General features: G+C 40.5%; 2 protein-coding genes across 22 annotated transcripts in view; one reads left to right on the top strand and one right to left on the bottom strand.

Annotated features, from left to right (window-relative positions):
- Positions 1-12,620: 12,620 nt before the first annotated feature.
- Positions 12,621-67,721, top strand: npsr1 (neuropeptide S receptor 1). 7 transcript variants are annotated; one of them, XM_022256164.2, is made up of 12 exons: positions 12,621-13,176; positions 16,121-16,212; positions 27,486-27,573; positions 47,586-48,016; positions 48,366-48,501; positions 49,996-50,099; positions 51,055-51,148; positions 52,268-52,419; positions 58,239-58,392; positions 60,008-60,109; positions 61,728-61,920; positions 63,461-67,721. In XM_022256164.2, the coding sequence occupies exons 4-12, from the start codon at positions 47,843-47,845 to the stop codon at positions 63,687-63,689; spliced, it is 1,338 nt and encodes a 445-aa protein (XP_022111856.1). In that variant the 5' UTR covers positions 12,621-13,176; positions 16,121-16,212; positions 27,486-27,573; positions 47,586-47,842; the 3' UTR covers positions 63,690-67,721. The 7 variants fall into 7 exon arrangements, with proteins under 7 accessions (XP_022111856.1, XP_022111853.1, XP_022111857.1 ...); XM_022256161.2 differs by having other exon boundaries at positions 27,207-27,573; XM_022256165.2 differs by lacking the exon at positions 27,486-27,573.
- A 3,266-nt stretch (positions 67,722-70,987) lies between these two features.
- The window catches only part of LOC110991061 (oxytocin receptor A-like), a 47,357-nt gene continuing 46,255 nt past the window's right edge, over positions 70,988-72,089 (bottom strand). For all 15 annotated transcript variants that reach the window (XM_087134203.1, XM_087134207.1, XM_022256169.2 and 12 more), the window contains one exon: positions 70,988-72,089. This exon is cut by the window's right edge and continues 3,966 nt beyond it. The gene's annotated coding sequence lies outside the window, so the exon portion shown is untranslated.

Below are 72,089 nucleotides of genomic sequence, written 5' to 3'. Positions count from 1 at the left end.
TCAATATGAGATTTTCCTTTCAGTACTAAGTACGAAATACCCACTGAACGAAAAGGCATACTGATTGAAATTTCCGCATTGTTCGTAAATTGACCAAAACGCTGCAGTGTAATTGGAACACCTACAGTAGTGTAAACCGCTGCATTGTTAGATGCGTGTTGAAGGAAAAATGCATTTTATTCACCAACATGCACTTTTAAATGACCTAAAGTATACAGATGTTGTCAAGTATGATTTTATGGTAAAATTAAGATTACCCTGGTTTTTATTGTATTTAGTTTAAATTTTGCCCTTGAAACCATGCGCTGAACACAAACGTTTTTGTTGACCAACAGTGACATCTAAAAATACTAATCCAACGGCCTGAAAAGTCTGAGAATGTTTTCATATTATTAAGTAGGTCATCGTCGATGATTAGTCATTGATCTAATAAAGGTCATTATAAATTTAAAATTGCTTGTTTTAAATTATTATAGACACAGTGATTAAGGAATGCGCCCAGTGAGTGAGATCATTAATTCAGGTGATAAGAGGCTTCCAAGTAGCATGAATAGATTAGTTATATTGTTTCTTCTGTTCTTCCTAGACGTTAGGGAGGCAAGTGATGTATTGATGGAGGAAGAAGAGGAGACAGAGCCCCTGGGTACGGAATGAGGCAAGCTTGCATTCGACCTGGTTTTTATGGCAAAGATTCGATGGAATCGCAGAGTCTCGGGGACAAAAGAGAAGAACTATGCCCAAGGACAAAAATTAGTCAACTTCATTACCAATAGTCAAGAGGTAACACCGATGAGTTGTTTTTGTAATGAGAAGGGAAAAAAAAGATCTTGCATGAAATCACGTTGGTGTGGTGAAGCGTGCGTTGTTGCTGGTAGCAAGTTTCCGCGGCTGTGCCATCGACCTCTGTAGCAAGAAGAACAAGAACATGATGGTCCTTTGTTGTGTAAAGTAGGGTTTAAGCAGTGGTGTGATTTCTTTCACTCGAATAATGGACTGATTAAAATGGCCTTCATTTCAATGTCTTTTTTCATTCATATCAGCTCATAGGCGAAAGATAGGTAGAGAAGTAAACCAGTGTTTAACTAAGAAGAATCATCTCTCACCACAAGATGATAATTTGCTTCCAATTAAGCTTCAAATTTATTACACCCTGGGCCCCCTAGCTCAGAATTTTGAATCACTTTCCCACAATTGTTCTTTTACAATTTCAGGTTGGAAACCTCTGAACATGAAGTTTATTATATACTTAGGAGTCATGCATGTGACCTGTTTCAAACCACGAGGGCTATTTTGTCATCTGTTAACTCTATTAAACACAGAAATAAATAAAAAATAGGATATTGAAAAAATTACGGGGATAGGGAACATGTCCCCTACCCCTGGGATCAACCCCTACGGAAGGGAATCCACTCTGCCCGTACATTCAGTAGCTCTATAGTATTTAGCGAAGTCAGCGCAGATTTTCGGGGGAATGTGGGCCCAACGATGGCCCATGATGCCTCTGAGATTATGTCAAAGATGTCTCTCCTGTCACTGTTTCGTCAGGTTCGGGAGCTGCATGTGGCGTGCTCATTACGAGTAACCGGCCACAGAACTTCCATTGAGGCCATGAGAGCCGGCAAAAAAGCTGCAGAAGAGCTTCCCCTTTTTCAAGATTTCCCGGATTCCCTGCATTTCTCTCCTAACACGAATCGACAGTTAACGCTGCTTCGTAGGTTGATACAGGTTTGCTTTGCATTGTGTCATCCGAATGCAGTTGTCCTCAGACACTGAAGAACCAGACTCACACCAAGCATCTTTATTATAGGAACCTGACTTAGTAAAGCCTTGAATACAGACAGAATCGAACACTAGCGAGATATTAAGAAGTCATTGGGTAAGCTTTTCGTTTATTAATAATTAATTGGTTCCGTTAATTTGCACCCAGCTTTTATATGCATTTTCCCAGATTACTACAGGCAGGCTGCAAATTCGGAGCTTGACTTTCTCAAATTCTGTATCTTTTATATGGTCAAGTTGTGCTGTAACGGTGCTGTGGTGGAATTCCTTCCCAGTACCGTTTTATTTGCGAAATAGTGCACGAATTTGTTGTAAACAACGCCAGTAAACATGGACAGCAGAGACTCAATGCCTCGATTTGTTCGTTTATCAAAAGTATAAAATGAGGCCCTTACACAACAAACTAGATTCTGAGCATACGTATTCTGTACAGAATACATAGCAAAGATCTCAAAGTTCCTGTGGACGCATGGCGTCAACACAAAATTATCTTCTCACTTTGTCATTAATGTCTCAACTCGCTTTAGGATGTCTTCCAAAGCCGTGGTCGGCAATATTAGCAGCGGTACTTTTTTCTCGAGTAAAGTTATTGGTCATAATTCCAGTGGTTTCTTTTTTCAGTTTTAAGGTGACTTGCCCCTAGGTGTCAATCGAGCAAGACATGGAAAGAACAACCAAATTGAAAGTTTACCATCCTCCGGTCTAACATGGACTCGCTTCCCGAAATGTTGTTGTGTAGAAGTGCTGGACGCAAGACTCCCTTGCAACGAAAATATCCCTCCCCGGCCGGCTCTAGAGAAAGCGATAAGAAGTACGATGGCTAGTATGAGAGTCAATATTCACGCCTTTCTTCGCGTTTTAGTTCTGACAGGTTCATTGGCTTTTTCTCTCCCCCGTCGCGGGAAGTCTGTGCAGTTGACAGAGGGGCCAATAACGAAATGAACAGTGGCAATATATTGGGAGGTCCGTCGGCTGCATGGGCTCTAACCGCTGGTTATTTATTTTGCTCGAACGAACAGCCACTGATTGTTTCTGCTGGTAGAGACGCGTTATTGGTTATTTCGCCATTTTTTTCCTCACTTAGTCCCTTGTCATACCTCCCTGAACATTCTAATTGCCACCTTTCACTGGACTGTTTATTTTAAGTGAGTTAAATATGCACCGCTGATTGTCTGAAATGTTTATTTTCTCGCTGGAACATGTTCGTGTCCGTGGGAAAAAATGATTTTTCACCTTTGATTGCAACTTTCTTTTAAATTTTTACAACTTGATACGCAACATACATTTTATTGTTTTAATTCAATCTTTTTTGACAGTCTGAAGTTTAAATTTCTCTTCGTACACCAAGTCCTTTCAAGTTTATAGGTACAACAGTTCGCTTTTTTGGTCATCATTTTCAGGACAGTGTTATTCAATCTAACGTTATTATACTGATCCATAGGAGCATATGTCTTCAGTTTTAACAATATTCAAGGAGCTTTAACGGGCGTGAAGTGTGAAGCGTACGTACACTGAAGTGTGGAGTATACATCACGTATCATTCGTTTCGGAAGAAAAAGCAAATCAAGAAACATCTTATAATAATGTGTTCCTTCACTTTCTCGTCTGCTCTCCTGTCTTTGTTGCTGCGTCTCCCTATGTGCTATGCCCTTGAGAGTCTGATCCAATATAGGGAGATGATTCCGCGTCTATGTCAACGAAGGAAAAGTGCAAGAGCAGAGAGGGCCGAATATGATACAGTCGATAGTTTGCGAACAACCAAACAAGGATTGAGAACAAGCAAACAGGTGGACAAAGCGTCCACGCAGGGCGGGTAAAGAGAGAGGAAAGGCTAACAAACATGACCACTGTTTGAGCAGGGAGGAAAAATGACAGAGTGGAAGCCACTCCCATCGCCCACATCTTTCCTTCTCCATTTCATCCAGTATGGATCTCAAACACACATACATACATACCTACTTACCTCGGCTGCATTCCACCTCTGTGTACTGTACTAGCATCATTTACATGTATACATCCCCTAGTCTCGTCAAAAAGCGCGGTAATGCAGCGCAGGTCAAATTTGGCCGACCTCTATACCCCTCTTTCCAGTCTAACTTTGTTAGGAGTTGAAACGTGACCGGGCAATGTCGGGTAAATCAACACCAGTAACAACCCGAGATAAATACATATATTTTTTTTCTATTCGTTTTTCCTCCCTTGAAGATGGTGTGCTTAACTTTTGCCGATGCTTATTTGCGATCGTGCCGTTGCTGTACGCCATTCAAGAACGTTCCCTTTTTATATGGCATCATTCCATGTGTGTCACGTTCAATATATTTCTTACCAAAAAATGATTACTCCATTGTAGGTCCAAAATTTTTGTGTTCAAATGTTTATCGTCTTATCTTCTATTTTTGTGTTCCGCATGCTATACATCTAGGCCTACATAAAAAGAAATAGCTTTGACATGTCTTCTGCTCTCCCCAAAAAATCAACAGAACAATTTATGAATGTTAGATCTGAGACTAAAAATGCAAATAAATTAGGACGATACTAGAAATCAGCAAGATGGATGTCGATGGCAAAGTCCTGCAGCGTTTCAGCCATCGAGACTCGCACGGCATCATCGCCGGCCATTCAAGTGGCCCACCAGTGGCCGAGGCCTTCTGAAGACGCTCACTCGGGTGGTTGTCAATTCTCAGCCGGTAGATTTAATCCAATAAGACCGGGGCAGATGGCGGTATCAAATTCTTGACAAGAAGTCGAAGCTTGGGCGGCCCCGCGCCTTGTTGCCACCGCTCGCCTCGACTATCTATCATCACCTCCGTGAAGCGTTATTTCGAGAGGGGCAAAGTCTCCAGCTAAGGGAAACAATATGCACCGTAACATTCCAAGTTACCTGGGAAGCCTTGAACGAAACGTCAAGTTAAAACCAAACGACACAGGAGTAATGAAAATTAATCAAAACGGATTGAGCCATTTCGTCAAACAATTTCATTAGAACTAGAGAAAGAAATTGCTTTCTGTGGACTATTAATTTTGTTACTTCAAAATCCTACAGGCTGGTGACACTGGCAGTTTATCTAACTAAATGTTAGCTAGCGATTGGAAAAACGTCAATGGGCAGGTTCCATAGTGATTAAAGACAAAGGCTCTGTGGTTTCTTTTTTTCTTTTTTCGGAAACATGATATTTGAACCAACGAACATTAGTGAGCCTGATTTGATTTTACTATTTTTGTGTCGAAGGTAAGCTAGATATTGAAGCACTAGGACCACGCCGGATTCAACAGAATGCAGGCAAGGATTTGAGGTTACAAACGCGCCACGAATGGGGGTGATCACAATGTTGCCAATGTCACATCAAGAGCAATTGCGTTGAATCTTCAAACACTGCCAAACGTCACGTTCCGTCAATCACGTAAGCAGATGTGACGTCCTCGGGCCGCTTTAGGGTCTCGGGAATCAGACAATTTCTGCCTAACTTCTGGCCGCGTCCCGTCGAGGATGATCCCCACGGGTATAGGCGAGATCTCGCACCATCTGTGTTATCCACAAGTTGGATCAAAACAAGTCGAGTGCAGCGTCATTCTATCACAGTCTGTTTCCTGTTTGTGGGCATTTTTAAAGTAGTTGTTGCCCGATGTAGCGTCGACTTGATATTTCGTTGTCATGTTAATTCGCTTTCCTATATCTTGGCTCGTCATTATAAAGAAGTCATTAGGTTGGAATATGTTGATAAGAAACATTTCAAGGAAACGTACCCAAATCATGTGTTAATAATTCAGATATCGACAACACATAGCGGTGGACATGACAGCAAGTCGGTTTTTGCACTTCCATGTTAAGTCTACTGTCACAAATCAAGTTACGTTCTATTTCTTCACTTGTAATATGCAAGGCATCAGCTTATGAAGTACGAGATTTGGACCCTGGCAGACATGGCAGCATGTCATTTTTTGTAAGTCAAAGTCACAAGAAGAGTGAATTGAGTCCAACTCAAGTCCAATTATCACGAAGTCAGCAACTCTGCACAAAAAGTACCGCTGAAGTGCTCAAATTCAGTTCAGTAAATTTGCACACAAAGATTATCCTTAGAATAACAGCTAACAGGGATTTCCCTTACAACCTTGTTTTCTAGGATGTTCCTATCATAAAAAGAAGAAGAAAACACGTTTTGCCTAAAACTTCAGAATCTTTCAATTTTTTATTTTTCCCCTGCAATAGTTTCGCCAAAAGCACAAAATTAAAGGTGGTGAACACCTTAGGTAACGTCCCGAAAATCGGACTACCGTATAATCCCTGGTTACTACGAACGCCCTATACTTCATAGATTTTACGGAAGATAAATCACAAGATCTTCGATTTAAACGTTGAAAGTGCCGCGCTGTGTTTCTCGATTTTTTACAAAGTAGCTGACTCAACATGAAAAGTCAGTGAAATGTAAGTTGCAGTGAATATTACACACCGTAATCAGCCAATCTTGTAACATTACGACCAAAAAAACAATGGTGTACACACATTTAAGTGTGATCTCACTCAAGAAAGTATCGATTTGCGGGAGCACTGTTTATCAGATATTGCTGGTAAAAACCATCGATGGCCGGTAATTATATCTGCGTTTACAGGCTAAGCTGGTTGTTACAGGGACAGGTTGTTGACTCGCTCATTTCTTGCAAGCAAAGCGACCGAGGAAATTCTGAGCATGATCACCATTTGTTCCTGACATGATAATGTCTCTATTGCAGCTAGGCCTAAAGCAGGGCTTCCATGAGAGTCCTTCCTAATAAACAGTTATCGTGTGCCCGAATTGCTACACGCATGCCTTGGGCTTTTTCAGATCACCAAAACAAATTTTTTGATTGTTCATTTATGTTTATTTCACTTTAACATTTACTTGCACCCGATCCAACTACCAACCGCTGCTTATAAGTGAGGCCTGTTCAGCAAAATAGCCATGCAATAACTGTGATGCTAATATATTATCGTATGATGCAATACAGTAGGCAAACTTATAATTGAGGCTGGTCAGCGTTACGAAAGTTTGCATGCAGAAGGCTTACACGTTTTCTTTCCTCAAGTGTATTTCGATTATCCGTCCGTTTCATTAGATGGACCCTCTTAACCATCATACAAAAGACGTGGACTGTTACAATTATATTCATAATATGAAAACCTGGACGAGAAGTTGTATCTTTCAACTTGATATACCTAAGAATTATCGGCCAAGTATATCTCACTGTACCCAACCCAGTGAAATGAGACTTTCAGTGCATTCAGTGCATATACTCGTTTTCAGATGCAAAAGACAGAATATTTCAAACTTTTCAGTTTGCTTTTCGAGGCATTTTGTGATCGAGATGTTGACAGTTCGCACTGAGTTTTCCAGAACGTGGTTCAAGCTAATATCTCAAAAGGAAATCTGGCAACAAATAGCCCATTGTTATTAGTTTGGATTACATTTTAATCATCCAAAATGTGCAACTAAATGCGCACTCATCAAAGCATGCTAAGGAAATATTCAAGATGGCTGATCGCAAGGTATGATCCGTCCTACATTTGCTGTTACAAATGTAAAATGAGAGAAAAGGTTAGAATAGAGTTGCGAGGATTACAGTTCTCAGTCTCCTCCCTGGCGAAAAAAAAATCGATCTTGGCGATGTTCCCACTGTTTGGTTTGGTTTATGCGATGCGAACATACGATGTGAAAGATGAGAGCAACTTTCCTCACTAGAGAAAAATTATCATTTGGATGTTAGAAGTTCCAACTTATCGATGAATGATTTTAATCTATTCCCATGTGATTTGCTAAAAAGGTGGCTTCCCGTTGAGCATATCATTATGTTACAACTTGATGAGAGGCACAGATAATACAACCATATGGGTAAACCAAAAATACATCAAAGCTATCCGTGGCCCTAAGCGGTAAATTGAGGAGTTTCTGGCCCACCCAAGGGTGTACATTTATTCAGAGTCGCACCTTTCTTGAGTGACACGGATGAGGAGATTCTACAATCTCCGTCCCAGGCAAGGTAACAGGATATTCAATGCTTTCTTAAGCCGGTAAATGAATGGCCAAGAAAAACAGACGGGAGGATGGCAGAACAATAAGACTGCTCGGGGGTAAACTTGATAGAATGCCCGGGACGAAGGGGGGGTCGACAAAGGAGATCTGGGGCGCTGGGCTGGGTGAAAGGGAAACTCCAATATAATCCCGCGGAGAAACAGACAGTTGGCACTTTTTCTCTTGTCCGCAGTCGCGCGAGGTTTTGTATTTCGGACCAATATTTGAAGGAAACACTATACATATACTTGCTATCTTCGCCAAAGGCTTCGGTGTTGCGGGTGGCAATGTTCTCGGATGTTTCCCACTTCAGGAGTTCAACTTGTCGCGATTATCCCCTTTCTGACACTTTCGGAAATTGTTCAGTGTCATTTTGAAAAGTTCGATTTTATCATATTTGTCACTGTACAACAGACTTCGGTGTGCTTAACCTTCTTGTATCGTCGTCTTTCTTTTGTTTGTCAATCAAGACGAATTACATCTGCGTGAGTGATGCATCTTTACAATTGTCTCATTAGGCCCCGTCGCGACTCGTCTGCCAAGTCGCCTATAGATCCCCGCGCTAACTAGCTGTGGGACGTCCTTGCGCTCAGAGTACACGTTGGTTTAATCATTCCTCTAAATGGAATCATTGGCATTCATGTAGAGTTAGACCTGCATTACTCCAAATGCTCCAGCATGACTTCTAATTCCTTTTTGCCTTAGCAATTCGGCGTTTAGTGTCTCCTCGTCCGGTTCACTGTGGGCCAGACAGATGGACGTCTTGGTTTGGAGGGCATGTCGTAGGTTACACGAGAGCGACTACGGGTCTCCGACCGGATGCCCCAGTTTTTTTCCCTCTTCGGGGATGGTCTTAATTGGCGTTGTATCCATCAGTGTCGGTTGGCCACGTCCAGACAACAGCTATAAAAGTGCTGTGGGGAATGGGTAATGCTAGCATTTCATGCATTTTATCAGGCAAAGCGGGGGAAATTTCCCACGGCTGTCGTTTTTATCAGCAGAAACAAGGCTTGCGCTAAACATGTTGCGGAATAGAGGCTGCATTTGTTACTTGGGAAACTGATTTAAAAATTTCGAATTTATACTGAATGCCAATTCGTTGACTAAATGAGTCGTGAATCCTTTAGTTTTTAGTTAGTAGAATAAAACAAGCCATTTTTTACCTTATTGATTGCACTATTCGCCGAAGGTTCTTCCGAGAATTTGTATTGCAAATTATGATTGGTCAGTTATAAGCTTTAAAACTGTTCAATTAGAAAGTGTTCATACAATTCCAGCCACTGAATATGGCTCAAGAATTGTGGGTTTTTTCCGAAACGATAACTTTCAGTAATGAATAAGACTCTGAGCAAAATCCAAATAAAACATCGATCTATATCGCCTCTTGAAACCAACCTGAGCTCTGTATTTATTGCACCGTGAAGCACCGTCGAGTGTTAACCAACCTATGAACCTAGATGCCCAAAATGATCGAATTGAAATGAAGGCTAAACGCGCCATCTGAACTGGATCGCTGGTCGGGTTTTATCGTCCATGTACAGCCCGGCTGCTCTGTCCGCCACCCGAAGGGAAATCTTCATGAGAGGTCCTCCACTGTTCTGCGATGAGGCACTTGATGAGCAGTCAAACGGCTGTTGATTCCCCAGAGGGGCAGAGCAGGAACCTAACACGGTCCGCTGCCGAAGTTGCACCGGCGATTCCGCCAGATGGGAAAATATGGGCCGCCCGCCTGTCTTCTAATTTGGAGCAATAGGCACAATTTCATTATCTTGGCGTCTCCAGTGAACACATGCAACAGCTGATAAAAGGGATAATTAGATCTCTTTCTTTTAATAACGGGTCCATTAGATAAGCTCTTTCCCAGTGCAAGGGCGTTTGAAATGCAAATGAGTGCGAAGACATTTTGCGTGAGTTTTCTACCACAAGCAGGAACTGAGACACGAGTACGTGTAACTTCGCCTAAAACGTTACAGCCTTCCACAAATGCTGAAATCATATTTAAAACTGCTATTGTTAGATTTACATAGAACCAATACAAGTGAACAAGTAATTTGGAATTTGGCTTACACCGCGCGCGCAATTTGGAGTTAAAACAGTGATCAAAATTACAAATAGGGCCTACAAAACTACGAAAAGCATCTGGAATGATCATCCAGAAAACGTACCACATAATTATAATGTGTAAGTTACTTCCGCATCTGCTTGAAAACATCTGCTTCAATCGCCTTGCTCAGTGAGCGGTCTATATTCCCCCTTAAAGTGCGATGTAAAAAAAAAAATATGTTGAACAGGATGCAGTACGCCCAGTGGATTATTAGTAGCTGCATATGTCACATATTACATTTCAAGGTGAATCCAAGGTTCTGCAGGGTATTGTACTGTAACATGACTGTTGCTAAATAAATTTGGGCACAAATTGTTTGAAAGCCATCGAAGGTCTTCTGTGTATCTTCATTACTTTTCCTTTGTGCTGTTGCAAACCCATCGATCATCCTGTTTCGCCGTTTTTTTTCTTTTTCTTAAGATGCCGCCAATTCCCTATTCTTCAATTTCCTCAGGTATCGCGTTTCATTCTTAATTCCAAACTCCAGTTGCTGAGTCACTTTGTACAGCGCAGTCGGGACCCCGTACCTACCGAGCAGGTCACATGATGGTCAATGGAGAGCTTGGATGGTTTTCTTAGGATTATTTTTCGGGATTTCAGTATCCAAACAGCGAAATGATCTCTTGATATTTAAGCCGTGTCATTTGACTACTGTTAAATCTCCAGGAAAGCAGGCATAATATGTGATGAGGAATGGCCGCATCACAGGCCTGACAACAAAAAATAATGTACTTTTTTTTAAAGTTTGCTGCGACGTTCGTGCTGTTGTTTGTTGGCTTTTTGGTTTGGTTTGGTTTGGTTTAGTTTTGTTTTGTTTTTGTTTTTTTCTTTGGACATATCATATCAGTACCAACAACCTTTCGATCTGAAGGCTGTGAAGTCAGTACTGATCAAATATTATCACAACAGAACTTTGAACACATGGAACTAGAGAGGAAGTATAACGATTATCTTCTATTGTTTCGAACCTGAATATTGCTGGATAGAAAGATTAATTTGGGGGATTTTTCATATCCAGTGTTGTCTTTGACTTTTAGGGGATCATTCTATCGACCGGGAATATTTTGTAAAGCTGGTAGTAGGTTAGCTACTTGTAGGTAATTTTGTAATCATAAATAAAGGATCGAAATGTTTTTGAATTAAGCTAACTTTGATATAAATTAGTAACAACGAAATATGTTGTTCATATTGAGTCCCAGTAATGTCATTCATTTACGTGTTTACACATTTATGCCACGACATTATTCCAGAAATTTAGAAATCGACATGTGCGTCAATCTTTTCTCAATGCAATATTTTTGCCAGCGTCTACACATTCGCCAGTTTTCTTGATTTCCCCAGCAAACAAATATAAAACGGCAATTTCTGGAATCCTTTCCAATTGAATAGGTGTTTATTTTACAAGGAAAAACAGAGATTGACATTATTGTATATTAACAAAGGTGTCCAGTGTGAAGGTAAACCAAGTTTATGCCTCACTGTTCATTAACAGAGCTCTAGAAGTGCCATCCCACTTGTTGACCAATTTTGTTTCTTGGGATAATGACACCATATAGGCAAGATGTCAACATCTTATGATAATTTATCACGGGATGAACGACATCGCAAAAGTTGGATGACGACATCCTGGGAGATTTTATCACGGGATGACGACATCCAGCAAGTGTGATGTCTTTTTCACTATATGTTCACATTTTCACTAACACACGGCGAAACATCATGACGTTTTATCAATTTAATTAATGTTATGAAAAAGTATAGGAAAACTTGCGGAGCACTGATGATAGGTTATGTGGGGGAAAGGTAAGAAAAAAACAGTGCTCACCGGTTTGTGCAGGGGTAGATTTTTTGGCCCCATAGTTGTTCGGTTTGAATGTAGATTTCAGTCCCCCCGCAGCTCCGATGAAGGCCCAGTGGGGCCAAAAATTCAGTACCCGTACAAACCGTTGAGCACTGTTTTTTTTTCTTACTTTTCCCTCACATTAGTTAATATCATGCATGTACGGAGCTCTCTGGAAGTGCCATCCGACTTGTTCAGAGTATCTCAACAAGTTGGATGGCACTTCCAGAGCTTCATATTGCGTAGGCAATAGGAGAATAAAGCTTTAACAAACAATGTCACCTCATGCTACCTGTGCGTTTTCAAGATGGTTTGTCAATGCACCCATAATCCACTTTTACGATGTACGATGTCTTCCTGTGATCAATATTGTCTCAGGATTTCGTTATCCTATGATAACTTATCAGAGGATGTTGACATCTTGCCAGCATAATGTCGTCATCCCTAATAAAAAGTCAGGATCTCGACAAGTTAGATGGCACTTCCAGAGCTCCGTACGCATTAGATGATTAAAGTCAGCAATATTTTTGTTTAGCTTACCTTTGATTTACGGACCAAGTAAGCTGTACTGTATGCGGCAAACGCTGGCAGATGGTGAACACACAGACCACCCCCAGATTACTTATTTGTCTGCATTAGTTTTATTCGCTCAAGTCGAGGGGACCGGTTACGCGGAGCTATTGTTTTGCAATGGGTCCGTGTTCGAAGGAACTGAAGAACGTCCTAGCAGCATTGGCAACCATTCAAGCACTTGAATTAAAATCCCCCCTGCTTTGTGCAAGATCCAGCTATAGAGAAATTACAATAAGTCGTAAATAGGGGCCTGATCGTTCCATTTATAGCCAGACGGCGGTAAATTGGGCGATTCGTCTCCTTCTAGTTCTTTCTATTGTGTCACCTTTTTTCTCATTGCGTCTAAATTCATTGGAAGTAAACCGTCTGCGACTAATGGGAGAGTCGGCTCCGAAGCTCAACAGTGCATTGATTGTGTGACAGGCTGCTTCGACCACGCTACCACAACTAGCAACGAACCACCATGCCACTACCATGCGCTTACGCCGCGGTCTCTCCTGGGAAGACAGTTCTCAGTGAAAATTGAGAGGGAGTACGAAAGATTCTGGTCTGGTGCCTGCCGTGCACGGGGCGTAACAGTTACTCGATGACCATCATCTCCGATGACGACGCTGTGGATGGCAAGACGTGGCAGACTTAACCCGATGCCGCTTGCTCAAAGTTGAAGAGGGCACAGGATGAAACGCATTTCCACGCAATACAATCGTCATCGACATTAATCGTCCCATCCCGAGAAGTTGCATTATTTAGGGCAGCTAATGCATCATAAGACCTCGAGGAGTCGAAGTCAAGCGGAAGCGAGGAATTCGAACGTTTTAGCACGGGTAAAAAGTCTGGTGAGTACCAGTGGAAAGACAGTGAAATGATATAAAAATCTCTAAATCGAAAACGAATGGCAGCACCGATGCGTTGGCGAGCGAAGGTAAAACGAAGTGTTTTTTTTTATAATACAGAAGCATGGAAGACACTGGCATCGGGGAGAAATTTTGGGGATGCTAATTTTTCAGACTCTCATATCGCGCTTGATTTAACCTTTCCTCCTATTTCCAACACCAAATGTGACTAATCGAACAAGGAAGCTGAGGAGATGGGACGCGATCTCCAAGAAGTTAAAAGCACTTTAGGAAACAAATATAGCCCCACGCAGGCTTCCTTGGTGCCTTGAAAACCAGTAGGGACGCATTAAAAGTCTTTTAGTGCTCACTGGAGAAATGTCTCAGATATTGCAGCTAAAAGATGTCCTGAGGCCCTCGGCTAGAGTCTGGAAACAGATCTTGCAATGTAAAGGTCTCATGTTTATTTTATCGCATGAACTTTAAGATAGGCCTTTTCTCTGTCAGATGGGCACTAATGGACCTTTTAACGGATACCCAAATGACCATTTATTAGTTTCAATTTCATAATTTTGTGGATGCTTCATAGGGCCCTTTTGATTTTCTTTGAAAAGTAGATAGAAAAATAACTTTAAAGCAAGTCGTGTAAGGTGCTTAATATCACTGAAATCTTGAAAATCTACAAATTTGTTTTAGTTTGCGAGGGGGTATTTGACAAAACAACACTCGAGAGTTTGTATATTTTAAAATGGTATAGGAGTTTGTATGATACTTATACAGTTATAAATATTGATATCTCCAACAATTTGTCCAATTTATACACCATGACGTGTTCACAAAGTAGAGTTTTTGTTTTCACTTTAAAGGGGTCTCATTGAAATTCAAATTTTTATTAGAAAAAGTCATTCATTCTGTTGTAAATGCTACTTCACAAGTTGTAGAAATTTAAACCCAGACTAAGTGCATTTCTAATGGTTCTGTGACCACTCACAATTATAATGTGCGAAATTTTGGCGAAACATTTCGCATTGAAATGCTTTACCAATCATCATGTTCGTTCTCACTAATGTCTGTTAAATCATATGTTTGAAGCATTTTGTGCGGCAACGTGACTTGTGCATTGAACTAGCTTAGCGAGGACAGATCAAAAGAGTGCGCCTTTCACCTCCCTGAACACGCCCACACAGTTGTAACCGCATCCAGATTTCAATTACAGCGAGAAAGAAACTGAAATTGGAGTGGTGGAATGAATATCTATCTTCTTAAATTGCATTTGCCAGGATAGGATCATATCAAGTAGATTTTAAAGGGATTTTTAAAACCGCTATTTCTTTCTCGTTTTAAATTATTTTTTAATATTTTTTATTCACTATTCATATCAATTTTGATTGGTTTGATTTTATTGATTATCAATTTTAATTCTGTTACAATCATGGTAGTTTGGGTCGAATTTAAAGTATCAAACAAGGCTAAAAAAGAGAGATGATAAAAAAACACTCTGTTTCTTCTCAGCACGAAAAAAGCTGGACGGTGGTAATTATCCACATATCGGTAATTCAGGTTACTTAGTCTGTTGAGAGACTGGCATATGCCTCTCCTTTGGACACATCTATTTTGTCCCTCATCGTTAAATCCAACTTCACTTTCCGAGCGCGGGGTTTCATCAAAAATTCCAATTCTGCTCTGAGTCACAGATTGCAGGAGTAAAGTCCAGGAAGGTTATGATACTTTCCTGTGCCCTTTGCCTGCCCTTTTTGATACCCCTGAAAACGAAGCGCCATGTTGAGTACATCTTCGTGGCAGTCATTTGCATAATACAGGCCAACATAATGACTGCTGTGAGTGGGGGATGGGATTTTCGGTGACAGGACATTTGATATATCGATGGCGACAAGTTCAATTTTGTTACTGAGAGTCTATGGACATTTTGGCAGACAATGATCCATAAGGCACTACAGATTCTGCGCCAGCCTGTTCTGGATGCAAAGATTGAAACTTTTTTAATATCATGGGCTTTCAAAGTCGGCATGTATGGAGACCCCGAGAAAGCTATAAGGGCAGTCTTCTTACGTGTGGTTTGTGTCCACGGAAACATTGGTGGATTTATAGAGTTTATTCTATGAGATTTAGGAACGTACTGTTATCAGACAAAGAGGTTGGTAATTAATATATCTACGCTTTCTACCTATTCCAGTGTCGAACGACGGGTACAAATATCTATTGCACTATTAGTACACGGAGCATTTCTAAATACAAAACGTTTGTTTCTGTTTTCTTGAATGTGTCACATCTGAAGTGTCCATTTGTTAATTTGCATGTCGTTTTTGGCGTTTCTGTCATTCATCTTATCTATTCTGTATATGTGTTTCATTCTGTTTTGCATATGCTACGATGATAATTGGATCATGCACCTCGTGTGGAGTTTGGGCGGACGTTACCTGTGACAATTTGTAATATCCAGTGAAAAAAAAAATTGATCTAAAAACTTTGCATTTTGATTATTTGTTGATTTGATTTTCCTTTCCATTGTTACATGGTGAGAGAAATGATGCCCATGTTCCTAATACATCAAACAAAAGGCGTCCTCTGACTAAAGTATAGTCTAGTATTACGCCGCTCAAAGACATTAATGTCATCCAGTCTGATGACGTTAAGCAAGTTTTACTCTCTCTGAAACATTGTCATGCAGGCTATCTATCTGGCATAGATAGAGTTGAGAACATGTTTAAGTCTAAGATTCCTTCCCACACAGAAATTTCTATGCAACTCATGTGGAATTTCATTTCCGTTGATCATGCATGATTAAAAAAATGACACGTGATCTCCCTATTGAAATAATGTTACCGTTGTGGACGGCGGAATTGTACGGCAATCAAATTTTCATACACTTTCTGTAAGTCTGAGAGATTATCGCTTGAATCCATGTTTCTTTTCACTTTCGTCTCAGAATGCCCACTGAATCCCTCGACGGACTAAAGTCGTGATTGAGTGGTGTAAAAGGTACAGACGAAGACTAGGCTAAAGGCTCCGCTAGAAATGGTGAGTTATTGGTTTAAATTTGTCAGAAAAGAAATTGTACCAAGAGAATCCCGTTCCGAAAAAGTAGGTACTAAGAATTGTTTTACTGTTAACTGCACACGAATAGGCACCCGACAAGCAGTACAATAGAGTTTGACTGCGTGACTCCATCGTGCAATTGCAGTTATAATTCCATTTAAATCGGAAAACATCATGTGGAAATTGCAAAAATGGACGGCTGACCTATTAACTCAAGTGAGCCATTGCTGAGCTTCAGATTTGAGTCTCTTTTATTGCAACATGGCCATCCTTGTGATCGTCTGTTTGAAACGTACCTTGTTGGTACTCTAAAAACGCGCTGTTAAGTGTGTGTACATTGGGCGGGTCATTTTAATAATTACAAATATATTTTCATCTTCGGCAAATGATAAACGGCAAGCGATAACCAAGTAAGCCATTAATCAAAAGTCATTGGACGCCTCAGTTAATTGCCGCCTACCAAATCAGGGTGGGACACATCGTAGGTTACGTAAGATGCACTTACGAAGCCTGTAATCAAAGATAATCTGATATCTAAGTTCCCCGACAATATAAATCAAGAAAACTCGGCCGCTCATCTTGTATGCGCGCATAGCCTACCGTGCAAAATGTGTCCAGTAATTATCGAATTCCTCTCCCCCAAAAAATAATTGGCAGCCAATGGGTTAAGTGGAAAATCGACGGAATGCTTGTACAGTATGGGGAAGGCACTGTAATTGTCTTGGCACGTCTGGCATAACCGGTTGGGAGAAGAAACAGGTATTTACTGCTTAAGCTGTCGAGGAAAAGACCGTCCTGAAAGGATTCTCTAATCTTCAAAGTGAAATCATAACGTAAATATGGTACGGCTGTCAATTTATTGACCATGAACACTAGAGCTTGGCATAATGTATGCTTACTGTGCGAAAATGGCATCAGAGATTGGTCTCACGCCATAATTTTGGCCTATTCAAGACCGCAAAGATGTTTAAGGCGCAAAGAGCTGTACGCCACGCGCAGCCACGGGCCATATAACACCACAGACAGCCATAGGTGGCAGTTACAATGCAGTCACATAATTGCCAATACTGCAAATCGGCACCACTGCACCAGAGACATGAAGGGTTTCGAGATTTTTCACAAGCAAACAGATTATGAATCCGAATTTAGGTATTTAACAAAAACCTGGTACCATTCCTCTGCCTTTACCTAGCCCCTGAAAAGGAAATCGGAAATATTTCCTCGGTCCTTAAATTTGCATGACCTCCGCTTTCGGTGCTTTATGTTGGACCTGCCACTAATGACAAATATCTTTTTAACTTTTTGTTTCAACCGAATTTTAAGCATTAGAGTATTTTGTATATATTGATATAGACCAACTAGAGACTTCGGTGTTGATTGTGCGTCGGCCAATCATGACTCGATTTCATTTCCAAAACATATAACTGAGTATATAGCTTCAAACAGAGGCTCACGGCGAATTCAGTAAATTTCATTACGGCTTTAGCTAGCTTTTGTAAGGGAAAAAACCAGCGTCGTAATTTCTTCCTTTGCTTACCGAAGTCAAATGTATTCTTCTACCTCTGTGATCAATCTGTAAACCATGAAACGAATAGAATGCTCTCCGAGGGCCTGTGTCAGTATTTATATGTACGCTTATCCATTTCATTACGGCACAGGTATTTTAAAAGCACTTAAGTGGATCAGGTTCCTGACAAGCATCAATACACACTGTAATATCGGCACTGCTTGAAAAATAATTTTGGCTGGATTTCTGAAATTACTGTTACGACCACTTATAAATGCAGCACACCATGAAAGGGATTTTTCTTTGGCTATTTGGTAACTGGGAAACAGTGTGTATTTGTTTGAGTGTAATCTGCACGAAGAATGGGGCGTGTGACCTTTAGTTGTGACTTCAAAGCATTGATATTTTTGTGACTTCTACTTGCTAGCGCAAAATGACACCCAGAATTTGTGGGTGTGTTTTTATTACGGTGCTGCGAATTTGACTTATGCTTTTGGCGCCGTAAAGGTACGATTGGGTTAAATGAAAACACAAATACGAACCTAACTCTGATTTCCAGACGAAAAACACTATTCTTTCTTTACGGCACGCGGTGACGAGGGGAGAGATTTTGGAGTAATACAATGTACGATGGTGTGCTCTTGCAGGACTCAAACATACGACCTCTTTCACTTGATGGCGGTCACCCCGTATTGCTTAACACAGGTTTAGCAGGAGGTCTTAGGTTCCAGTGCCAGTAGAGCAAATCTAGGACGTTGTGTCTGTAAATGGTGAACCACAATGTCAGATTATTTTGATGTAAATCCTTGAAGAGTTACAGATAATCGATCTACGGAGGACATGCTTACTTGGGTTTACTAACATCAAAACAAGCATAGAAACGTCTGACAACCATCGCGTATATGGAAACGATTTTTATTTTTGATGCCGAATAAAGTATCCTTGGAATGTCACCGAGAACTATTTTCGGTTTGTCCATCCGTAAAGAAGAAACAAGTCATATGTCAGAGTGTTTGAAACCTCAGCAAGCTTCAAAATAATTCACAAAATAGCTTCCACAAAAGTAAATTGCAAAAATCTTTTTAACTAAACAATGATTAAAGGAAAGTTACCTTAAGCCAACCTGAAGGTTATTTATGAAGCAAATACAGGTCATAATTCATTTCACCGAGTCTTAATTCGTATATTTCATTTCCTTTACTCCACACCAAGTTCAGGCCATGTTTGTTTATACCTGGTTGTGTGGCCCATGTTTAAGTTTTAATTTAATAAACATACGTAAAAGTCATTTCCTCGACGGTAAATAAATTGTCAAAGAAAAGAGAGTCAACCATGTTATACATATTTTTAAAGAGATCAAGTGGGCTTTAAGATTGGATTTTTGCTGTAATAAAAGTAAGTTCAGAGGGGAAGACTTCAAAAGGCTTGTATATTCTTGTGTAAACAAATGGGTTTCTAATTTAGTATTTATGGGAATGCGCAAAGGGGCTTCGCAAAGCCGTAATTCTCGTGGACGGAAAGTGACAAATTGAGCTCGTGCGTCGTGTTGATGTTAAACAAAGCCATCAGTTTTCTTTTTCGTACGTTGTCTTGACGAAGAAGGGGGGACATCGTTCCCCCATGTGCTGGAATGTACAGTGGGAATAATTAAAAAATGAGAGAAATTCGGATTTCCTCTGGCCATACAAAATCGGTCAATTAAGTTGAAATTTGTTGTGTTTCAATGAAGATAAGCCTAGCCTTCCAGCGTTGGCCTCTACACTTTGACCGGGGGTCGAGAAACGTAATAAGTAATATTTGCACTCAATTACACCTGTTCCAATTTTAACAGAACACGCCTTTCTTGAATCCATATAGGATTTTATTTTCTTTCATGCTTTGTGTGATTGTGGAAAATCTGCTGCGACAATATTGGGAGCAGCAATCGGGCACTTCAAAGAGCGTGGCCGGGGGCCCCCAAGTATATTCCTCCGCGAGAGGGAAATTCTCACCCCGAATGAAAACGCAATTAGGGACTACTGCACCGGATTTATGGTCCCTGTCAGTGGTCGTTCCTGCTCACTTATCCGGAGAGAAACTGACAGGGCAGATACGGGGGCCTCTTGTAGAGTGTTGACTCGTCTTTATTGACCATAGAATTGGGGCTATAAAGGTGTTTGGAAAACTGCCATTGATTTGCTTAATATTTGCCAAGGGTTTAGCGAGCCGGGTTTTTTTCGTAATATTTCTCCATTACCGCAGGTCAACGGACTTGAGAGGATCAATGTAGTCCAGGCTCTTTGAGGTCAGTGGCTTTTGTGGATTCCAATATGGCGGCCGAAGCCAATTTCTAGCGATTGGTCCCTGATGATGCCTGATGCATTGGTCCCTCACTTTCATTTTAATAACGGGTTTTGCCCTTACCCGACGTATACAATGTGTTTTTGAAAAAGGAAACTGAGATTTATTTGTTAATATCTTGGACATGGTTAAATATTTTTGGAAATTGGCATTCATCATTTATTAAGTAATGATGTCCTCTTTCTTACGACACCAAGAAATCCAAGTTACTGTCACAGATGACTGAATACAAAACAGTTCAATCAACCATGTCAGAACTGGTCTTACACCAGATACATGTTTTGGTGAAAGAACCTTGTCTGCCCAGTGCAGGGCTTTTGATGGGCCTCCAAATTATGCAATCCTCAACATGTTATTTCGTTGCACGCTCCTTAAAAGTTTGACAGGCTGTTCATTTTCTCAGACCGGCAAAATACAGCTTACAACTTAGCAGCGTGTGTTTGTGGTAACAGAGTGTTTGGGGACTGGAAACCCCCCAGCAAGTAGCAAGGCTGTCCTTGAGCAGTTACAAAGAAACCAGCACGTGTCTGCCAGGAGATGGGCCAGGAATTTCGCCCTTTCTTTCCACAAGATCTTTCGATTTGACACCCAATGGTACCCTCACAAGATGCACAGGCGACGCGAACTCCTTGATGCAGATCTACCCAGACGACTAAGATTTTGCCAGGGGTTCCTTGACTGGCATCCCAGATTCTTGGAGCACCTTGTGATTGGGGACGAAGCAGCGTTTCTCCTGTATGGCCAAGTCAATAACCAGAATTTCCGCGAATACGCTCCAATACCCCACCAACTTCAGTTCTGATGTGAAAATGAGATTTCACTTTAGATAGTTTTGTGTGGAGATGGCACCGTCCTTGGACCCTGTTCTTTGGTGGCAGTCTCAATGGTGAACAGATAACAACGAAATTGCATCACAATTACAGCAATACTTTGAACACTGCGGTGGAATGTTTCGCCACTTATGGTGGGCCCATAAGACGCAATAATAAATGCAGCCTGGCAAAAATTAAGCATCTTTTTGCCTTAGAGCCGTTAAAGGCATCGTGCACACTTGATGTCGGAGGAAAAATTAGACTGGAGGTATTCGACATGAAATTGGAGTCCACATACCAATCAAAAAATGAAATCAATCTGAGAAAAGGGACCTCATATGGCCAAAGATGTACTCCAGATATCACGAATCATTTATTAATCCTTTATTCAGACGAGATGCTTTCGTTGCTTCTGAAAAATGAAAGAAAATCTGAGATTAATGAATATGATATCTTCGTGGGCAAGAAGGCATTTGTAGAGTCCATTTGTTCTTACATTGCGAGGATCGATACTTGCATCGGGCTCCCACACCTCTAAGGGTCGGCATGCGCGAGGGCCTTCGTCACGATTCGCCTTCCCGTGACGCTGTCTCGAAATACACCTAGGAATTGAATGCGATTGTCTGGATATCCCCATCCCAGTGCACTACTCACTGCTGTGAATGAACGAAGCTTCACAGCAAAATACCACAGTATGGGGCCTGCCGGCAACCATTATGATGGAAACCTGCTTTACGTAACTATTTAGCATTATGTTAGGCCCTTGGACCAAAAGGAGGAAAAAGGTCGAGCTCGTTCATGTGGGGTAAAAAGTGTAGGAAAGGAATGGAATAGAATTTAGGAAGCCATTGGTTCGAATCCTGGACGATTTCTTTTATTCCTATTCTCTTTTTTTTCTCATTTTGTCCCATAATTTTTCTTATTTTCCTCAGTTTGGTTCCTGTCGGAAGAAACAACTTTTGAATGGTTAAATATTACATGCCCAAATTTTTAGCCTTCGTGTCTGTTTTATTCAAAGGTAAAACACCTAATTACGTTAATAACAAATGAACCTTACTGTAAGCTTTTCACACATACCAGGTAATACGATTATGTATTAATGACAGATGTGTAGTAAGATTAGCTGTTTTACCAACGTCTTCTAAAATAATCAAAGAAAAAAGAAGTACATACATGATCCTGATAGACTGTAAAGAAGAACCATATAGTTAGTGGAGTAAGTCGCATAGTGCTACTGCCGTGACAGGGCTTTGTGGAGATTGATTGGTACTCTGCGTCTGTAGGAACTAAGAAATACCTCAATTCGGGCAGTAAAAAGCAAGACTGAAAAAACACCGCACTGGAAAAAATCGATTGACATCTGGTGAACTTTATTGAAGCTACAACCAATTTCTTTAAGTGACTTCGTGTTTTCAAGGCGCAAGGTGAGATTTGATGGATTGTGCATATTTCCCCCTTGGCTGTTACAAGCCGTAACCCTGACAATCAGTGCTGACTCTTCTGCGCTTGGGAGAAACAACCCATAAGATGGCTGTTGTATTGGGTTTCTTTTTTTTTGACTGGTAAATATTTCCTTGATGCTCATCGATGCACGTCGCCTGTGGCCAAGTTTTATTGCAATTACCTGAAAATTCTCCACTCGGTTTGGCAAGAAGGCAGCGAGATAATACCGTTGACTTTCTCATAAGAGCCGGTCGGTCTTGTCGTTCCTACCTGTTAGGTGGTAAATGACCATGAGGCGCTTCGAAGCCATAAGAAGGATCGCAATGATGCAATTGCAGCCCTCGTGGGGCATTTTAAACTGACAATTAAGTCCTCCTTTTAAGTTGGATTCTAACCAACAGGGCTGTAGGCCCTGCTTGCTTGTGTGAGTGACTAGTTGGGTATATTTAATATATGATAATTAATCCACTGATGATAATGAATGCATACGTTCAAGGTTGTACTCGCCCCCCCCCCGATCTGGTCGGATAGGACAAGTTGGGGAAATGCGTCTCCATAACTTGCTTCAAAAGCTTCTCGGAAAAAAGCGAAGATTTAAGTCTTTTGATCCAACGTATACCTTAGTTAAATCTGTTGGTTTTCTCTTCATATATGAAAGAGGAGTGTTGTATGTTTTTATTATGTCGCTTGAGGGATTTGCTGGCGAATTTGAAAATGTCATATCATGGAATGTACCATATGAACTAACCCTGCAAGTTTATTTCGAATTGCAATATTTTTTGGATCAAGATTAATTATTTTAATAATGCAAGATATTAGAGATCCCGCTTTTCTTATTAATAACCGACTACCAACTGTAGACATATAATACAACGAAGCCTATACCCGAGGACTAAACCTATTCTAGCATACGATAATAAATCGATACGTATCCAACGTACACAATGGTGCTGCTGCAGTGCCGCCCGTTTTAACTTTTACTAGATAGGCCCCTGCTGCTACTTCTTTCAGCTGTGATCTAAATTGTCAACAGTTTTCGGCTCCTTGGAAAATATCATGAGGCTGACGGTGTAGACTTTGGACGGGGTAGGCTTGAGACTACGATGTTTGCTCAAATATGGGTAAGACGCGCCAGAGCTTATGTGAATCAGTAATTCGACGGGGATCAAGTGGATTTTTCATTGTATGCTTTTGGTAACTGGTATTAGTCATGCAGATGTCACGTGCTTCGGGAAGCAGTGGCTTTGGCTTCGCAGTATATCGAAAAATGTGCAAATATGAGGAAGGTGACAATTGTGTTTTCATATGGTAATACCAGATGTGAAATAATAAAAAGGCCGACATCGTTCAAACAATTCCAAAATACAAGGCCCAGGGAATTCGCAAGGCAAGTATTAGGAAGAGCATGGTATTCATTTATTCAGATCAATGCATTGCACTTCACTGACGAAGAGATCGACAAGAGGAATAAAGAATTACTAAAGGTCCTGTTTTATATTAATTTTCAACAGTGTCATCTCATTGGAAAGATCACGTTGACATAAACCGATTGATTTTTCTCCATAGTGTTGACTGTAATTTGGTAACATCATCTTTAGGTAATGCTTAGTACTCAGGCGTCTCCAATGCAAACCTACAATAGAAGATTGTTTCTTTTTTTACAAAAAATTGAAGGAAGAAGAAGTCACGGTGGACAAACTACTGAAATCACTGTCCATCGCAAAAAGTCTGTCATAAAATGGAATGGTTTGTAAAATGCCTTCCAGATTAAACCACACCTTAAAGCACTGAACCTTACAATATATATGTGTGTGCTGTTGTCGAGGTAATTTAGATGGTTAACAGCTTGGGCTTTATAAAAAAAGATTCATAACGTCAATATTCAGTAAGATTGGTTTCACAGCATGGGCTGTAGAGGGTTGACCTGAGTAGCAGAGGGTAACGTGCCTGGGGAAAAAAATGAAGGACTTATTCTCCATTGGCGTGTCTAGTGTCCAGGTTGGGACAAAATGGATTTTTTTGGGGGGGGGTTAAAAAAAAAGCCTCATTATCTCCTTCCCACGCCAAAAAGGGTGGAGGTACCGTTACTAATTGCTGCCATTAACACTCTCAGTTCCTTAAAATAAATTGACCGCGTCCATGTTTTACGGTTGGAAGGATGTATTTGCGATTTAAACGTCCTTCGAAACCGTAATAAGACAGGTTCTTTCCCAAACTGTGCCTGAGGCTGCTTGTTTTCCCAAAAGCCACAAATCACAGTAGCGAGGAAGACCATGGAAGGATTGAGCGTACAGAACCAAAAGCTGCTTTCAAAATCCTTGAGCACCCAAGCAGAACACTCAGCGCTGGATTGTGCCCGATACCAGACGGATTCGACAGAGACTGGAAACGTGTTCAGCAGGTGCAAAACCTGCTATCTGAAATGGGACATTGAAGATCTAATTGGCCGCGCAATCGATCGATGGAGGAATGGCAAATTGATGCAGTGGCACCATTTGCCCTTTCCTGTTGGAGATGTGCCACTATTAAGTCCGTTTGGGGATGGGTATAACACCTGAGTATTTTGTCCAAGCCGTGTCCGTCTCGCCAAGACTGGTATAATTGTAACTTGGTGATAATGACCCGATGTGTAGGCCTACAGCGCCTCGTCTTTTGTTTTTTTTGGATGAATTTGACCAGTAACCAAGTGGAGGGTATTTCACCGATTTCTGACAATTTTGGAAACAACTTAACCCAGTAAAGTGTTAGCATTTGTATAAAGGACTGTGAAGATCACATGACAATCATTGCGGTCTAAAATTAAATTATTGAATTTCAATACGTTTTACCCATCTGGGTCGGCAACATGAAAGCACGTTTGTACGGTTAACGCTACTTAACTTGTCTTTATAGGCAGCATTCCCGTCCAGGTTTCCTGAGCTCAGACCAGACGGCAGCTTTGTCTTTCAGTGATCAGTCTGCAGTATCAAAGTCCAGATTCCTCAAAGCGTATGATACAAGTAATACTAGCGTTTTCCGATTATTATCCGTGTATCACAGACCGTAGACTTAAAGTCTATTCGGTCCTTGATTGTATAGTGTAAAAATACAGTTGTAATGTCTGACTCTGATGTGTCTTCAAGCAAAGTATTGAGCAATTATTTTCAATGAAAAGTACGTTTAAAGCAAAGTTTAGATTAGATTTTGAACATTTAATTACGATGAATTTTAGGCTGGCTCTCGGTAGAAGTTACGTTTTTTCCTTTGTAGTGAACAGAAAGGCAGTCATCTGATTATTTATGAGTTAAAGTTCAGGTAGGCCTACTGTTACCCCTTCCTCTTTGCCACTGCGTCTGAGTACTGTGACAGCTCGAAGCACAGTGCGCATGCTCATAACGAGCAGCAGCATCAACGTCATCTGTTCTCAATACAGAGGCTTTGATACTTCGCTAACCAGAATACGAATCTGAGCTCTGGTAAAGTACGCGGAAATAAATTGCTACCCGGAGCCAATTCGGAATACGAGTAGCAAGAACAAATACTCATCGGGAGTCCCGAAGAACACTCTGAAACTTCCACTTTAGGCTTCTACTTAAGCACCCGTCTGTTTATATTGATCCTTACTTGTAGATCTGTGATTCCGCGTATAACGCTGTTCATTGTAGAAATTTGTTATTTGAACTGTAATTTAATTCCTAAAAGGCTGAATAGTTTCTCAATAAAGTATTAATGTTTGAAGATCACAGGTGACAAACCAGGCGAAGGGTGGATTCAGAACTATTTCTTTTGGGGGGAACTATTTTTGGGGAGGGGGCAAAATTTGCGGATTTTTCTTTTTTATTTAAGCTTGTAAGGCCTTTCTCACTGTTGACGTTTTGGCGCTTTTAACACGCATCGCAAGGAACAGAAAGAAAAACGAGCAAAAAATGGCCTTTCTATCATTGTTTTTCTGAAAACGTTGCTGCTGCTTTTGGGGGTGTCGTGGATGCCGTTGCTCCCCCCCCCCCAGCCACCCCTGTATGGTCATACTCCAATCCTAAACACGCATCATCGGCGTTTCATAACTTGGGCTTGCAGAAGCCGTAGTCCTATATCTTGGAAACTCATGTTGACTCGTACCCCAGTTTTTATCCCTTGTTGTTCAGTAAACGATCCAAACGTCTGGTTTTAAAAGAAAAATCAGCTTTGAATTGTGATAATCTCATTTCAGCCTACTGTATATGAAGAATTCATATTACATTATATCACTACTATTTATAATATGTTTTGAAATCAAAGGAAAAAATACCTTTTATTTAGGCCCCGAAGGCGAACGAAGGGGCGATGCACGCATTTGTCTGCGATACCTTTCGACCGATACTGTTGTGAGCCACCACCTACGCAAGAGAAGGTATTGGGTGCATCATCAGCGCACGCGCAGATGCGTTCTCATCTCCACAAACCATCTCCAGTGTCGACAAATATTCCCCAATGCAGTCAATACATCGATTGGGCTGGGCAGGAAGGGCCACTTGAAACTTTCTGAAATGTCTCAAATCGGTTAGCGGCATGTTATTAGCATTAGAATCTCTCGAGTCAATATATAACTTGGACTGATTTCGCGGCAATAACTGTTCAACACAGTGTGTTGAGATCTTTACAAATACCAAAAACGCGAGGCGAGGACGGTCTTCTCTTGCAGTTAGAGCACACCTGTACGGTGCATCACGGGACTATTCCTCCGTAGACAAATAATAGATAGCGGTTTCTGGCTACAATTAGTGATAGGCATCTCGATTTGTCTTCAGCGTACACACTGTGTTTAGCTACCAGGGAAGCTGTCATTAGCACCCTTCAGGTCTGTCATCCCATCCTCAATATCCCGCCTGTCATTTTTTGCCTCTTTTTAATTAAAGTCACTCAGAGATTGGCCGCCGAGACACCGCAAGATCTTGTCAATCATCTCAGGAAGGACTCCAGCCGACCATCGGCAGAGTACCGTCCGTGACGGCGTGAGCCGGCTGCACCGGCGCAATCGTCCTCCCATTCGCTGCTTATGAGTTCATTTGTCGCGGAGCTGTATTTGATCAACTGCCGCTCGCTGGGCATCCAGGGCCAGCGGGGACTGCAGCGCGATTAACGCTCACGGCTCTGACTTTTGACTCGCCTTGCCTTTTTACGCCCCTCTTCCCCAGTGCACCTCCCAGGCTCAGGCTCCAGTGTACCTGTGTGCTCAGTCTGGAGACGCACTACACTCATTTCCACGATTGCTCTCCAATAAACGTAAGTGAACCCTTTTCGTCTTTTAAATCACCTGTCGCGCTCTACTCCAGATTTACGGATTGAAACGGGGGCACTAGTGCACGATAAGCAACAAATGAAAAGCAAACGAGATTTGCTGCTCTTGTGCCTGACTTGTCTTGTGCCTCGGATACTGATCTAAGATAAGGTGTGATAATTGCGTAGGATTTTTTCATGACTTGACATACTTGAGAAAAATGCTGTCAAAGTTCAAGTGGCGTTTCGTTCACTGCTCGAAAGGAATTCTTGTTTTTCACTTAGACACCTTATACTTTATGAAATTTCTTTCTTACATTTACACATGTACTTCGTGACTCCCTTTACAGGATGTGAAAAAGGTAGTTGTCTTCTGAAGGCATGTTTTTGCATTCAGGATAAGATCGCAATGCAGTGTCAAATAACTCTTTAATTACATGCTTGATTTTTTTAGTAAGTTTCCATTGCTCTTTTGGTCACTTTTTCTGAACTGTCTTCTCACGTTCAGAGCATGCCGAGGCCGGTTTTCAACTGATATTTGTTTTTTATTTTTTAAATGAAAACCCGCAAAGTTAATGTAATCACAGCTGCTATGCAAACCGGTAAACATCGACGCTGAAGGAAGTCATTAAAGGGTAATTATGCATCAGTGCAAGCTGAGGATTGGTTTGCAACAGACGCACGTGCCCTGAAAGATGGATCGGCGCTGATACACTTAACTAACGTTGTGTTACACTGCGCTTCACTTTACCATGCTCAGAATGATAAATCTGCAGCAGAGACGCGCGCTTGGATCGAACAGAGTGCACCAGTCCACAAGTCGAGACGAAGCTTGGTCCATGAAAAATTACTGACGCAAACCAAGCTGTCCAACGCTTATATGTATCACCTTGTTTACCAATGTCTAAATCATTAGACCATTTTGATACCATACCCTGAGTGTTCTGCTCATTTTAACGCGATGTACCTGGTTGATAAATTCATTATCATGGGGTCTATTTGTCAGCAGTTTTTGACAATTCCCACAGCTTTCCTTCTAAACCCTTAAATATTGCGCAAGTATACTGTTTGAAGTGCTGTGGAGTAAAATCCGATATCTTTGAGTTGATGTTACACATTGATATAGCGGAGGCAGCTTCACAGCAATCGATTCCAGCTTCCAGACAGCACTGTGATTAAATCACGGACTAGTTTGCCTGAAAGTGTTAACCATTTATTACACAATTAATATTTAGCCCAACACGTGCCAGAATTAAGAGATAAACAACTGATCGCAGAGAGGATGAACTACGATACGACCTTATGCATTTTGCACGAATCCCATGATGGAATAACTATATACGACATGTAGTGACGTTAGGGGACGGGGCTTACAGCCCTCCGTTTACCGTATGGAGCTTGCTTTACCTGACCATTTACTATGAACTCTTAAGCCAAAATATTTATTTCATCGAAACGCCATGTCGTCGAAGTGATGGCAAGTCGATTTCTTTGCTTAATATTTCATCGGGGTGTCGGTGAGCTCGTTAAAGTCACACGTCCGTGAAAACGGATCGAGTGTTCTCAGGCAGACGTTAACGCCGGGCTTATTCGATTACTGCGGGTAAGGTGATATTCACTTTGTCCTAATTGGTAGACGCAATAGAAGCTAAATTCGTATACTCCAAGCAATGTCGAGCCTTTCAGCTGTCCGTACCAAAAGCACTTCCATCGAATCCAAAACACCCGTGCTTGTTTCAAATTTTTGTACAGTATTTCTCCGAAGAAATCACCCGCTGACGAGGTGTACCGGTACTGTTCCTAAGGATCGATTCTTTTTGAGATTCATCGCTCCTCACTTCAAGAACTTTCTTTGTATACGGATAAATGTTTCGCTACTGATCTTTGATAACTTTTATAAATCAAACGTAATTATCATTTGTCGGGGTAAAAGGTAAGAATTACAAATGTAAGAATTTATGATTTTAAGTTTGTCGAAGCGTGACAGTTTAGTGAGTAATAAAGTTGTTGCCCTGCAGATACGAAGATGAAAACTGCTTTATTCTGGTTCGTCCCATTGTGTGCGTGTTGAAATAAAGTGCGGTACATTCGCTTAATAGGAGATTGCCTCCTTTCTAAATTTTCAACAGGGAGTACCGAATCAATAAATTTGTTGGTGCCGTTTTTCAGAATCAATAAATTTGTTGGTGCCGTTTTTCAGAATCAATAAATTTGTTGGTGCCGTTTTTCAGAGATATTATTTGCGGTAAAATCCTTTGATCTAAGGTAAAGCAGCGTGATTAACGCTCACGGCCGACAGTCAAGAGCGGCCAAGTCCAAGCTAACGAGACTCGTGCTGAGTCCAGCTGGTATTAACGAGCAAGGAGTCCATGCATTTGCATGGGACCGTCACTTATCTTTTTAATCACGATGTTCAGAATATAGTGGCACATTGGACATTTGACTCGTTTGATGGCATAATTACTTTTAAGAATTTGTCAAACACTTTGACGTGTTGGTCTTGATTTTGGAGGGAAACCGATGTGGATTTTTGTAGCACTTCCTTTGTACGAGCTTGCATTTTACTGGCACAATTTAGCGTTTTGGGCGCACATGTAAACGAGGCTACTATTGATGTTTCGATATTAAATCAATAGTTCTGTAAACAAACAAACAGCAACCTTTTGTCCAGTTGGTCAAAGCAGTCCGCAATGGCAGTCAATTTAATGGTCCTCAGAAAGAGAATTAGGTCATATCTTTCGTAAGTGTGCCCCTCCCAAAAATCTGAACAAAGATCATGTAGAATATGGGGCCAATTTGTGTTTGTTTTCCTAGCAGTTTACGGTTCATGTTTCTTGACTGGTTTGCTACCCGCTTTTGGGCAATTAGGGTAATCGCCAATATTTCGACCTTAATCTATGAACGCATCGCTTTTGTCTCACAAAGCAGAGATCGCAGACATCCTGCGATGCATGCACAAGGCAGCATGGTCAAGTTTCAGGAGAATAAAGCTACACTTTATTGATTGTCTGCGACTGTCTGCGTTGCCACCTGTGATCAATGCGACTTTTCGTGAAGTTCGGGTTTTTGTGATCTAGGCGCCGAATTAGCGCTAGATGCCCGGTGGTTTGCTCGAAGAAATTCATTCATCTTCATGCATCAACATGCAATGTCAAATGAGGTGGACGATTGCTTGTGATAAGACGAGTCTCACAGTCTTGTGGCTAGAAGTAAGCCAAAAGCTGTATCTTTTGTTTTTGCTTGCGTGACCTACAATTATTGAAAGTGAACAAGTCGCTTCGAGTCACTATCCGTTATACAAGCACCAACCCTATGTTTCAGTACATGTTTTGATAAACATTCTAAAACAGGAGGGAAACATCTGTGTTGGGGAGCTTTGAGGGTGTGCTTATTGGCAGCGTTTCTTACGTTTTCACGCTGATACAGTTTGTAAACGAGCACATTTTTTCGTCAGCAGCATTGCTCGTGCTTGGGCATACATGTAGTTAAGACAAATTTTTAACGAATTTGCTGAAAGGCAAGCTTCATGCTCGTAGGAAAATAATTGGCAAGGCCTTGATTTATGTGCTTGGTATGGTGCCGTTAACGTTGTTTGTCATATTCGATTTTAGTGAAATGAGCTATGCTTGGTATGTTGTCTAGACCGTTGTTAGATTTTTTTTTTCATTTGGAATATGCTTGAGATACTTTTCGAAAGGAACCATTTCTGGTTATTTCACGTGATTGATTAGCAAGAATATTGTGCAGGTCCTCACCACCATTTTATCGTTTGAGCCTGTAGCTTCCAATCCGTCCGTTTATTTGCGTTTCAATCAGTCCTTTTTGATACCATTCTAATCAACATATCCCATTTTTCATTGGCAATCTTATTCCCCTGGTTTTTATTTTCATTTCTTGGGACATCGAAGTTTAAACACTTCCGTTCATTATGCTCAACCGCTCGTCCTTGCACACTCAAGAAGTCATAAATTATTGCTGATCGATGTTGCACCTTTCTGATGTCAGTAAATGATGAAATATAATACAAGCATGCGACAAATCAATTGCAAGCATAAAAGGCGTGGGCCTAACCATGTTACTGATTTTTCCGTAATGTTATATGCTTACGGGCAGAGTTCTCTCTGAAACGTTTTGTTTTTTGTCGATCCGCCAATATTGTCAAAAAGTCCGGGAACGTTTAAGCAAAATAAAGTAACCATTCTTTGGGTCTGAAGCTCCAGCTTTTTGTGCTTAGAGTTTTTCTCTGTTTTTAGCCTACAATAATAATGAACATTTTGTCAGATTTATTCAATCATATGGCTAGTTCGTCACACCAATATTGCTTCTTTACTGATCAAAAAAATTCTCTTTCAAATAGAATTCCTAGCGAAACATTGCAACAAGATGATAACTTCAACACCATTAAGGATGTCAAACAATTAGGTCCGTTTTTCTTTCAGAAAGCTTTGCGCATTTGCACTCTTAAAAAAGTGGCTTGAGTTGATTCAGTTATCGGGGACAATTAAAAGAGCTCGTTTTTCTGGAGAGGGAGGTCAGGGAGCTGAATTTATGGTTTGAAATGATACAGCGGTATTTAAACCGAAATAATTACAATATTCATTATAATGCCAATCAAACAACTACATAACGACATATTGAAATGCTCGGCTTTATTGTTGATATGATTAATATTATCTCAAAGAACAGGAAACGTTTTCTTAAATGTCAATAGACTTTTTAAAAAATCTTTTCCGAATTGAAATCTGTAAAACAATACATCTTTATAAACAATGGCCTTTAGGGAATTAAGGAAGGTCCGTTTTTTTCGGTCGGAACCATCCCAGACAATAAACAGGCCGAGACTCGCACCAGTTATTTACATTTTCTGTATACTTACTTCCCTGGAAAAGCCGTCGATCGTAAATGAGGTCAGAATTAATTACACTCTCACAAGTTTCAATAAGAGTATCAATGTTCACTGAGAGCCGGGGTTAACTTACCAACCCGCGGTTAATAATGCTTCTGTTTACAGTGCGCCAGCTGGAGCGGTTTACAGTACATAGACCAATTGGACAGCTGCTGCACGGCACAAGCTGTAGTTCTCGGTATCTTACCGAATGGTGTTTAGTTAAACTGTTTACTTGCAAATCACATCTGGCTAATTGGTACTCCAGTCTCATCCTCCGTCTTTTGGCTTTAAAGGATTCACTCCACGGAATCCACTACCAGGACGATCTGCTCCAAGGAAATAATTCAATATTAACCGTGGTAGCGTCAGTTGTCACATGATAGTTGGCAGTTAAACAAATAGAACATTCTATTTGATTTGAAATCCTAGCTCTAGATATTCAGTTTTCCGGACAAAGTAGATAATGTGGCTACACAACTGATTTATTGTAAGATTGGCTGAAATGTCTCCTTGGTTTGTGAAACATATCCTTGTGTAAATTACCTTTCCTGTTTAATCAAGAAGGATTCACTTTGTGGTATTGAATTTCGAAGTGATGGTAATCTTAGGCGGCCTCGCTTTAAATCTGATGTACGGAGGTCTTACTTTTATCACCATATTAACTGGAAAGATTTTGTCATTCTTCCGCTCGGGGTACTAGCGTCTCATCGATAGTTCCGTAATGACGACCCTGTTTTGACCGAACCAACATGCTACCATTTCAATCAGTTTGAAAGATGGGGAGAAAGAACATCAGTTGTAAAGATCTCGCGTTGCTGCTATAAAAGTGATCATATTTTATGCTTACCATTTTGGGAGAGAGCATCGTTACTTTTGGGATTATCTACCAAGCTTTGGCAGATATATTAACGGAAGCGTTAGGTTTTCACGTGTGTTGGGTTCAAAAAACCAACCAATTGTAACTCGGAATCAGTGCTCCAAAGACAAAATGGAAACAGTGTCATGTAAGTTGTAACGAGTTCATTTTTTGGCCTCGCGTTTTTGGTTGAGAGTGTAAACATACTTCTGGTCGTCAACATCACACACATGTCTCTAGCTTATATGTTTAGTAACATATCCCATCCTTTTAAGTCTCTGGTACAAGTATATATCATGTCAAGTGAAACCCTTCACCTAAGGTATTGACGCGCCCTGCAATGAGGCGTTTTAACTATCTAGTGCAAACCACGGACATATCACGGTAGCCTGCGGTACTTGCGTCCGATGTTCATGTAATGTATCACTCAACCGTCTGCGCGGGAATGACTAAAAACAGTCTGAATCACAACTGTTCAGAGTCACAGACATGTACAGCTGCTCAGACGTGCAAACAGTTGGGCCAGTTCACTGATGTTTATATATGGAAGCACGGCCAATGGAAGACTGTAGGAATTAGGTGCAAATAAGGCGAAAAAGCGCGTGTGGCCCAAAAAAGATTGCAAATTCAGATAAGAATTGTACTTAAGCCGGGTCCGAATAACTTGACTGCGGCTTGCGGAATACACAACTCTACTGAGGGTGGTTATAGCCACAATCATAGACGTGTGCGTGATGCCAAGCCGCAGCAAGGTAATTCAGACACTGCCTTAGGCCTATAAATTAAGAACGTGTGTTGACCTACCGAGGAGACTCTATATATAACTGCGGTAGTACAACACTCACGCGCGTATTTGTAATCATAACGCGCGGGCAACAACATTTTTGGTTGAAGAGGTTTTCAAATGGATTCTAATGGGAGACTATCAGACGCTTGGAGGCGGCAGACGTATCGGTCCCACATTACCTGTTGGCGTTTATTAGCATTACACTTGAGCAAATGAGCCAGTGGCGTATCCAGGGGCAACTCCCCCCCCCCCCCGGCGGATTTTTTAACTTTTATTCTCACTTTAACTTTAATTAACTTTAATTTAATATTTAATAAACCGGTAGATAGACAGTTATTTTAAAAGTCTGTTTCCTGGCGAATTTTTCTTTGTTTCTTAGTTTAGATTAATTTCTTTCTTTGCGTAGTAATTTTTTGATAATAATTTATCACATGTACAACCCACCAACACAAGAAACGTGTTTTGCAATAAAGGAACAAAATTAATGCCAGGCAGGAATGTATCATCGACCAGTCATCCAAGGCTAATTAGTGAATCCGTTCTTGTATCAGTATGATTGTTGATGTGTGCTATGAAACGGCTGCCAAAGAGAACAGGGGAAGGAGTTTATACAGGAAAAGTGACCATGTCTTGAAAAGAGTATATTTTATAAATCAATGCCACACAATGTACTATGGGGGCAATGTTCATGATAAACATTGTACATAAAATCGTCAAACTCAAAATAGCATATTAAAATCATTTTACAAATCAACTTTTTTGTTCATCACAAAAAAGGTGTGGGATGATTCCACGGCCCATCATCCCACCACCAAAGGTGGGGAGATACATACCGTACCCCCTCAGGATTTGTGTTGATGAAAAAAATAAATTATTGGCAACAGTACTTTCCAACATTACTTAGTCTAAGGCCCGCCCCCAGGAAATGTTGTGTCCAAATATCAGTTTCGTGAAATTCTTGTGGGGTACCAATTTTGGTACCCCACGAGGTAAAAACTGGCCTTATGGGGTACTTCCCATTGTTCCGGTACCCCACAAGGCCCCATAAGCGCACACCCACACACACACACACGAAAAACTATACGCCAGTGTAATGAGCGCACGCTCAAACTGGCACAGACAGTAATAGACTGGTCAAGTGAGACTAGTATGTTTGCCGCTTCTCAGAAGTCTCCCATTGTGGTTGCCGGAATCGACTTTCAACGTACTCATTAGCAGGTATTCACTAAACGTTCTAACCAACTTGTGTCCGTGAAACCTCAAGGGCCAATTACTTTTGTACAGTTATTGGCATTTTACTTCGGGCCTTCCCAAGGCCGTAGGACATGCACAGCGACAGCGTTAAGTCAAGCAACGGACACTGAAAATTAGTACGTGTGTATTAAACAAGGAAGGCAATGACAGAATGAGGTTTGTTCACATGTAGGCTGACTTCATCAAAACTGTTGTTTTAGAACGTAGGCCTATTTGTTTTTGGTTCGTTCCAGTCACGTAAAACAGTTTCGACGTGCAATAGTTTCTATAAACCTCAAATCCTTTCATGCCTTGACTTCCTTTCGAACCCATTGCGTTTATTAGTATAACCTCTCAGTACTGAAATCTAGTTTGTAATAATCTATCAGGAACAATTATGTTTGTACAGAATAAGCCGGATTTAGGGTGAATCTATTTTTCCCATTCGCTGTAACGGTATTGGCAGGTTGTTTGTAAAATGTTTTCCCCAATATTCACAGTGCCTGCAGATGGGTCCCGACTAATGTTGAAGTGTAGCACGCACTAATCGAAGTTGATGCACTTCGTCATTGGACCGTAACTGGATTTCACCGCATGTCCCTGTATTCAATTATCCTGAACCAGCTTAAGTTTACTGCACTTAAGTCGCCAGTCATCAGTGAACGATGTGCTCTCCTGTAGCTGTGGTATGGGCCCGACGATTCATTCCCCCTTCGTCTTCCTCCCCATCGTAAGGCTGGGGTTAAGGCGGGTCTGCAACGCACGTATGAAGGGAGGGCTCCGTTCAGCGGTCGCATAGAACATGCCCGCTTGACCTCCAATCCACAGACGAGCGCTGGCGATATTAAAGCGCAAGTGTCTACGTGACGTGAGTTCATTGCAGAGGTTGTACGTGCCCTGAATGCTAGTTCGTACCAAACGGGGGGTTGGCAAGCTGTCGCGAGAGACTGATCATCGTTTGTTTAGTTTACAACCATCGCGGCACTCTACAAGGCGCACCCTATAGGATGGGCCCACAGATATTTATGCCACGTTGATCGAGTCTTTACCCTTGTCTCCGAAAGTGAAATGCTCTGATACTGTTTGTTTGATTCCTGTTTCTGATATCCCCGACCAGTGATGCGTGTCACAAGCACTTGGGGTGCGTGGGTGTCATCCTTTGTGGAAGGGAGGGACTAATGGAGGCTTAAAATAGGACAGGTTGTTGTTTACTTTGCATGGGATGGACGGTAGCTACCATCTAGTAAAATGAGTTTGCTTCTCTTAAAAGTTGCATAACATAAAGATCGCGTGCACTTGCCATTGGCAGAGAAATATTCCAACTATGAACAAAGACACGCAATCACTCAGATTACAAATTAGTTCAATAAGTAACAAAGTTACTCCCTGTGTCCCACTTATACTTGGACGAATGACGACCGAGAAAGTCGATTTTTGGACAACTGCAGGATTGTCGAGCGAGTCAGACTCCAGCGATATGACATGAATGGCTTAAGTTAACAGTTGTAGTATGAAATCAATGCACTGAGATATTTAATTCAAAAAGCATGGTTTGGGATGATTTGAATTTATACCGAGGTGTAAGTGGTAATGAATGTTATACTGACTTGCCACAGCAGTTTTAGCAGTGCCATAGTCACTATGACAAGCATCCACAAAGTAGTGATCCGCTAATGCGCACCTCGAATTAATTTTCATCTACCTATAAAAATATTCTTAACAAGACTGAGACACTAGATTAACGGTTGTCAGTGTTTCACTGCGTTTATGTAAAGATTTTCCCTAAGTTGCATTTCTGCATTGTCAACCCGTTTCTGTTAGGTCGTGTACTTTTAACAGGAGGAGGGTGTGCACATACAAACTGTATTTACAACTTGGACTACAGGTGAGGATCACGATAACTAGTGCATGAATGTACTGCCTATTTTATGTGCATTTAAAGTAAAAGCAACCTTGTCTTTGAAGCTCATCCAACTCAGAGAAGAGCAAAGGTGGTAAGGTGGAACAGGTTAGCCTTTATTGGGTTACTTTTTCCTTGAGACCAGGTTTGAATAGATGACAAGTCGCCGACAGAAGCCGGTGAAATTACCCACTTATCCAACCATTGTCGGCTCGACACAGGGTGCCGCATCAACGTCGCGACTACTTACCTTCACAGATCGATTCCACTGCACTGAATTTGCACATCGCTGGATCACGCAACCTCTTTCAGTGTGTTAACATAGCAGGGGAAGCGACTACAATGTTCTGAAAATTATGGGGGCCGAAACCAGGAGGTCGACCCAGACTTTCTGTACTTCACTGGTGAGGAAATACTTACGCTCGCTGTCCACAGCCCTTTGAACCTTTGTCACAGGTGTCGTGCAATCCGCCATGAGTAGAAACACCCCCTCATCGGTTGAAAAGAGCCATGTTGATCTGAGTGTTCATTTTGTTGGGAGCGATGCGATAGACTGGTTGCCGTCCCTTACGTAGACTCCAGATGTCTTACAGACGTCCTCTGAACGTATAGGGACCTGTAGCGGGTAATGAAACCGGAGGAATCCTGCAAGTTTTATGTAAATAAGGAAACGAAGCCCGCTAAATGCACAACTCAGGCAGCAGGTGAAAGAAGGTTTCGTCTTCTCTTCTGCGGTACCAAAATAACTTCACCATTAATTTTTTATTAATCCAAAATTTAACAAAATCATGTGGTAAAATAAATTATCGATAATATTCATTGACATCGTGTATTATGTGTATTATTCGCTTCAAGTTCTGGAACGTAATTCATGTTAAACCATTGCTATTGGCTTGACAAAAATTTAAATATTCAGCACCCAAATTGACAGGGCCACTCGCACACGTTAAACTGCAGCTAGCTACTGGTCCCTGTGTAACAGAGACGGAGACCAGTCCAGCGATGCGACTGCAACACTTGCTTTTCATAGTCGTTCGTGAACCACAAATGCACTGTTACTACCAAAGGAACCTGTGTTGCTTGGACAATTACGCCCTCTCTTGGCCCAGCTTGGGGCCCATAGTGAATGTTTATTATAATGTTATACGTATTCATTGTGTCCCAAGTTGTTGCTTAGGCCTATATAGTTGTGGAACGTGTACGTTTTTCATGCTTTAAAATTTTAAACTTTAATTTGTTCATTGTGAGAATCGTCAAGTAGCCAAGTGAAAAAAAATCCATTATTCTGGTTTCTCCAAGGTTTTCTCCCGTAAGCGAACGAAAACGTGATCCACGAAGCACGTGAAGATCCGTTGATGAGCATTATTTGAGCATTCGAGTAATAATCATGAAGCCATGGCGTTTCCTTGCTTTGAAACAGCAGGATCAGAGATAGGCTACCTTCACGGCTTCACGAGGTTTGACGAAGATCCGTGGCAAGTGATGCATACAATATTAGTTAATAATGACACGATCATTCTACTCACTGCAATCTCTCAACGGCAAGACAGTAACACTGATGACGATCATTTTTCAACTTCGACCGACGTTAATTATTCCATCTATCAGTAACTCCTTTAAGGAGCACTCACACAGTAAACCGACGAATGCTTCCCTGTAAACATCAAACCAGAAACCGGTTATCGCGCTTGCTCCCTACTGAACATTACTTAGGCCCCCACACGATCAGGACACTCACAATCGGTAGTTTACCAGGGACGAACTTTAATTTTTCAATTTAACGAGACTATTGATGTAAAGGACGGTGATTTAACAACCGGCCACCGTAAAATATCATATTTGCACTGACATTAGCCACCCTAGTTCGCGAGTGCGCAGCACCACCGGCATGTTAATGCACTTGATATTCCTCACAGGTCTGTTGACTCATAATTTTCCCCGAGCCCCAAAAATTCGGTCGTAATTTTTTTTCGCAGGAACATTGGATCTCAAATGACGGGCAACTTCCTGGATGATCCTTATTGTTTTCACGGTCGGTTTGGTGGCCGGCAGTTCCGGTGGTCCATTGGGATGACCAGTCAGGTCCCACAGGCAGACAACCCGTTTGCATAACAAGGTTTGTCCTGTTCGTTTTCCCCTCGAAGCATAAGGGGGGAATCAATATACGTATCCATAATGCACCCAACACAGCAGTATTCTGGATTTGACCCCAAAATCACTCACTGAATTCAACATTTTTTGCAGAAAAGGGTGCGACCTTGGAAACTGATCCTAGAAATATACTCAGCTTCTCTTTGTTTGCCATCGTAATTCTCTTGCAAAGGCTGATGTAAGCTTTATTTGTCAGCAGCTTCAAGAAATTGGGTTAAGTTGGCGTAGCGTTAGTATATTTGTGGGCGAAGTGTTATAAATATAGATCAGAAATATCTTCAAAGAAGCAATATTCAAATACATTGAGGAAAAACAACCATCAGAATGCCTATACACGTTATTAAGTTGTACTCCAACGTATAAACTTTTAAATGTTTGAAGTTTCCTGTGGGTATTTAAATCCGAATTTTCAGCCAGTAAAGTAATCCCTTTATGTGTTCTATTACAACGTACAAAGGGAATACGTTAAATGTAGTTTTTCACTCCAATTGATCGGGCTACTTAATTGAAATGTAGATTTATACCATGTAAAACTTAGTCTCAATCTAATGACAGTGTTTCCAGCCATTTGTGTCTATGGTTATTGACCTCTTGCATTTTTGCCCACAGGACAGTGAGGAATATATTACCTTTTTTCTGTTATCGAAGAAGAATTGGCGCCAGGGTTAGTTCGCCCAAATAAACCACCATCCAAAATGTCATTCGGGGTATACAGTTGCTGACGATTTACAGCCGTATGGCCTGAGTTATCCCAACCAATATCAGCATCATTCCTTAGCAATTCTTATCAGTGTCGATTTCCCCGGTGTCTTTGACCACGGAGATGCCGTCGGAGTTCTGACTAATCCGGCGCACATCACATTTTCAATTTTCAGCGATAATCGCAGTTGCTTGGGTTCCAAGTACAACATCGCACATTGTTTATCAAGAGATTGATTTTCTCATCATGGTGTAGGTGTGTAGATTCGGTTCATGCAGTGTGTGTACATAAATATACCTCTGTTAAGGCTGGGCGGAGGGGAAGATCTAAGTATGGCAACAGAGCTATTCAGCAGGCGTCTGCTGATGGTTGTTATTTCATTTTCCTCTGTTAGTCGACAAGTGAAAATCAGCAGCCACAAGTGTAGGGATGCGGTCTTCTCTACAAAGCTCTAAAGTTAATTAATTAGGCATTCCTTGTAACTCCATTCTTCCCTATTAAAACAAACTGTTTACAATAGAAACAATTGTTTAAACTGTGTCGATCGAGTGGTTATCACAGTTATCCTAAACCGTTTGCATGAGGCTGAATAAAGGTTGGAAAAGCTCATACCTTGAGTGAGCAGCTGGTAGGTGGATAAGGTGTAAAATTTTTAAAAGTGAGACGAGTCTTCGGCACAACATTTACCATTAATTGCTGGATCCTGTATAGGCCTTCCGATGAGTCCTTAGCAAGGGGTGTATAAGGGGGGGGGGAGACGGTGGGTTCAAACTATGTAATACCATCCAACTCTTAGGAATATTGTCCTTAGTGTGTGCGATAATATTTGCATTTTTACCTATTATCTTGGGGCATTGTTTACTTTGACCACTCTGTCCCGGAAAGCAGTTTCGCAAAAATTGATGAGCCACACACGAGGATGTCGTCAGAGTGGTGCTGGCGCTACCAAGGGATTATCGAATCACGGACAACGTGAGCAAAGGTTCTGCCGGGTTTAATATTAAAAGAAGAAAGTCTATCTGTCTTATGTTCCACTTTTCATCCTTGCTATGTCATATATCAGGCTAAGTAAGCAGAGCCTCGAGAATGAGCAAACACGTACTCGGACCCCGCCCCCATTTCACAGATAAATACTAACTGGGATGCGGGGGCGGCAATAAGACGTACCTCGCTGACACAAGACATCTTCGTTTAATGGCAAAACAGTTATAATTGTGATTATCTGTAAGTGATGTTTTGGAGGAGCGAATCCTAGTGGTTTACATACTAACATAAGTTATTTAATCGCTGGATTTATACTGCCTAGTCCAGCACTTCGAGACCCTTCAAAACCGCTCTGACCCGCTTTTGAAAACGTGATTTCTACGCGTATCTTTCATTGATTAGATGACATCGGCTTATTTACATTGTCTGTCTAATCTTCGTTATAGTTGCTGACCTCTCTCCTTACAGCGTTGCCACTGCTTGAACAATTTTTCAAGATCTTGAAAAATCTAGACCCAACTTAAAAACTTGAAAAAAATCTTAAAAATCCAGAAATCTTGAAAAAATTCCAAAAATCAGACGAAAATATACATTATACTCAGAGATTCAACTATTGTCTATATAATATGTATGGATTTACTGGTATTTGTTTTAAATTATTGATCTTAAAACGCGTCTGGATACCACACTTAAAGTCATGCTCCATGTGTAAGCATAAGCTAGGCACGTAACTCATGTATTGTTCCAAACACGAACTTACGATCACTAGGCTATTTTCAGCTCACCGAAGGCAGTTCTCTCCAGAATTCTTGAAAGATATTGTCAGAATTGATTTCGATTGATCAGACCTTAATGTAGGTTACGTATGTATTGTTTCCCTTGGCTTTGAATCCAGTATAAACTGGAATTTTTAAATCCACAAAATGGCACCAATCGTCTACAGCGACACAATATTACCAAGTCTGAATTTGAACATTACAAAAGGCATGTGACACGGGTCACATGACACTATTTCGACGAGCATAAAGCTGACACAGATTAGCCAACTAGCGTAATGTTGCAGTTTCTATTTATTAAATAAATTCATCATTTTAAGTGATTATAGACACGAGAAAACCTTTGGGGAATCATCATCATGATCCTAATTAGGGGGAGAGATTTTTTTTTCATGTTCAGCATAAGTACATCTGATTCCCATGCTCAATGCATGCTCAATGCTTTTTGTGAAACCGTATAAAGGACCCATATAAAAAGCCTTCTTCCCGGAAAGACAAGACAGGATGGCCAATGTAAACATAACAACTGCCGTATGAATCACATGCCATAAATCTTAATTTTGGTTACAGATATGAGTAAACATATTCAGTTTATCGTGTTGTTAATCAATCATGTCGTTATCGCAACCTCGTGTCTTGGCAGTAAATTGCTCTTTAACAAGGCCCTCCTTCGCCAGCAATGACCTATTCATACCAAGGCAGTCGTGTCCTCGCTGACCTTGTTTGGTTTTCCCTTTTAGCCCGCAAAGATATAAACTGTTATTCCATCTTATTATTTTGTTCAATTGGATGTGTGGTTGCTGTATAATACATTGCAATTACTCAGAAGAGCTAAATGCAGCGTGCCGTGTCAGTCAGCGGTGTGGTCGGTCTGTAATGTTCCTGCCCATGTCAGTCTCTTCTTGTATTCAACACTCAGAAATACATATTTTAAACCACGGGAGAATTGAGCAAAGTTGGCATTCTTTACAAGCCGGGCATTTGAGAGTTTGTCGAATGCCGTGTTGTGCACGTTTGGAATACAATAAGACAATCGACATCGTTTTCGTAGAATGTCACATAGTAACCGCAGGGTTTCATAAAATCTCTTTCGGATTGACCATGCGTAGCATGTAGATTAACTCTGAAAAGTGAAAGTGGGAAAATTAATTACCATGGTTACGAACTACTTGATTCAACAGGGAAAAATTGCAGACTAGACTTTTAAAAAAGCCGCTTGACAAGTTTGAATGACTTCTGTCGCTGCTCAGTCAACACCGTTAGGGACTGATCCTTTTTCGTCGACAAAAAGGTTACCAAAATCCCTTTAGGGTGACTTGTTACATTAAATCTGAATCAGATTTACTGCAGGGTAGTACATCGTTTATTATAAGGATTGTACAAGTTTACAGATTTTACACAGAATGAAATACGTGTGACATTACTGTAAAAATCCCCTTCATTTGCTGAGAATTACCTAGCAGCCATATTGGTGCCCCTGGTCTTCCGTAAAATGTAGGATCACAGGGAGAACATTGACCGTCAAATTCTGTTAACTCGACCTTAAAATTCGCAGTACATATGGTGACCGTACATTTGGCAGAACGCCATTAGCACCCATGCTGCCAGGGAATTTCCTGTACGTTTGCAGGATATGTTAACGGCATCTTTTTGCTATGGGCAATTCTTTGTAATCCAAGAAATCTGATACACCTGAGAAATGCCGGATTGTGCATTAATGAATTACAGCTTTCATTCAAAATTCTCTCATTTTTTGACTCGACACTGTGTCATTTTAATGGCACCATTGGCAATTTGCCGTTAATTGGGTATAAATAAAAACTATTCTTCCATTTGTCAATTTCCGGTTGTTTTGTTTACGTGACGCCTTGGCACGGTCTCAATTGGGACTGCCTGGGTTTTATTGAGATTTTTTTAGTTCCATTGTGTGGTTCAAATTCTGGAGAGTACAGCCGTATTAGATACCCTAGGTGAAGCGCTGGAGATTTGCATGCCGTTACATCCCCAGGGTGAAACACAAACAGTGGAGTACCCGTGAAAACTGCTCCCCGGACAACCATCACATCAACGGAAAATGTAACAAATTGCTTCTGTTGCGATCAACTAGAGAATTCATCTGACCCGCACGTGACTCCCCTAACAAAATTTGGCGGGAATTAAGTTAAATTTGTGGCGCTAACTCGCACGGCTAACCTGGTAGACGAGACCCCCACAAGGGTAGGCGCGGGCGCTTAAGTTGTGCTATTTGTGCGGTGAACAGAAAATTCGCCCCTGGACTCGATGTGATGCAAGGCCTATCAGATGTCACGTGCTCAATTTGTGTCCCTAAAGAGTTCGTATTCTATACTCACTGCCCTGTCCAAGGGCGCTGATGAAAGCTGGTCAAATGCTGTGAAGGAAACGCAAGGCATTAAGGGTACCGTAGCCTCACTTTCCATGCACGTGGACGTGTCAAGGATCGAATGTGATTTTCAACACCTTTCGTCTGCGCTCTTTCAGAACGTTTTTGGTACGAGTGAATTCGTATCAAAGAGAGGTAGCTCTGTTAAGGGGGGTACTTTTTTCAGACCCTCATTAGTGCGCATACGGCGAAGATGCACAACGATGATCAATCAATTTGACTAGGTATCGCGTGAACTTTGACGCCATAATTACAGTTTCAAAGGAATCTTTCTGCAGAATATTTTTGACACAGTATGTGATTCGTAACCGCAAGAAAAGCATATGGAAGGATAGAGGCGAACTGTGGGAAATTGGACACTAGTTTAGGTTAAGATTAACTTAAAACGTTTTGGTAGGTTGTGACTTTAGGTTGCTGTGAATTCTTTGAATTCAGAGCAGAGCTACAATTGTGATTAAAGCAGCCACTATCTTTGTTGAAATGCATTCCTCTTGTGTCGCCTTCCGTTTATTCGGAGGCTTCTTTGCATAATGCAGGGCATGTATATTACGGCTAAAGATTCCGGATATCGTAGTTCCACTTTTCCAGAAGGTCACACATGTTTCCCTCATTGAGGCAAGCGCCATCCAGTCTCACAATGTTTTACAGGTTAAAAATACGAAACGTGGTGCATACAAGAAGCACACTGGAGTAACGTTGCAGCTGTTAGAAATGTCTCTATGCACTTTTAGGGCAATGTATTTCTAGTCGTGATTGATGCAACTGGGTCGTGGTTTTTAAGAATAAACGGTTTGAAATCAATATTGTAAAGGTTGTAGCCTGAATGTCCTGCGTTCTTGTGCGAGCATTTTGTGTCAGTTGGCAAATTAGACATGCTGTTTGGCTAATAGGCTAAGTTCGTGAGAAAAAGGTCATTTTCTTCAGCCAAAGACCGGCTGAACTAATACATCAACACCCTTTCTGTGCTTCACCGTAAAAGACTTCACCACGAGCCGTCTCCACTTACAATTCTTGCCAATATTCCTCGTCGCACTATAAATCGTGAAGTTGGACAAAAATGACACCAATGCTGGCCATTTGGCAGCAATAAACTGCACGTGCAAGTCGTTAGGAAGGAAAATAACACCGTTCGTAAAAATAGAACAGCGCCCGTGATATCCGCTTCTGTGGTGTTAGCCCAAACGAAGGAGCCGTAGAATTGTCACTGGAACAGCAAGCAGCGCAATAAACCTTGCAATAAAGGAGGATGTTCATTTTTTGACGTAAGTAACGAGGTCTTACCCGATGTCATTTAAAACCTATGCATCCTTTACCCTTGGTTCTTGTTTAACCTTGGATGTCAAAATGTGGCAGAAACAAATGACAATGTAACAGTTTGTCACTCCTCCTTTGCGGATGTTGCCTTAACCCTAACCCTTCTCAATCCTTCACCTGTTGGAGGAATGAGGAGGGTTAGGGTTAATGATGGTAGGTATGAAATGAATACATGCAGGACGTATAATGCACGGTTTCTGGGATCTTAAATGTGGTTGGCTCTGAAACAATGTTTGTTTTAAGTTCAACAACTGCTAATATACTGCTGTTGTAGCTACAACTATCCGTATTAATGTTTTTCTGTATCTAGTACAACTGAAATTGGATTTCAATAGACATGAAAGTACCATTAAATATGGAAAACCCCTTTTTTTTAGATCTGTCAAATTCAAGGAGCTCGTCCAAAATAGGCAGTTCACCTTTTTTCCTCGGTGAAATAGAAAGGTAATCTGATTAAATGGCCACGGTATACAGCAAACTGTATTTTGGAGATGGGCGAGAAATCCCTTGTTAAATCAACTTCCAAATTCATCCGTCATCTTGAGGCAGCGACCGGCTGTTATTGTTGGGTTCTCTGTAGACTGGCTCGGTCTTCCTGTATGAAGCAATCCCGTATCCGAGCAATCAGCACAAATGCTCATAGGTATATATCTAATCAGATAGACTCATGGTGCGCCCGAGAGCGAACATTGGCCAAACGTACGGTATACACCCTGTCGATTCACATCAGCAATTAAAAACTATCTATTCTTCGTCAGCATATGCCCCTTTGAGAGGGTTTCAATTTTTCCCCTACCAGATCAGTGGAACAAGAGATAAATTTCTTCGGTCTTCGTGCCGGGCGATAATCTTGCTCTGTCAAAATCGGTTAGATTGGCAAGTGACTGTGGATAACAGGCAGTTAAATATCAGGAGCGTCATCGGTAGACGCCTCTAGATTTATTTGACGCCAAAAGATTACGGACGAGGCCCTATGTTTAAAGTTCTGTCGCGCCGTTTAATTTTGCCAAGGTCCACTTTTGACAACGCCAACATAAGTCAAGAAGTAATTCAATTATGCACAACGAAAATATAGACTGATTGTTATCGTAAACGATTTCGGAATAAATTGTTTGTACCCCGGTGGTATTACTTATCAGGGTCATGCATTGGAATCAAATTGTTTGAGGTTATCACTCCTGAAGCTTTGTTAAAAGTGATAACCCATAAGCCGGCTCAAACAGCCGACACAAAGACGGTTGTTTTTATTAGGTCAGCGAGCTTATTATACAGCGACCCAAATGATACACAGGTGGTATTCTCTGCTAAGCCCTATTGGCTCAATGATGGCGTTAGGAGACGTGCGGGGCGACTTCAGGTGTGCTGTCTGCCCGATTCCCCTCAAAACAGCGAAGGGAATCAAGCTGCCGTGATATGAAGTTACACTCGTCCGTGTCCGACGAAGCCGAAATCTGGCAACGGCCTTCCGCCTTGAGCGTTTCAAAACACGCGAGCAATAAGCCAAGAGTTTTAAGTTTCTTAAACGTGTTTCCCCCGCCCTGAGCGTTAGCACATGCTAGTCCAAATCAAAATGGGGGCAACGACAAACATGTAAAAAAAAAATCCGTGGAAGGTGTGATTCAATTTTAGTATATGTGCAGGTGAAGCCAGCAGATATCCTTATCAATACAGCCAAACAGACTACAACAATAAGGACACTTTCCTTGATATGATATTTTTACAATAAAAGATGAATCAATTAATAAATCCCTCTTTACGTTCCATTGCATGCAGCAGATGCCTTACTGTACGTTAACATTTTTCAGAATTGCACGACACATGTGCCTCAACGTTAAAAAGGGCATGCGCAGAGCCCAAATACTCACCAGCAGTTAAGATACCTTTGGTTATACATTAACGTAAATGGGCATATTGGTGAGCTTATAGAATGTACTTTTTAGGGTCAATAGATGAAATTCTAGTTAGTTATACTCCAAGGTCAAATAAATTTATTATGCTGTGATTGTTTCCTTCTTTATGTGCCTACAGAAAGTGCGTCAACGAGTGGAGACTTCCAGCTATGAGTACCATATTGAGCCCAACTAATGTGTTAAGCCGCTAACCAAATTTAAAGCTCAGATAAACCGTGGATACTAAAAACAAATCTACGAATGGCTGAAGGCACTTCTGGTGGTAACTGATTGGGCGCTGATTTGTCCAAAGAACGACGACCGGAACGAGGAGAAAACTGTTTATTATTGTACACAAATACTGTTGTGAAGCTTACCTTTGGAAAATTAGAAAGAATGACAAGTATGGCTACCACTTCCACCTATGACCAACTGATGAACTATTCAAGTAAAGGTGACACATCAGTTATGGCTCATCCAGGAAGGGTGAATTCGTCTACAGAGGGCGCCCTCAACACCACAATGGAAAATGCCTTTGCTGACGGGGAGAACAGATACCTGTTTTATAAGGTAAGATGCGTTAACTCGTGCGGTAAGATACGTTAACTCGTGCATTCACATTGTCCGAGAATAAACAAGTTGTCAAACAAAGAGGAAGGGAGGTTGTTTTTTTTCACTGAGAGAAGGTTTCCTTAGCTGATCAGCAATATCTCGTCATGATTTCAAGACAGACTCAAAGTTTTCCCCGACCAATCATCTCGGGCCATATCATTGGAGGTATTCGCCGTCGATTAGTACCAAAAAGCTGCGATTGGAATCGTGAAAAGTGGCATATCCTCGGGCGATGAAGGAGACAAGCGCTGGTTCCCGCAAATGACCTTCAAGTCAACTACTTTTTTGTTTGTTTGTTTTCATACAGGATTTCCAACTAATTCTCCTGTGGGTCCTGCTTGCATTGATACTCCTTGGAAACTCTACGGTGCTCTTGGCCCTGTACGTTATCAGGCACAAAAAGTCAAGACTCAATTTCTTTGTTGCTCACCTGGCTCTCGCAGGTAGATCTGCCCATTCAAAACATCAGTTGATGGGCGCAGTCGGATGATCTCTGCTCTCGGTGATCTCATAAAATTCCCCGACTTTGATTCTCCTTTTCCCCTGAATGGGCCTGTTTGCTTTACAGGGATCTGGATCATGATCAGTGATACGTCGCTGGTTCACTGACGCTAAACCCGCCTAATGGGTGTAGCGAACCAGCGTTGGGATGACTGATCGAGATCCAGATCCGTGTGAAACACACAGGCCCAAGTAAAATGTAATCTACAGATTTCGGTTGGATCAATGAATTTCGTATTAGGGTTGATCGATGGCGCAACGCGATCTAGCGATTGCGCAGATCACCGATTGCGCCCAGCATCATACTACTGAACATTTTGTTCTGTTGCAGTGATGTTGTTTCTTTTACTTTGTATGATTACTCATTTAAACGCAACAACAATCAAACTCTTAGGCCAATATCTGCCAAGTCTAGAGAGAGTTTTTCACGACTCTATCGTGCAACTGATTAGGTCAAAGGTCACAAGCGATCATTTTATTGAAAACCTGATTATCTTACGCTTTTCATTGGATAAGCCCCAAAGACAAGTTGGATTTCGTCTTTGGAATCACTAGACAAACCCTCGGAATGTCAACATGATTGGGTCAGAGTTCACACTCTAAAACTTGCGTTCAACAACTGAGCACAATTATCTTGCCTTCACTTTGTAAAAATGTTTCAGTGCTAAGCATTGTACGTTCAATTCCTCAACTTTTCATAGTTCAGCACTACCCATCAATTCCTTAAGAAGTTTAGTATTTTAACGTGTTTATAAACTGATTGCAAGAAATTGTTGAAGATAGTGGATTAGAAGTCACCAAGTTTCATAGATAGAAACCAGGCTTCTAATTTTCCCACTTTCTAACAGGATAAGACTACAAGAGGCCACAAATATCCCTTGCCACTGTTAACTATGGGTTTGAAGATTTCAAGTCATCAGTGACTGCAATAAAGCCTCGTGCTTCTCCGCGAGTTTGTGTGTGTTGTACACCGGTACATTCCTTATATTCACTGGCACAAATCGATCGACATTTACCAAGCAGCCATCACTGACACTGTTTAATATTTGTAACGTGGATCCTGACCACTATCTACTCTAGTTTTACTGCTGTGCAATTGTAGTTTATACCACTCAATTTATGGAACTCATTTTGAACAACAGTCATAATAATCACATCAACTAATTCACACTCACTCAGCAACAGAACATTTTGGGATTTTGGGTGGCTGAAGCAGGAATCATTTAGAAATCAAGCAAAGAATATATTGTTTCCAATACCCAAAGGCATCTGCTTCTATTTCCACGTATATTTCAACACCCGTGCTAGCATATATAGATTCTAGACTTCCCTACATGAAATGTACAGCATACTGTTGAAGCTAACTCTGGTTTTGCATTTTTTTTAAAACGATGGTAGCTCTAGATTTTTAACAACTATTTGAATACAATCCTCAGATTTGTTGGTGGGCGTTATCAATGCTGGGTTTGAGATCCTGTACAGATACATGGGCGAATTTCAAGCTGGGACAGTGTTCTGCAAGATTATACGCTATCTACAGGTAAGGCCACGCAATTTTTCAGTTCTAATATTATCGAATAGGCTATCTGTCGATAAAATGCGATTTTATCAAGTAACCTAAAAACATTCTGTGAGGATTGTCTTAGTGCCAAACACTTTTGGACGTGAATCATTAGGACTGAGTTAAGATACTGAAATGTATTGATCAATCAGCTTCCATGATGAGCAGGTAATCTCTGAAGATTGGAAGACAAAAAAGGAACTAATTTTAACTTTTCTTAATTGCTCACGCAGTTTTGTCCCTCCAAATGCAACCTAAACGTAATCTTCATTTTCTACCAATATTCAGGCATCATTAATTTGGTGTCTAATTAAAGTTAAGAGTGTATTCTACTTATTCTTGGAAAAAATTCCTTTTAAGCTATGTTGTGTAGCGGAGATATGTAACACAACTCAGCTTTGTTCTGTCTACTGGATTTTTGCCCTTAGAACTTTTTGATTTAATGGCAGTTTAAAGAGTTTATCTTGCATGTGTATGCAACCACTTAAATATTTGATTAACACACAACTGTTTTTGTTCCTTTACTCTTCGCAATTTCTTACTAGTTCTAAACTTAATGAAAACTGATGCCTTTTTCAGAAGGCATTTAGTGTAAAGGCCGGTTCATACTACAAGCGAACATAAAAGCCAAGCGACTCTAACGTCACGAAAGATTTGCAGCGAAAATTTTGCTCGTTTTTAAATCTGTTCAATTTTTGCAAATTCACTGTAAACTTGGCATCGGATTTAAACGAAGTCACCATTTCTGCAAAGATTACTCAGCTCCAGTCTGATACATGAAACAACTATTTCTGACAATTAGTTTCGAAGAAATAATATTACGAATGTGTTGCTTTTTTGTTGGGGGGGTGGGAACAATCTGTAAACGCGGTGCGTGAGACTGCCTTGGAATAGAGGTGCATTGCTGATGGTCGCTATTTCTTCTCTACTACAGGCGTTCGTAATCAATGCTTCTTCCTTTCAACTTGTCGCACTAAGCTTGGACCGATTTTTTGCCATAGTGTTCCCCATGGACTTTTCTGGAAGCGGTATGTTTTCAAACACTCAATCAGCAAGCCCTTGTCTTCTGTGCAGTGCAGAAGTCACGTTTGTAATGGCAAACCCAGTTTCACTGTAACCACTGTTAGGATTGTGCTTCGTGAACCGTTGTTTCTTGGAACAGTATTGTAAACCAAATGCATTTTGGAACCAGGGCATTGCATCAAAATATCGAGCATAGAAAAGTTCACATGAAGCCAACTATGGGACAGAGAGGACAACCCCCCTGCCTTTTTGTTGGTCATTGTTATACTCGTATCTCAGGAATTCTTTTCAGACATCTATGGGGGGGATGTGTTAAGTGGCAATAGTCTGGAGTGTGTATAGGGATTGGAGTTGTTGGAGGGTGTACCCCTCTGTCCCATTTCGTGCCTGGTATAACAGATAATGACTTTATTTTCATCATATTTTAAATTCAAAGTCCATCGAAATTTATATTATAGAGCAAACCCTGATCTTAATAACAACATGTTGTTCATAGTAATAATGTTTTGAGGTTACATAGAGATAACTGATAGTATAAGGTTTTTCAACACTATAGTTTGCCCATGGCATTGTGTTTAAGCTCGTTAATAGTATCAAACTTGTCATTACATGGAAATACGGGAGTAAATGATGAGTGAAAACAATGGGTCAACCTGAAACCATAAAAGATTTATCCCTTTGGCCTATAAGAAAAACGCATCATTTTTCCATTGTAATGGTACCTGCATACGAGATATAACAGATCAGCACTAATTTCTCTCTCAGTCTAAGCAGACAAAAATACCAAGATAATGTAAAGTCATCCCTCAAATTTCTTGTTACGGTGTGCCACACAAGACACCAAGGGCCGGATTATCCAGGCTCTGCACCAAAGACCCACGAACAATTCGGGGTCTACGAAGATTGTAGGACCTACGAAGATACCACAGTGTGTTTCTCTGTTTGGATTTGGGAAAGTCTTCAGACTAGTTCGAAATGCGCCGCTGCAGTGCTTCCCAGTGCTTTCAAACCGATGTTGGTCCCTGTGGCCAAGTGAGGCCTGTGAAACACCGGCGCCTAGGGCCTAGGGAACTTTCAATCTTGCCCTGACGACACCCCTTTGTGAATATTTTATGCCTGTGCAGGCAAGCGGGCCAACCTTATGGCGGCCACAGCGTGGATTGCACCTTTCTTCGTCTCCATTCCATCAGCCATAGTCTTCGAAGCAAAAAATGATACCCGAGGACAGACTCACTGCTTCCCTACCGTCCTTCAGCCGGAATCTTGGCAATATAAGGTACAATATCACACGACAAGTACGTCCTAGCCAATCTACAGCCTTACCCAAATGTCAGCATTAAATTATCACAAAGTGGTGCCAAACACTTTAACTGTGACACTCATATCATTTTTTTATTAGAAAGAAAGTAGGCGATTTAAAACATATATATAAAACCAGGTAGGAGCCTGCTGGGGAGATAATAGACGTTTGTATTCCCAATTATAAATGCCCTATTTTCGTTTAAAAGTAAACTCAAAGTCGAAAATCATTGCTTCATTATTGATCAGTGTTTTCAATATAATATTTGTCCCTTTTACGGAATGTCTCAAGCGTCATTATTGTTTCGTGGCCACGATGCATTTCCTTGCATCGACGTCATTTTCAGATTGCATATGAGCAAAGTTTCCTATTGGCTCAGCGAAACATTTTCGTCTCCGTTCGACCGTCATTCTACAGTGAAGACCGTGACTTGTTTATAATATTGCAATTTTCATAAATAATATCATAATAATATTTGCAATTTCCAGTAATGAATGTAGAAGTTAGGTTTGCTTGCACCTAAGAACGCATTCTTGAAAACAAGGAATATGCCTAAATCAATCTTATCTGCTTTGTTTTAGCTACTTACCTCATCAGTTTAATGTGCTAAGTCCTCCACATGGCAACCATTCCTGTCAATGCACATCTGACATCTTCGTAACATGTCCCTTACTGCTCGTCTGATCATTTCAATGTCTTGACGGAGATTATTGACTTCTTCCACTATTCTTGCACGTTAACTCCTGAACATGAGCTGAGGGTGTAGTGAAAATCAGATAAGATTGATTTAGGTACATTCCTTGTTTTCAAGAATGCGTTCTTAAAGCAAAGGCATTTGGTATTCTGCACACTTGCATGGTCTGGCCTTGTTAATCACATACGCAAACTTGTCACAGTGCCGATTTCAGTACCCTTAACATCGGTCTAGTTTGTTCACTCATCTGTGTCAATAACATCACAAGCTGTATACCATTGCAAAGAGGACCTTCTGCCCTTTCTAGAGATATATTTCGCTTTCTATAAAGCAGTTTTGCTATTACAGTAATTTTTATCTCGGTATTTTAAAAAAAAAATTACGGTAGTAATTTTTATTTCGGTATACTTTTTTATGTGGACACCCTGTACATGTATATGATCTATCCGTCGTCAGGAGACTGCAGAGGTTTATCGAACATGGGGAAGGTACCCATGTTCAATGCTGGCGATTAGTTCATCTTGGCTTCAGTCGATCTGGTGGTCTTCAGTCTGGGGGTGCTTGATGATGGCCAACTTGTCGATTTCCTTCTACTTTTGGGCTCTGTGTGCTTAGTAGTAAGGAGGTCCCTGCCAGTCTCGCCGATGTACACTTTGCCGCATTGACACTGTGGGATCCTGTACATCCCTGGCTTGTGCTGTGGATTGGGCCGGTCCTTTTTGGAGGTCAGCAGGTTCAGCACCTTTCGGGGGCTGTATGGTACACTCGAAGACCATGCTTTTTGGAAGATGCGCTGGATTGTTATTTATTTATTATTAATTTCTGACCATGTCAAGGGTCGTGAACAAGACCTCGGGGTCATTCTAAAATCACTCCCCGGATAAAATTAAAACACTGTACATATGCGAAAAGCTAAAACAACTAAAACTTGTTGCACTACGGGCAAAACAATAACACAGTTACATTTAAAACAAAAAATTAACTAAAACATAGACCACTAGAACAAATTAAAACACTTAAAACAATAAAGATTAATGACAATAAGAGAAGCAACAATTAACTGAAAAGGTTAGCAGAAGAAAATAAAAAGGTGTTAAAACATATTGAATGTAAAAATCCAAGCAGTAATAAAATACATAACATATCAGTAAGATGAATTTAAGCAAAAGAATAAAAACAAGAGTTTCTATGTCTGTCTGCAACAGAACATCGGGCTTTTCCGCATTTTTAAGTTTGAGAAAAATGCAATCATTGTGCATGCACGTTTGTCAGTGGAGAGGTAAACGAAATAAAAACGATGAGATATGCGGAAAAATATGAGTAAAAACTGTACCTGATGATATCATTATGGCGTCCTTTCAGTTTCACATATGATACATCCCAGTCTACCTACATACAAGAATTAATGGAATGGGATCTCATTTTTCATAGAAAAATATAAAATATTCCTCCTTGAAGATGACACTTATAATGACACCTTTAAAATGATGCCATATATGCCCATAATCAGGACGCGACCTTTAATTTAAACTCACAGACCTCATTGTTCCTACATTGGTCTCAAAATTCTTTAGATGTAAGACATTTACAGTATACGCCTTTCAGATGTGTTTCTCGACCTCTAGTGGCCCTATCCTATCATTTCTTGAAATCTCATCTATTACATCCTCAGTTATATGCATACAGAAATTAAATCAAATCAGACTCAAAAATCTCTAGTTATGGGACATGAAGTTGTATCCCTTTAAGATGATGTCATGTGACGTCTTAACGTAACCTTGCTAATCACGTAAAATACGTCCCCGTCCACAGACATGTAAAAAATTTAACAGAATAGGACTCAAACGTCCTGCAGCTATTAACAAAACTTTCATTAATAACGAATTCTACTTTAAGAATACCGAGTTGGACATCTGGCTCTAGAGATACTGGCCTGCAAGCATACAGCTTTTTAGGAGTGTCACGTGACTTTGGTTGTTGCCGTGGCCACATCAACTCTTCCTAAGAAAGGTCACTTCTTTTTTTGTCACGCCTAATGGCCAATCCTTTGTGTAGCATGCTGATGGTGAAAGATTGGAAAATGACAAGGTCGCCCCTGTCAAACTGTCTTCATAAATATTAAAATGTAATAATACACGACCTAATGAAGTCATTATGATATCACTTCAAAATCATCTGAAACGAAAGTTCTGTGAACCTTATGAATTTCATGGTAATCGTTTCATGCTTAAACAATTTTATTTGCTCAGAATATGCTTTGAAACAATGGTTAAATGTGACCAATTTATCATCGTGGCATTAACCCAAATTTCATATAACACAACGCTCGTTGGGTCCATTAATTTTGAAGATTTATTGATCTGAAGATATGCCTACTGGCTCACAAAGGATTCAACTTTGCAGGCACCTTATATAACCTCAGATGACGTCTCATCTCATCACTGTTGTCAGAGAATTTTAAAAAGTCATTCCTTCAAGAGATTTATCAAAAGAAGTGAACTGGGACATTTAAAGAAAACATGGCAGTACGTTTTGTTTAAAGAGAGTGCTCCATTTTGATCGAGCTCTTACTATATATGAATAGAAATTTGTGCACAAGAGGTAGTCCCTTCTCAGCCTGAAAAGGAGGGTAAAGTGCAAATTCATATGATGGGGGTTTCAGTTAACAAATATGACACTGTTCTTTTTTTAATTACCAACATGTTGGAAACTACTATGAAATTTGGCCACAAGGAATATGTAAAAAAATCATTCTGAGAATATTCAGTGAGGTTTTTAAACGTTCCTGAAATTCAAAAGTGGATGCTTGAGATCGTTTTCATAATGAAGTCGAACAAAACAAGACTAAATTAAATTACAGATAATAAACAGGGAATATGTTTGCCCTTCACACAGCCTTAGAAGGTGTAAGCATCTTTAGATAATTTATTGAAAAACACCTGTATTTGCCAAACAGGAAGGATGCTTATAGTCACCGTAGCTTTCGCTGGGGATCTCTTTATATTTAATTCTTGCAGTGATGCTCATGAACAGCATGGCCTAAATTGGCTTTTCTTAATCACAATGTAGCATTTCAAAGTTCAATATTTCTTACAGCTATGTGTATTTTGCCAACAGAGTGTAAACAGTATGAACATGCATACCAACAGCAAAATGAAACAAGGACCACTGCACTTTCCACTTTTTCAGCCTGAGACACTCGTGACCAGCATTTGTTAAGTGGGATTCTCTTTTGCTAGGCTGAAATGTAATCAAGATTAAAGTCCATCATTTAAAACCTGCTATCCCAGTGGCTGCTAGCAATGCTCTCACCTGAAGAAAATAGAAATGCATACCGTGTTGTCAATACATGTAATCCATTCAAAAACATTATATAAATGTGTATTTGTTAAGTGTAAATGCTACAAGGAGCGCATTCATTGGTGAAATGTATTTTCAGGTGCTGCACAGCAACTTTGTCACTGGAAAATTCTCTCAGACAAAATGGAATAATGTTTTTAAGAGCCATTCATAAGCGGTAATGTTACAAAAAATGCAGGATAAGGCCATGCAGCCCGGTATATATTCTTAAATGTGATCTGTAATCCGAACCATCAGTCGATCTTTGAGCAATCTTTTAATTTGAAAATGCCCATAATTCTGTCATAAGCATATTTCCTTCTCCTTTTTGTTGTAGAAGATGTAAAAAACTGATATCAACTGATAGCACAAAAGCATCATTAACTGTGCCCAACATGTAACTGACATTACCGTAACAGACACTATTTCAAGCACCACTGACCAACATTTTTCTATAAAATGGGTGAACACTGCGAAATACAAGAAACATTCACAATACAAAATTGCCATGCAATATCATACCTGTGTTTATATACTTTCGGGTTAAGATTTGCATGCCATCATGACTCTTGCAAGTGCATGTACACTTTTTGTACAGGTATGCAATGGCGTGCAGCATGCATATGAGCCTTTTCCAAACTATGGGTGTCAGTACCGGCAAAACAATTGAATTCAAGGCAAAACATGCAAAACATTCGTGTCGACGTACGTACGTGATGTGGTTCTTGTGCTGACATGTTATTGGTTGATAGCGTACAGGTTTTGTCTATCTTGGCAACCACCGCCGATCATTAGAATTCACTGCCGTAACAGACTAGTGCAGGAAGCTTGCCGTTGTGGGCTCAGCCTGCTGGAAATACATTTAACAAGGAACCTAGAGATACAGAACAGGATTTTAAAGTTAACAAAATGACAAGTAACTTTTGAGCAAGCACGCGTACTCGTTCTTGGCAGACTTTTTGTCATTGAATTCACACAGAAGTGCTCCTTATAAAGACGTGTTCCTTTTACTTACCAAAGCGATTTTGATACTTGGTATAACTGGTATAGATCTTTTGTCTGCTTTCAACAAAGAGCCGACATCATGCCAACAATAATGATAAGTATTCAAAAATTAATAACAAATAAATGAGTGATAATATGACAACGGAACTTTGCAAACATACTTTGGGGCTGACTGTGTACCTACCCAAAGAATTTCATGTCGGTCAGGCTTGGTCAAGTATGTATAATAAAATCGTATTTGTAATCGTATCTTTGATGACGTCATCATGATGCCAAATCATTTTCCAAATACCTCAAACATCCACTTACCCTACCCAATGAATTGCAAAAATAATTTTGGGAAAAAATTAATTTGTTCAGGAAATACCTCAAGAAGAAGGTTAGACAAGAAAAACTACAAAACTCGTAAGAAATCAGCTGATGACGTAAACATGACGTCATTCAAATTTTCATTTATAACCCATCTTGCTTAGTATTTATACCAATATTTATTCAGATCAGACGTATGGTTCTGGAGTTATAAGTTTCCAAAGAATGCAACTTTGAGGAGTTGTCACGTGATAAGTGATGACGTCACTATGACAACTATCTTCTTTGAATTTCCCACCTAGAATTCATGCCAAATTGTTAGTTCACACCTGTCAGTCATCTATCTGAAACGTAGGGTGCGCTATTTTCCACACTACTGGAAAGGTACACGCTAAGTCAACAAGGCACTGATTTTAATTGATGCGTTCTATATGTATTCGTGTGTCAGGTCTACTCTCTGTACGTCGTCTCAGCGTTCTTCTATATCCCGCTCATCGCCATCAGTACGTGCTATATCTTCATGGTGGTATCCATTTGGAGGCGGAGCAAATATATGATGGGGCGAATGCCGGACAAGGCAAAAGGACGGGCAAGCAAAATAGGTTGGTACTATTCTGAATATTTTGCATTCTGTACTCTCTAAAATTTGGTCCAATTGCCATGGATTGATTCTTCTCTTTCGAAGAAATGGGGACTAATTGCTCTGACCAATGGCGCCGGTAGCGACCAATTTATTTCAAGTAATATTTTGCGGGGGGGGGGTGTGGGGCGCTTGTGGGGTAGCATACAGTTATGACCACAGAGTATGCGTCAGTGCGCACTCGCGATACGAAAGTTGGGTGTTAGTCGTGATCAGAGGTTGAGAGTAATATCACCACACTCGGTACAATTGGCGCTTAAGGATATTGTTCAACGATGGAGGATATTTGTGTCAAATTAAGCTTATGTGTAACTGAAAACACACAAAACCAAAGTAGCCACGTTTTTTGCCATCCAACCAATTTTAAACTTTACTTTAGAACCTCATTCCTCATTTCCCAGGCTAGATTATTTAAAAAGTCATCACCTGTCGAAAAATCGTCGTTGAGGGCAACATGCGAATGGCCAAAAATATGACATGATCCTACTTATGATCTAGGGACTTGATACATGGGAGTAGTTCCGGCGGGTTTTTTTAATCACTCTGCGCGGCGCGATCCATGCAGTAACCATTCACAATACGAAGGCATCTGCTACGCGATAAAACATACTCGTCGGTGCTCTGCCGTCTCGTCATATGTCCTCCCCGGACGATATCAACGTTGCTGGAAACTGCATTGTTGATGGTATCTGCTTTCCAGTGTTCGGATTAAAATTGGTTTGGCAAAACCGCTGCGGTGTTCGTTGACAAGATTGTTCTCATCATGGGGTGAGAAGAAACCGACTGATCATCAGCGTCGCTGTCAGAAAGCACACCGACGCTGAGATTGGTAGGAATGGAGCCTTTCGTTATTGTGTACACGCTATACATTAGCAAACAGTCGTTGGAATTCCAACTTCCATGTGCTGCGTCACACTTTTACAGAATGGCAAAATGAAACCGACGACTGTTGTTCTTCTTTTTGAGACCTCAAAAACTGCGAACTTTTTTCTCGCACTGAGTTTGAAATACACGGTTTTAAAAAATGAGACTTTGTCTCTGTGTCATATGGGTATACCGTTCAATATAAGACATGTATTGCAGAAAAATGTCCTCCATCGTTGAGCTACATCTTGATTAGCTTGTACCAATGATTCGCACGAGGAATTAACGCAAACCACGCCCAGAATTCGTGCTTGACATCCGTTCTGCGAGCCGGAAGAAGCGAAATACTGGGACAAGAAGGTGAATTCTCCTGACAATAATACATTTACAGTGCTTAATTTTTTACTGTGGTTGTGCCTGATCGAATCTGTGTCCATTGGAGATTGTTCCCACTTTCAGCGGCAGACGGCAGCTGTAACGATCTCCTTCAATAGCGCCATCTTGTGGCTGCTGTGTATAAAAACTGCAAGACATGTTATATGTTGAAACAAATCAATTTGTGTTTTTTAATACTTTCATATCCGATTTTCGACTTAATGAATGAAAAACGTTGAACAGCGCTGCCATCTGGTACCCGTGCGGACATTTTTCTCTGCGTGAGACAATTTGCATCAAATTTTGATTTTTATTTTTATTAATTTTTTTTACGATAGCCTGTAAGGAAAAGGAGCCGATGAAGCACCGGGCCAGCTCTAGAGGGCTCATTCCTAAAGCAAAGATCAAGACACTGAAGATGACAGTGTGTATCATTGTGGGTAGGTGTCGAATGCAAGTTAGCATACATGTAGAGATGCATGTACATGTACCTGTAAACATGTCATTGTTCAGGGCCACCTGTTGCTGGACGGCCTTAAACACATCTGGCTGATGTTTTTTTCAATAATTATAAAGACCATCCATACGAAGGACTCTGGATCAGTAAGGAAAGGTCTTTTATCTTGGGTATTAATGAATTTAACGTCTGACGAGATGTGGTTGGGATACACCGCGCTAAGCGCTGACATGGAGGTAGAATTCATCTTGGAAAGATTATGAGTGAGGAAAATTGTTTTGTTTGCACTGTGCGGGGTTTTGGTCACTGGTCTCTATATAGGGGCTGGATGACCCGTTGAAACCGGGGACTAGACGCCTCTAGGTACCAATTCAAATGCAATGCGTGCGCGTGTTGAGGACTGACCATAAGAATTGAAACCTTAAGGCTTTTTTTCATACAGATCTGGGTCTCGATTGTTAATCCCAACGCTTGTTCGCTTCATTCATTAGGCAGGCTCTGGTGCCAGTGAAGCAACGACGTGGATTACTGATTGAGATTTGGATCCGTGTGACACAAGCAGGCCCTTACAGGGGCCATTTTGTTTGGACCATTTTGTAAATTTACACAAGGGTTATCAATAGAAATATGGACTTTAAGGAACAAGGCTCCACCAAAAAGGGACAAGTTCGAATAACCACAATTCTCAACCAATGGTCGGTTTTCTCGGGTAATCTATAACTGAAATGTATACCGGGCAAAATCGACCAGTTCATGGTTAACAAATTGTCGGTGATCGAACGTGCCCGTGGCGGCTGACAACATGCACAAATGACGTGTGCCTGACTCGATCGAAATCGAGTCACACATGCATCATTTGTGCATGGCGATTGATGTGTGCGAAACCCGCTACTACCATGAAGTATTCATTTTAGATTTTTTAAACATATTTTTCAATGTTTGTTTACAAAGGATAAATTTTTCCCAAGGTTGTTTGGGACCCCTCAAAGCCTATGATTTAGTGGAAGTTTACTGGTGGTTAATGTTGTGATTTGACAATCAAACTATCATGATTTCATCATTACTCGGCCTAAATTTACTTTAAAAGCACGAGTTCTTCTTTTGGCATAGCAGTACAAACCTTAAAATAAATGAAGATTTTTTGTCTTATAAAACCGAACTAAAAAAAATATCTCGTAAAAGCAATATTTATTCCAAAAATAGAGAGTCTTTCTAAAAACTGATCTTGTAAAAATTATCTTGAAAAATACCTTGCATAAAAACGATTTTTTTCTTAAATTCACTTCACTTTTTAAAAACGTTTACTTCATGGCACTAGTGGGCTTCTTCAGACATGCAAGCCATCCAGTCGGGAAAAAAGAGAGATATCAGTGTTCATGATGGATCAAAAAATTTCTCTTTCCAGGCACATGATGGCGCTGTGCAATTTCCCCCATCATTTGCCATATTCACCTTGATGGGTTCCCACGTTTCATCCTCTGTATAGCTTTATCTTTTTAATGATGTATCCACAAAGTTTCAAAGACTTTTATTATTTATTCCAAACATTTGGTATCAGAAATGAGTTGAAAAATCTTCTAATTTAACACGTGCAATTTCAGCATTCATTTTGTGCTGGTGTCCTTTCTCCATCTTCTTCACCCTGGACGCCTTCGGTGTCATCTTCATCGACGAGAAAAACCTCAACACTGCGTTCCGTGCCGTGGCCTTCATTCAGAACCTGCCGTATCTCAGCAGCGCGATCAACCCCTTCATCTATGGCTTGTTCAGCACCAAAATCTGCCAAGAGCTCAGGTGAGAGTCAGAGTTTCGTATCCACCGTGACAAAGCTGACGAAACTGGTCTGGAGCTACCCAACTGACTTAAATGTTTACCAGTAGCTTGCTTTCTTCAGCATGACCTTGGTGTTGTAGAACAAAAATAAAGATTAGCAAAACTAGGCGGGACATGTTTGTTTTAGTGACCAAGACGAGGTGATCCGGCTATATCGATTTTCAGCTGAAAATCCATTGGAGAGTTTTGACGCATGTCATCGAAAATCTATTTGATCTTGTTATTTGTGCAAACATGCGCATGTATATGAAATGATCAAATCAAATCTAGAGGAAACTGACCATCTTAAAAATTGCCCTTTTAACATTTTATGGGATGTTGACATCATTATTTTTTATCCTTCACGAAATAGTTTGTAACGAACAGAAGGTTTCATCTATTTTCGTGTTACGGCAAAAAATCTTAAATATAAAAAGGTGCTATCTGTGATAGCACGCCCTTTCTTTTGATGACGTCAGTAATATTTGCATAGTTTTGACCATGCCGCTCTCAACAGTTATATAATTTGGTTGGGTGAAGTGAAATCCTTCCGTTTTTTAATTGTAATCCCACATTCTTGCACCTCCATTATCCCGGAAGTCAGATTTGGTCTACCATTATTCTGAAGAATGCGTTACCTTATTTCATTTATAAGTTATAGTTGCAAAAATTTCTTTGAATTTTCTCCTTAAATCACGTGTACTTTAAATCTGACGTCATAATGACATCCCGAACGCACTCATGTGTACATCAAAGTTAATGTCATAACCAAATTTCACGTCAAGATTTTCAACTGATCGTAAGATACCGTCTTATGTATCGATCTTAGGATTGTTCAAGCATCTAAAATGTACCTGAATTTTGACCCTTGACTCCAGAATTAAACGAAACACTACTTCTACGTCCAGACACAATTGTTGCCCAACTGCATCAGCTTGTGAGATACTGTTAAATCGATTGTTATTTGATACCTGATGACGTCATTGCGATGTCACTCTTGTATACACAACGAGGGATAGCCGGGATGTCGTTTCAGATTTCATGTTTACGCGGTAGCCGTTTCGGAGAAAAGCCGCGTCAAGAGGGAAAAAAGGCGGGAAAGACAGACCGCTACAGATTCAATGGTTGACCCGCTGGTGCATTATCCCCCAAAATTGAACGAAAAACAAACTGGATGTTCGTGTCTTGATGTGCAAGATAACAGAGAATTAGGAGAAGGGACGTATCAAAAAACGATAGAGGAGCGATGAACTGATGTAGAAAGTAGGCAGTCACAGTGAATACGTTTAACGTTGTTATTTTTATTTCTACCCACCAACTGATAGCGATAGGGTCGTGTTTGTATGTTGTTTCATTGTTGATTCATCTTTGTGTAACATGATCATTATTTTCAGTTGAGTTTTGGTTTATATTTAGCACCCATCGTTTGTCTTATTGTTGTTCTGTTCCTGTTCTCCGTGTGTTTCTCTCAGAGTGAACTGAAAAACCAACCCACTATTTCTACTTACCAAATCACAATCAGACGATTCCGAGTCATCAATTGGATGGCCACCAAGCTGCGGTGCTGTAAGTCCTGGAGACAGACCCGCTACGGCCGCTCGACGACGCTGCGGACCGACACCAACCTGACCGACATGTCCGAAGGGGCGAGCGGGGCCCACCGCGGTCACAGCCGGCCTATGTACGTCTACACACCCGCCAGGACGAGTAACAGTGACAACTCTAGGGAGATGCCCAACAGTGCCATGTGAATCGGTCGAGAGAAGGTGTCAGCGACAGGGGCAACATCCGAGGGTGTGTTGAGGTGGACACTCGAGTAAATTTGAGACGTTTTATGTGTACAGACAATTAAGTGTTCCTGTTCACGGTTCATAGCAAAATCAATGCCGGGATAAAGTACCACAGGTGAAGGTTTTGAAAATTGATCACCATGCAGCCCGACTTTAATAAGTAGGCCTAAGTGATGAAAAATGTAGAGAGAGAGGTGTGTCTTTCGTATGCATGAAATAAAGCTTCTGGAGAGTGGCTCAATTCTTCTTCCCACTTCAAACTAAACTAGTCTGTAAAATTTTTACTTCGGTTTAAGAGCTGATGAATTCTGACACGCGCCATGACTTCAACAACGAGGTTGGTCGGTATAAATTAAATATTGTTCAAAACATGAGGTAATATGAACACTGCCCTCACACGTTTAACTTCTAGGGATGAATACTTTGAGCGTTCTTTTAAGGATTTTCCTTTGCTACCGTTGACTGTTTTTGTAATTTAGTTTTGTGTGCTGTCTCCCCTTTGTGCTAAGTTGCGGCTAGTTTTTCAACGTTCATTTTAGTAGAAACTGTGATCCTTTTTTGTACGTAGGGCTTAGCAAGAAACTAACCAATGCACGGCGTGGAAAATGCCGTTTGGCTTGTGTAGTTCTGAAGCTCATATTGTGAGCTGAGTATTGTTTGACCTTTGCAGATAAACACCAACTATTTTGTCAAATGTGTTATGTGCCTGACTTGGTGTTTGAATTGGAGATCTGTTCTACAGATTGTTGTATTAATAGATGACCGGGGGCACTGTTGACTTCGTGTGTGCCTGCAGATAATTTTCAGGTGCTTTTGTAAAAGAACTACTGTGCTCATATCTTGTCCATTTGAATTGATTACATTAATAATTGGAGACAATTAGATAACTACCACCTATATAGTAGTGTAGCTAATAACACGAATCACTGTTACTGTGGAGTTCTGTATGTCTGCAGGAATAGTCCTTTTCCACTACAGTATCTTGCGATAAACAGGACCTACAGTTGATAAACTCAACAGATTTATGAGACTCTAACGACAAAACATAATTAAGTCTTTTGGTGTAGACTTTTAATCTATTTTTATAATTCATGACTACTTATGGATATAATTGTTTAGATGGTATATGTTCATTGTATAGTGCACCTTATAATGTGTGGAATTGGAATATACCTGAATAGATATTTTCAAAACAAGCAACTGAGGTCGGCCTTGATTTGAGGTCTATTTGGCAACACTTTCATTTTAGTTTTTACTGTTTTCATACCTTTGTTCGGCACTCCACGTTTTAATCTGTCAGTTGTTCATATTTCGCTGTGCACATTCTATATTCGTTTCTACTTTTGATGTGTAAACAATCGACAATATTACACAGACGTATTCTAACTAATGAAAGTAACATCGGTAGTATTGTCTTACTCTTAAATGACACTTGAGTCAGTGACTTCAAATGTTTACTTACGTCTACTTATGAATTATATTTATGTTCAGTTTAATATACCCACTTGTTAAAACTTATATTGCTATGTAAAACTCACCTTCCATAACATATTGTGAAGGATGGCACTGAATGCTTGACTACAGAGTGGGGAAGTTCTTCCCCGATTGCTCCATAGCCTAGGTACGAGGCTCATTATTCATTTAGAGGTTCTTGTCGTGTTTTCATCGCAATCATGATTTAGATATTGCGTTTAGTTGCAAAGAAATGATTGGTATTTTGAAAGCATTGTGATAATCATTAGCGTAGTGTATAGACTTTCATACTTTGGCAGAATAGCAGTGGATGAGGACCGCGTGTTTCCTAAAGCTATCTTAACTTTCATTTTCCATTGTTTTTCAATCAAATTAAAAGTTGAACTTGTTTACTTTTTAAAGCTCTCAGGTTTGCACTCTGCCTAAAATGGTACAGTTGGCGAATTTTAACGAAACAAGTTTATTACGCCGTGCGCAGTTGTTGACCTAAGGTTGTATCTTTTTCATTGATACTTTGTTGATATTGGCTGGATTTTTTTCAATGTCATCTTCATAGACATTGAAAGTTGCCCACAGAAAATACATTTCTTACCATTTTTCGGTCATATAGTAAAAAGCACATGCTTTTGCCAATGGGTAAAATACACATTGGACCTACAAGTCCCTGTCAATCACTGTGCCTAATCGTACAAATTCATTCTTATCAAGAACATTTATTAATTTATGTATTTATATATTTAATCAGAGTTTCGGAACAACAACCACATTAATTTTGCACCATGACAATGCAACTGAAATTTTCAACTTGTCAATGACATCACAACGTCTTGTTATCAAAACAGATAAGACCAGTTTACTGGGGGTTTTATCAACAAATAACAGAGACGCGTACGGCAGCATATTACTGCCAACGCAAAAAAAATCTATCACGTGTAAACAACTTATTATCTCATTTAAATGACTTATACTTTCGTTTAAACAATTTTGCTATCTCGTTTTAACGACTTAATATCGCGTTTAAACGAGAGAGCTATGTCGCTTTAACGAGAGGATAAGTCGTTTAAATGAGATAATAAGTCGTTTTAACAAGATAAAATATTTTTTCGCGTTGGCAGCAACACGCTTCCGTAGATACGTATTATATCCATTGCACGGATGTTTCACTGAACATTGGTGGTGACTTGTCGCTCACTAGACTGGCCCCTAGTCCCTTCATCTATCTGTTGATTCTTAGCTAGATGTGCAAATGTCTTGACACGGAATAGATTTATGTTCTTACATAACTGTAACATGCAATGTGACACTAAAAACAATATGAAGAATATTGTATCAGGCAGAATTGTTACATATAGAACTGAAGACAGTTTTCACAATTTATTTCTAAACACGTTGTTAATACAAGTGCATTCCTTGTAACAATTTCAAATTATTTGGAGCAACTTAATTGCACATGTACAAGTGTCTCTAATTGACACCGATGTCAAATTCATCTGGACTCTGGGATTTTGTTGCCAGGTCATATTCCAAAATACAGAGGCATACAGGCAAAAGACAGGAGGGATTGCACTGTCTAAACCTTTACACAAGCTTCCACCAATCTATTTCAGGTAGTAAAAGACCCAGAAATAAGGAAAAGCTGGTGAAAAATAGGATTAACGCCCGTGTTCGAAGAGCCCGATTGTTGATTCCGTCTTCCCTGTCAATTCAGAGGGAGTCACAGGCTCAGACTTATCCTGAAGCATGGTCGGGGCAGTCATTCTGCACGTGGCAGAAGTATAATCGAGTCATTCACTATTCATTCAAATGGCTAATCACCAGTAGCAGGTAGATAAACGATAGGACAGAATGATAGCTTTTCGACTAATGACAGACTGATGGGTTTTTCACCGTTCGTTTCAGTCGCTTGCCACCTGACACGAGTATTAGCCTCGAGCAGAAGCACCCCCCTCATCGGTTGAAAAGAGCCATGTTGGTGGGGGGTGTTCGTTTTGTTGGTAGCGTTTGTATTTCATAGTGGTTCATGATCAAGCGAAGGGCAGTTACAGCCAAAGGAGCCTCCGTTGCTGGGAAGATTGCGCCCTCTTGGTCCAGCTCGGGGTGGATAGATTAATGTGATGTAATTCCCAAACTAACTTACCTCCAACCTGTGACAACTGCATAAGTTGGCATTACGATTACAGTCAGGTGAACCAGTCGGATGCATTAATGCATAGTATAATTCAGGTCAGACATTATGAATGATATTAATGCGAAAAAAACATATGAGAATGTTTATGTTATTAGAAATTCATATATCCTATTCATAATATGTACAGATGTGTATAGTGCAAAATGGTGCCCAAAAGAGGCTACTATATAACTATGTAAATACAGTAAGGATATTGGTAAGTTTCCGTGAATTAGCATGTACAAAACAAAATTTTAATATTACTGTTGATGGTTGCAGTTTGTTTAGTAGAAAAGATTTACTTGTATGCTATACACTAGAAGAATACATGTACAATAAAACGTGTAAAAATACGGCGTTTTATTGGTTACCACTTTTCCCTTGATTCCCCCCCCAAAAAAAAAATTCTGTTCACATATACGTCGATTCCTTTGGCATAATATGGGCGATTCACCCTAGTGCGTCACCAAGAGTTTGCAACGCGTTGACCAATCACAATGTGTGTAATCTGTCGACCGAATGCGCGTTTGGAAAAGTTCGACAGAGTTCGCGCAATTATGATTGGCCAACGCGTTGTAACCTCTTGGTGGCGCACTATTATGAAATAGCTGTGTTAGGGTTAGGGTGACATGTCTTTGTCGCCATCTTCCCTACTCTATCCTTACAGTGACAAGTCGCCATTTGTTCATCAGTTAACCCTGTCTGAATCAAGATTTAACCTGACCGCTCAGGTACCCCAGGCTGTACGTACACTACAATGGTTATTTCGAAGTTATCTAGTCATTTTGCAAATGTATGGTTATTTTCTGAACAAATACTGTCATATAAATGTATTATACAAGGCTTATCAAAATAAAGGAGCCGAATTCAACTGCAGTTTGTAAGACAACTGCAGATTTCTTACTAAGCATTAGATGTCTCCAAAAAGGCCTAAATGTCTTCTTTCCTTTGACAATGCATTGTTGACCAGCAGGTGAAAGTTTACACTGTGACAAGTTAGCATACACACCCATTCAAGAGCACTTGCTTGTGTTTGCCTGAGCATATTCAAAATGTGCATTATCTACTCTATAGTGCATGCTAACCTGTCGCAGATTATATTTCATCTAATGGTCACCTGCTAACCCTAACCTGCTGGTGAACAGTACATGGATACGCCCTGCATGATAATGCTACAAATATAAGAGAGCCAAACAATGCATCAGATAATTCATCTGACAATCAGTACATCAATACTTGATGTGTCTTGTTTCCTGTATGTCATGAACGAATTCCAACACCTTTTCGTTGTCACTCGCTGAAAGACGGAAACTTTCAAACTGACTCGTTACCAAGTTCACATTAGCACGTTGAATTGCCCCTTCCTTAGAAAATCCCTTGCCTCTACGTGTCCCCGTTTCCACAAATACTCATTGCCTCACCTTATTGCTTCTTTTCATCTCACACTGAATCCTATTGCCATTAATATGGCCTGTGAGACCTTGTACCACATCGTTCTCATTGCAAATGATCCCAGCAATGCATGCTGCAGAAGCCCGCTCGTATTTGATATTTTAAATGATTTGTATACCTTCTAGAAATATCACTTTTTGTTTTGAATGTTTGGCGCCATCGCTTTCTTGAGTTGCGTTTTCATATAGCTCTTCTCGATGAGGTAAATTTGTTTACCACAGTGGATGCTCAAATAGAAATTATGTGTCTTTCTCTTTCGATTACCTCAACAGCAAGGAACATGGACATATGCATTGTATACACACAAGTTACACAAATTCCCAATAACCAGGACTTTTACGCTATTTAAATATGTATTCTACCATTAAACAAAATGTTACTGTAAAAACATATTGTCAACATGGGTAGGACTTGTTTATTACAGGTCCCATGTCTAATACACATCAATTACGTATAATAAGATAATGTTAATAAGATAATGCTGGTAAGTTGGAACGCCTGTCCAGACAAACCCAAGTTTGAACGCTCTAGATCTCTGCGCCTGTTTTATTAAGGCAAATTCACGCATTACCACGGTGACATCTCTGACACGGACGCCGTGTCCTGTAAGCGGGCAGCTGCCACCATCACTTGACCCGTCGTGCTGCACGTTACCACACAGTGACGGCTGGTGTGCTCTTGGTGAGAACGACATCGATGCCTTTCCGTTTCTACGCTTGAACAGGTTCTGGCAGCCAAAGCCTGCTGGATGACCCAAAAGGCGATGCTGGAGAATAGAGAGTAGATCCAAAGATCGGTGCTACGCGTTAGGCTTACCACCATGAAGGAAATGGTGAAGAAGACAGCTGTGAACACAAACAGACGGACGGATATTAGACCTTCAGCGACAGGCTATTGATATTGATATGAGGGACGTCTTTACAGTACTAACATCTGCCAAAATGCGCACATACCCAATGAAAATGAGAAGAGAAAGTCTCAGCCCTTCTAAAAAGAAAAATAGAGTCACAATATTATACTGGATAAACGTCCCTTTTATCCCAAATTTTGCTTTAAGTAACAATTCTTTCAATTTCATGAGAATTGCAAATGCTTATCTTGAAATTTTTTTTAACTTCGGAGCACGCATAAGTAAGCTTGTCATACTGGTCCTCTTCCTAGTTGTTGCCTTTCTGCGGCAACACTGCTATGTGTTTCTTTCCAGAAGACTTTTTTAGTTCTTCCACACGGCCTAGCATACCATGCCGTACTTTACAAGAAGCAAGCTTGGAACGGCTGATGAGCAAGTCTCTCGCCATGTTAAAGAGCGTGACGTAATCATTCAAAGCGCCATCGCCGACAAAGTCCGCTCTGCAGTCCATCCACACCACACCAGAACCCTTGGACCGATTTTGAGCCTCTAGAACCATAAAGCGGCTTGCTGCATACGGTGGATATGATCCACGCCGCTGCGACGGACCATGTGTCCGGCTTAATAAACACCATCCAAACTGAAATTATTGTCGCTCTGCAGTAGACTCACAAAAGCCATCATATTGATGAAACGTCTTCTGCACAGTCATCAGATGAAGTGGTCTTACTGAAAAAGGTTAAACTGGAAGAGTTAAAAGATATCGAGATAAACACAGCTGTTTAATTAAGACCTGTCAAGCACGTACGGACACTTCCCTCGCATTTTACCAAGGTGTCAAACTGATCTTCATAACTCGTACCTGTCTTGCTGCCGCCAGGGGTTTACATTTCTTCGCAGAAAGTGCCATAAGCTTTTTTTATACTGCTCAGTAAAGAACAACCAAAAGAATAGTGCTGGAAATGCCGTTGAAACTCGAGTGGTCTAGTAGCCCAGTTTACACCGAATACCGAAATATCAAGATAGTATAGCTTTTGCTTTAACCATAAGAGAATTATAATGTTTGGATATGAAAACTTTTCCAAATATACTTCATGTAAAACTAATTGCTTTTATGTCAAAGAATTTTTCAAGTCCATTTAAATCGACTAAACTATTGAGAGATACAGATGGAAAACTACAGTCCTTACTGTTCAAACTACAACCGCAAAGCACGGTTCCAATCATTGGATATTTGTCAGGTCTGCTGCCCTCACTACAGAATTTGTCTTAGGATAACAGAACCTTTAAATACAAATTCAATGTGACAAAAACGAACCTGTTACACTCGTCTACAGGTTTTAATCTACTTTTGTACATACAATGTATAATATTTGTTCTGTAATTACAGTGATACACATTCATTCATCTCTCTCTACAGTTGTATACATACATCTTACCACATACACGTAGCACATTAATATGGTCAAAATGGTATTTTCCTGTTATGAAAATACAAATTGCAAAATCTTGAGTCAGCCTTGGTTTCTTGTTGGGCTATTTGTTTTCAACGTTTTCAATACGTCGGCTCATCCGTATTTTAACTCGACACTTTGTGCAAATAGTCTGCAGCGGCCGCTATAATGTGGTCAAATTGCCGAAATTCTTTGCTGACCCACTTGTGCGGTTTGAGAGGCGAGATTTGCGCGTGAAAAGGTGAGAGTTAGACGGATGTTCTTTATGAACTACACGTTTAAAAAGTATTCAGGTGGGACTCAAGATGGCGTGGTGAGTAGAAAAAAGCACAATTTTCTGAATCAAATAATGTGAAATCTGTCCCTTACTGCTATGTGAGGTTCTGCATGCATATGTGACGAAATTTATCAACCAATCAGTTCCCAGGAAATCCATGTGCCTGGCGGCAGAATCGTTCTGATAAAATTTGTCAGCACTTCATAAAGGGTGCGCCCTGAGTCAGCTAGAGAATTTGTGGATAAAAAAGTATATTTTTGAGTAGGCCATAAACTAAGCTTTCTGTAGAGTGCCGATTAAAACGGTGGCAACATTGAAAAATAGGAAATTTTGCCGCGTTTTCGGATGCAAATTTCTTATGTTGTGGGACAGCAATTATCATGTCATTTTACCACATTTTTGACAATGAATGGGATTAAATCTAGCATTTTAGGAAAGATACACTCTTCAGCTATTATAGAAGTCGACGATTTTGACGGCATCGTTCTTAGCAGCAGCGAAATCTGTCGAATTCTTAACTCAATCAAGACATGCAAGACGTGGTCACGCACGCAAAAACATGCATACGTAGCAAAGAAACCACTGAGTGCTGCAGACTGTCTTCAAATACGATGTAGCTACCAAAAATGTTACGTACACAATTGTGATTAATTATAACATTCATAATAAGAATAATATAATCTTGCGT

This window comes from Acanthaster planci, linkage group LG03 (genome assembly GCF_054643075.1).
Source record: "Acanthaster planci isolate LZ-2023a linkage group LG03, COTS_SCS, whole genome shotgun sequence".
Taxonomy (NCBI): Eukaryota; Metazoa; Echinodermata; class Asteroidea; order Valvatida; family Acanthasteridae; genus Acanthaster; species Acanthaster planci.
This window is presented reverse-complemented; position numbering and strand designations above follow the sequence as displayed.

Bases quoted from the DNA above. Each gene is read 5' to 3' on its own strand.
- npsr1 (XM_022256165.2), top strand. From the start codon at position 47,843: ATGACAAGTATGGCTACCACTTCCACCTATGACCAACTGATGAACTAT. The intron at 51,149-52,267 runs GTATGTTTTCAA...ATGCCTGTGCAG, and splicing joins CATGGACTTTTCTGGAAGCG to GCAAGCGGGCCAACCTTATG. The intron at 52,420-58,238 runs GTACAATATCAC...TTCGTGTGTCAG, and splicing joins CGGAATCTTGGCAATATAAG to GTCTACTCTCTGTACGTCGT.